The 72,089-nt window shown below is 38.0% G+C and overlaps 4 non-coding genes across 4 annotated transcripts; 2 read left to right on the top strand and 2 right to left on the bottom strand.

Moving 5' to 3' along the window:
* Positions 1-10,960: 10,960 nt before the first annotated feature.
* Positions 10,961-11,032, bottom strand: TRNAC-GCA (transfer RNA cysteine (anticodon GCA)). The gene has a single exon. It is a non-coding gene; the product is annotated as a tRNA-Cys (tRNA).
* Positions 11,033-51,290: 40,258 nt separating this feature from the next.
* Positions 51,291-51,363, top strand: TRNAF-GAA (transfer RNA phenylalanine (anticodon GAA)). The gene has a single exon. It is a non-coding gene; the product is annotated as a tRNA-Phe (tRNA).
* Positions 51,364-61,823: 10,460 nt separating this feature from the next.
* On the top strand, positions 61,824-61,896 carry TRNAF-GAA (transfer RNA phenylalanine (anticodon GAA)). Its single transcript has one exon. It is a non-coding gene; the product is annotated as a tRNA-Phe (tRNA).
* A 2,604-nt stretch (positions 61,897-64,500) lies between these two features.
* TRNAC-GCA (transfer RNA cysteine (anticodon GCA)) lies at positions 64,501-64,572 on the bottom strand. The gene has a single exon. It is a non-coding gene; the product is annotated as a tRNA-Cys (tRNA).
* Positions 64,573-72,089: the final 7,517 nt, after the last annotated feature.

The raw sequence follows: 72,089 nt of genomic DNA, 5'->3' as shown, positions 1-72,089 counted from the left end.
GCTAGGTTAGAGGCTATAAGAATTCTATGTGCATATGCTAGTTTCATGAACTTCAAGCTATATCAAATGGATGTCAAAAGTGCTTTTCTTAATGGATTTATAAACGAAGAGGTATATGTTAGTCAGCCTCCAGGGTTTGAAGATCCAAAATTTCCAAACCACGTTTATAAACTCAAGAAGGCTCTGTACGGCCTGAAACAAGCACCACGTGCTTGGTACGAGAGGTTGACCAATTTCCTGCTGACCAGGAACTATGTCAGAGGCAAAGCTGACACAACCTTGTTCATTAAGAAAAAGGGTAAAAATACCATGATGGCACAAATTTACGTAGATGATATAATCTTTGTTGCTATTGATGAATCTATGTGCAAAGAATTTAGTAAACAGATGCAAACTGAGTTCGAGATGTCAATGATGGGGGAACTCAACTTCTTCCTTGGTCTACAAATCAAGCAAGGGAAGAACGACATCTTCATCAGTCAGTCTAAGTATGCCAAAGAAATGTTAAAGAAATTCGATATGGAAGAATGTAAGCCCATATCTACCCCAATGGGTACTGACACTGTCCTTTGTGCTGACGAGAAAGGTAAGTCAGTAGATAGTAAATTATATCGAGGTATGATTGGCTCTCTACTTTATCTTACTACTAGTAGACCTGATATTCAGTACTCAGTATATTATTGTGCAAGATATCAAGCTGACTCCAGGGAATCTCACCTTATAGGTGTAAAAAGAATTTTTAGATATTTGCAGAGCTCAGTTAATGCAGGTTTATGGTATCCAAATACAAATGATTTCACACTCATTGGATACACTGATGCTGACTATGGACGAGATAAGCTAGAGCGTAAGAGTACTTCAGGAGGGTGTCACTTCCTTGGAAGCTATCTAGTATCTTGGTTCAGCAAGAAGCAATCATCAGTGGCCCTGTCAACAACTGAAGCTGAGTACATTGCTGCTGGAAGCTGTGTGGCCCAGGTTCTATGGATTAAGCAACAACTGGAGGATTATGGAGTACAAACTGACACAATTGAAGTCAAATGCGACAATAAGAGTGCTATTGACTTATCCAAAAATCCAATCCAACACAGCAGGATGAAGCATGTCAGCATTCGCCATCACTTCATTAGAGATCATGTACTCAAAGGGGAGATAAAGCTGACCTATGTACCAACAGATGAACAGCTTGCGGATATCTTTACGAAGCCTCTGGCTCATGAGCAATTCAACATACTAAGGGAAGCTATCGGTATGTCTAATCCTCTTCAATAAAATTCTATGCTAAACTGAATGTTGAGTGATTACCATGCTGAGTGATCTGTGCTAAATTAGTAACTGTTGCATACTGAGCTAAATATGTATTATAGAAATTCACCCTATGCTGAGTAGACATACATGCTGAGTGATTACCTTAAGCTGAGTTACTAAGCACACAAATATTTCATCTACGTAAAACTGAGCACTCAGAAAGACAAAAACGCTTGGCATTCTAGATGCTGAGTAAAGCCAGTAAAACAATAAATGCTAGCACGCACATTAAAAATCCACCTAGGATGACGTAAGAGCAATAATTAGAAAACACATACGCCGATTGTGTCATAAATGCCAGAATAATTGTCGATTGATCATCTCGAGGTCAAACCGCCACTCCAACGTATCAGATCAACTCGGCAATCCTATAAATAGTGGAAGATTTCCCACTTATCCCTCTTTACATCTGAAATCTTTAGGCATTCAATCTTTCTCTCTCACAAATCCCAAATCTCTCAAAATTTCTCAAGGAATCATGTCGGACGATTCACAAAATATCTCCGATGCCGGTTATGACGACAACCGCTCCGATGAAAATCCTCCTTCCCTTGCTCAAGAGGACTACGAAGAGACTTCTAATGGGTCTTAAGGATATGGTCAGCATGACCAATCTAAAGCCACCACTCCGAGCAAAAACCCCTAAGCTGACCAGGCCACTCCGTTAAAGAAACTGAAGATGAAGAAACAACCTAAGGAAAAGGTATTTCTTCAGGTTTACAACAATGTAAAGAATTGTGAGGTACTTCGTTGCCGATGGTTCTCCCCTAGTTTTGTAACTGTTGAGCAACCGTTCTGTGAGTGGATCTCCAAAAATGGCTGGTCCGGACTTTTCTCTCTACTTGGTAATACCTATCTGCAGTTGGTAAGGGAATTCTACACCAATCTCCGTGTTGACGAGGATAATGTTGACCATCTGGTAACCAGTGTCAAAGGCAAGAACATAACGATTACTCCATCCTATCTAGCAACCTTGCTAAAGATGCCGGCCAAAGGTAAAGAATTCAGGACCACAAATGCCAAACTTGACTACCCTGTTGAGTTATGTAAACCGAAGGACCACAAAGGAGAAATAGCCAGCATGTGTATGGGTCAGAATCAAAAGATGGCTCATTACATCCTGACCAACTGCATATTCCCTAAGGTCAACTCTGCCTCATCAGTCTCAAACTTCGAGCAGTGCTTCATTTGGCACATGCTGACCTATCAACCACTCAATATGCCCGTGTTTCTTATCGGTGCTTTCCAACGAAGTACTGGCAAACTCAGGATGGGCTCCCTCATCATGAAAATTCTCCAGGACCACCAGGTGAGCACTGTCGGGGAAATAGAAATTTGGGGTACAGAAATAACAGCGGCACTGCTGTTTGGGTTAACATACAACCAACCCCTCAAGTCTAAGAAAGGAAAGGGGGCTATTGAAGAAAATGAGGAAGAAGTTAATGCTGTGGAAGGAGCACAAGCTATGACGACTAAGAAGGGCAAGAAAGTGGTGGTGAACAAGGAACCTGCTGATCGCACTAGACAGGATAAGAAGAGGAAAGCTACCTAAACCTCTCCTAAAGACATTAATTCAGCTCCGAAGAAGATTCGGTTTGTATCAAGTGCGAAGAAAGCTGATGCTGAGCAAGGTCAGGAGGAACCTAAGTCAGCAGAGAAACGAAAAAGGCAAGTTGAGCCTGAGGAAGAAAGTGAGGAAACCCCTGAGCAACCTTTGCAAAAGAAGAAGAAAAATTCTGGGTTAAAGCCGATTGATGCACCTCCTCTTGATTTCGTAATCTCTGAAGACTCACACTTTATGAGAAGTCAAGAAATTGATCTTGAGAAAACTCCTACTAACCAGGAGGAAGAAATGGGTAATATTGGAGGTCAGTTTGATGCTGATAAAACTGATGATGTTGAGCCAAGTGAGACAGTGGCTGCTGAGCAAAATAAGTCAGTTGAGGCTGAGCCAACTGAAAAGCACGATGAGTCAGCAGCAAAAGACAAAGCTATGAGAGATCTCAATGATGACCTTGGGCTGAACTCCTCTTCTAAGTCCCTTGACTCCATTCCAGCTGATCCCTCACCTCCAAACAAAAAGGACAGCACAGGCAAACGACTTAAGCGAAAGGCTCAGAAATCTCCAGTCATCGACCTTCTGGATGATTCTCCACTACGAGAACCTATAACTGACCTCACCAAACTCCAGTTTCAATTCTTCTCCACCGTCATTGAGCCAACCCCAGATCAACTAAAGGAAAAGCAAGCCTCTGTTTCTCAAGCTGAGGAACAAGCCGACCCCAAAGCTCCTCAAGGTCCTGTTTCTGCCGAGCAAGAGCTCGAATTTCCTGCTACTCAAGACAAAGAGTTAGCAAAGGAAAATCCTGCTCAGGTCAGCACTGAACTACCTCAAACTTCTCCAACTACTCAGCTTCAGACTGACTCCGAGCAGGTCAATATCTCTACCGATCCACCTCTTCCTACTCCTTTAGCGCAGAATGATAACCAGTCAGTTCCTGCTGGTGATCTAAACAAAAGACCAGCTGCTGACCACGCTGGCACATCTAATTCTGGACATCACCAAACACCTCCTCCATTCGGTGCTATTCCAATGCCGGCCTCTGAACCACAAACTGATGAATCCTATGCCTTTTTGCATGCCACTGAGTCTGGACGAAGAATCATCGACTCAGCTCAAGCCCTCCTTCAGGATATTCATCAGCCTCATATCGATGCTGCTGGGTCTGCTCATGTTGAGCCAACACAACTTTCCTCTGTCACTCAACTTTTAACTGAAATCAAGGGTCTCAAGGACTTGATGAGTGTCATGACATCCTTCGCATCTCAGCAACCGAAGCAAGATTCAATAGTAAAGCTGGCTGAACTCCAGCTGACAATGGTCAATCATATGAACTCCATCCAGGGCCAACTCAATACTTTGTCAGCTGCGAACTCACACTATGCAACCTCTGTTGAGGTTAATCAACTCTTTACCCAGCTAAGTTCTGAGCTGACCGGAGCTCGTTAATTAATCTCCTCCTCCTCCCAGTGTTCCATTGAGCAAATTAGTGAAGCTGTTCGCCTACTCAACTTGAGTAAAGAAGAAATGGACACTGAATAAGTCAAGACAAATGAGATTCTGCAGTACTCTCAAGCCACTTTTAAACATGTCCGGCATACCAATGCACAACGTCAGTTCTATGATGCTTCTTTGCTCAAAATGTATCATCAATCATATGCCAAGCTGACTGACACTATAACTTGGATAGGTAAATCTTAAGAGTATCTACTCAGTATGCTCAGTGCCACCATTAGAATACCCGCTTCCACTCTGGACGATGGCATGGCAGTCTTCGACGGTCTTCGGGAGAGTAAGAGTCACCTCCAAGCGTACTCATCAAAACTGACTCGTGCTGTTCTTCGCGAGACATTTGTTCCTCCCTCATCTGATGCTGGCAAAACGGGGGAGAAAGAAATGGGAGAAGCATCTGGTTCCGGAACTCAGCTCAATCCGGGCAATCAGGGTCAGCAACAAAGAATCGCCAAAGGCAAAGGATTAGCTAACCAAGCTCAAATCAACAGGAAGAAATAGATTGAATAGTCTTAGTTCTTGACTTGTAGTTTTATCTGGCGTGTTCTATCTTGTTAATGCTGACCATCTATATATATTTATGCATCCTTTATTCAAACCGATAAATCTTATGTGATGCTTACTTACTTATTGTACTTTGTGCTGATCTGTCTTAAATGAACAAACAAACAAAATTAAAAAGGAACATACTCTGTACACATTAGCTCTGACACACCCTTTCATAATTCTGATACCTAAACTGACTATGTATCAAACTGAGTAAATATACGTGTCAAGCATTGAACTCTTCTGAAAGCTGACCTAGGCTCATCTGAATTAGATCTTGGAAGGTCTAGAATTGAACTAAGTCAGTATAGGCATGTCTTAATTTTACTCGATTAAATCTTAGAAGGTTTAGAGTTAAGTTAAGTCAATAGATGCAACCCTTACGGGGGAGTAACTTCAGAAGTATAAAAGGAATTTCAATCATGGGGAATCTCAATGCTGAGTTCCACAATTAAATATTTTGCCAACATCAAAATGGGGGAGTTTGTTGAAACACCTTTCCACATGATTTTGATTTGACAAAATTATTTAAGTTAATCCATGATTAAGAGGCAATTAAATTTAAGTGCTTTGATTTAATTGTACTAATATGCTTGTTCAATGTTGAGTATAAGTATAAATGAAAACAGAAATAAAAAGTAAGACAAGACAAAGTCAGCATGAGAACACAACACAAGCTGAGTGGAGTGTAACTCAGCATTATAGAAGAAGAGTCATCTTCAGAAGTAACAAGAAAGACGAAGCTGACTGAAGAAGCTGAGTGGAACACAACTCAGCACCAAAGAAGAGAAGTCTTCCTCTAAACTAAAGCTTGAAGTCGAAGCTGGCTGAAGAAGCTGAGTAGAAGATGACTTAGCCTCGCCAGAGACAAAGAACAAAAGCAACGTCTATAAAGTTCAAGCTGAGTATTCGTCAGGACAGCGCGAATGATCCGTTTACTAGAAGACAAGATCCGACAACTGTCTGCACCAATAACAGAAGCTTTGAAATTACGCATGGAGACAGTTTCGAGATGCATGGGTCAACTGTCTGTTAGCTAAAAGACGAACGGGCGCTAGAAGATGAACTTGCAGGAAGAAGACAAGCCTGACGCCTGCCAATTTCAGACGACAGGATTGGCCTGCAATTCTGAATGCTGACCAAGGGAATGACGCAATAGATTCGATTGAGTCCAACGGATACTTCCAGATTCAAATTATTAGAGCTTCAGAATCAACTATAAAAGGACAAGTCCTTCACTTGGACAAATTGCCGAAAAGTACAAGAGAAAAAGATATACATACAAAAGCACATTCAAACAAGAAAAAGATCTTACACCAAATTTCTATTTCTGTGTAAAAGCTAGATTGAATTTGTATTCATCTAAAGTGTTCTTCATCTAGAAAGAACAAGTTTGTATCGATTGTAAAATTGAGAGAGTGGTGCTGAGTACTCGGTTTTAGTACTCAGCGGTAGAGAATCTGAGTGTTCGGTTATAGCGCTCAATAGGAGTTGAGTAGACGAATAGAGGAAGGTACTCTTGCATATTCAACTGCCTTGTAAACGGTTTGTGCTCTACCTTTAAAGAGCTCAGTATTGGATTGAAAAAGCCCGGAGGGATTCTGGGGACTGGACGTAGGCAAAGAGGCCGAACCAGGATAAGTCTGCTAAGTAATTTCTAACTCTCTCTCAATATATATATATATATATATATATATCTATGTGTTGCTTGATTAAATTGCTCAGGATATAAATTATAAAAGCTGACACTGAGTAATCGTGGTGCTGAGTTGGAAGCTGACCTCAAGTGTTAATTCCCAACTCACAAGTAAAACAGTTCTAGTCAGCATCTGACTAAAGCTGTCTTACATCTCTCGATCGTGCTGACCTAAACTAAGTTAAGTAACTTAAAGAATTGATTAAGTCAGCATAATTAAGCGAAAAAGTTACATTAGTTCCTAACCCCCCCTTGGAAATAATCACACGGGACCAACAGGTAGGAGGGGTATTGTGGCTCTTAAGCTGGATCTGGAGAAAGCTTATGACCGCCTCAACTGGAGTTTTCTTCTGGATAGTCTGGAGAGAGCTGGTATCCCGGATAATTGGAAGAGATGAATCGAGGTCTGTATTTCTTCTCCAGTTTTTCAGGTTTTGACTAATGAAGATATGTCGGAGGAGTTTACTCCTTCCCGGGGCATCCGTCAAGGGGATCCTATGAGCCCTTTCTTATTTGTGATTGCTATGGAAAGGTTGTCTCACCTTATCCAAGAGGCTGTTGGCAATGGGAAATTTCATCCGGTTTCCATCAATAAATTCTGTCCATCGATTACTCATTTGTTCTTCGCAGATGATGTTATGATCTTTGTGGAAGGAAATGAGGAGAAAATTGGTGTGTTTATGGATATCCTTAACTGTTTCTGCGCTTCTTTTGGTCAAAAGCTCAATATCCAAAAATACCGGATGTTGTGTTCTAAAAACATGAGTCAGGGAGTCTGTAAAAGGCTAAGTGAAATATCTGGTATTCCTTTGACCAAGTCTTTGGGTAAGTATCTGGGGGTTCCCCTCCATAGTGACAGAGTCTCCAAAGCCTCCTTTAAAGAGACTCTCGACAAAACTAATGGTAAATGTGCCATTTGGAAAGCTAAAACTCTTTCTCTAGCGGGTCGTCTTACTTTGATTCAGTTTGTCAATTGTGCGGTTCCTAATCATATTATGCAAGCTTGTAGATTGCCTGAGCCGGTTCTTAATGATCTTGATAAAATCAACCGGCGGTTCCTTTGGGGGGACTCTACGGAGGGGAAAAAGATCCACCTTGTTCCTTGGAAGGAGGTTTGTCAACCTAAAAATATGGGAGGCCTGGGGATAAGACAAGCCAAGGGCAATAACAAAGTGTTATTAATGAAGCTTCTGTGGAGAATGTGGCAACTTCCTTCGTCTCTTTGGGTTCGTTTTCTATTCGGAAAATATAGAAAAGATAGGATTTTTGGGGGTCCCAAAGAGAGAGTGGTCAATTGTTCTTTTCTTTGGAAAGGCCTTAGTACTGTGTTTTCAGAGTTCTGCTCTGGGATAGGTTGGGCTGTGGGCAATGGGAAGTCTATTAGCTTCTGGTATGACATCTGGATTGGTGATAAATCTTTAGTAGAGGTGTGTAATTCCCCGCCGCCTGTTAATATCCGTAATTGGAGGATTACTGATGTGGTGGATTCTGAGGGGGATTGGATTTGGTCTAAATTTGACTCTTTTTTTTAGTCTGGATACGCTCATGAGGATTAGAGGGATTAAGATAAGTAACAAGGAGGAAGATAGGGATAGTCATTGTTGGGCGTTGACAAATAATGGGGCATATACCTGTAAATCTGCCTTTGAGGCCTTCAATCAAAATATGGCGGGTCCTCAATCTGAAGTTTGGAAGCTCATTTGGGCTTTAAAAGTTCCTTACCGCTTTAGGAGCTTTCTGTGGCTTGGTGTTAAGGGTAGGTTGCTTACTAATTCAGAGAGGAATAGACGACATTTGGTGGATTCTGGGGCTTGTAGCAGATGCAGAGGGCATGTTGAATTAATTTGCCATGCTCTTAGGGATTGTACTAGGAGTAAAGAGGTGTGGAAGAAAGTTCTCCCCCACCACCTGCTTTCTACTTTCTTGGCCCACTCTGATCTTGACTGGTTTGTAGATGGAATTAGTGGGAAGTTGTTGGGTAACCTGGAGCATGGTGATATCTTCTTTGCTATTGTTTGTCACCAGATTTGGAATTGGAGGAATGAGGAGATTTTTGGAAGAAAAACTGTTATTATTCCTAATTTGGTTGAGTTCTTCTCTAAAAAATTATATAATATTACTGATAGCTTCAAAGGAGATTCCCTTGCTAGGTCTACCCAGAAGAAGACTGTCCACCTCTTGGGCTGGTGTAGGCCTAGGGAAGGGATGGTGAAATTAAATACGGATGGTTCTTGCCTTAAGGACGGTAAAATTGCTGCAGGAGGTGTTCTGAGGGATGATGGTGGTGCTTGGGTGTCTGGGTTTGCTCAGAATCTGGGTTTGGGATCGTCCTTTTCGGCTGAGCTTTGGGGGATTTTTTTCTGGCCTTAGACTTGCCAAGAGTCTGGGTTTGAAGAAGTTGCTTGTAGAATCTGACAACCTCGAAGCTATCAATATGATCTCCGATAATAAAGCTATTTGTTTAAATAGCCAAAATTTAATCAAATGTATTAGAAGGTTTTGTTCTTCCTTTGATTACATCAACTTCAGCCATGTCTTTAGAGAGCAGAACCGAGTAGCAGATCGTTTGGCGGTTGCTGGCCATGAGAGGATGATGGGCGTCACAACCTTCTCTTCTCCTCCTGATTATCTTTCTTCTCTTCTTTTAGAAGATGTGGTGGGGGTTAGCTTCCCTAGGCTAATCCCGGGTTAGGCTTTTTTTTCTGTTTGTTTTCTTTCCTGTTCCTACCAAAAAAAAAGTTGGGAGAAAAAAAAAACATATTTAATTATTTTTCCATTTCTATATATAATTAGTTAATTAATTTAAAACCTTAAAACTAAGGTGTTGTTTGATAAAACTGAAAATTAAGTGCTGAAAAAATAAGTACTTAATTTTAAGTGCTAAATATTATAAGTGCTGAAAGTATTAAATGATGTAACTTTTATAAAAATATTAGTTGATAATGTTGAACTTAAAATGTTAAGTTAAATATATTGACTTATCAAAATAAGTGATTTTTAACTTAATTAACTAATTTAAGTGGTGGAGAAACAACCGTTATCAAACGCACTTAAATTAAATAAGTGCTTAACATTTTAATTTAAGTAATTAAATGTGTTATCAAACAAGGCCTTACATATTGTATTTTGGTTTGGTTTTGTTCGGTTTTGGACCGGACTAAACCGAACTGAAAACCAAACTAGCTTAAAAATTAGGACCGAACCAAACCAAAATATATTTCGGTCCGGTTTTTTCGGTCTTTGGATTTTCTATTCGATTCTGCTCACCCCTACTAAAAAGTGTTGTTTTTTAAACATAATCAAACACTATACTTCCTGCGATTTAGTTTAAAATGTTAAACATTGTTCGCCCCAAATGAGGGTATACGAAAGTTTGAAGAACATTATGTGAATGGAATTAATATAAATTCCAACATTTACATTAAAGAATGCTGGAAGAATAAATTATAGACGTTAACAAAATTTAAAACTTTTTTTACGATTATAATTTTCAAAATGTCTAACTAAATAATTTGCTTTATGTCTCTGGCAACTTTTCACTATCACCCCCAAAAAACCAAACTCTGCCTTACGTAAAGTTGCCAAAGTACGATTAACCTGTGTATTTGAAATCACTGCTTATATATTTGATATTGGCCATTTTATGAAAGCCTTTCATTTGCTTCTCTTTGATGAAAGTTTGCTTATATACTTGATATTGGCCATTTTATGAAAGCCTTTCATTTGCTTCTCTTTGATGAAAGTTTTATTTTCCCAGAATGTATCCTAATTTTTGACCTAATCAGTAGTGTTCACATGGACCCTAATGATTACGGTGAATTTGGTCATTCACCGTTAGATGTAGACTGATTAAAATTCTAAGATGGAATTCAAAGCATCATAAGGCTTAGATTTAATCAGCCTACATCTAATGGTGAATGACCAAATTCACGTAGTCATCAGGATCCATGTGAAAAATACTGTTGACCTAATTCTTCTTCTGATGGTCGATTTCAATTACTACTAATTGGTATCTTTATTTATGCATTAATGACGATATGCATTGACGATAATTTCAGCATTACGGCAAACCCGTGTCAAACATTTAGCGGATTTGGACGCTCTAGCCAAAATGAATCCTATTTTGGTAGTTCTTGGATGCGGTACGCAAGAAGCTAGGCTAAATCTTTCTGTGTCTCGGATTAGGCGACGCTCAGAGTGAATCTCGTTGTAAAGCTACAGCTCGAAAGCCAGCCTTACCGCAGGCACTCTTCATCTTTCATTTCATTATTTTTCTTAATCCTCTAAATTATAGGACACAAATGGGAATGCGAATCTCCGTGAAAAAATCACAAAAAAGGGCCCAACCGGGTTCGAACCGATGACCTCTTGATCTGCAGTCAAATGCTCTACCACTGAGCTATAGACCCAATGAGTTTAATAAGCTAATGTTCCACTTTGTAAATACATATCCTACAAGCGTTAATTGGTTCAACTGATATGTAATATAAAATCGTCTTCTTTTCTTTATCCATTCAAAACACATTGTTTTTTTCTTTAATCCACTAAATTTTCATTTCTCAAATTCTAACATTCTAAATTTGTTCTCATTTGATATTTAAAATTTTACAATTATACAAACATAATCTAGAAATTGTTAATATAATCACTTGATAAAAAAAAAACATTAAGCATAAATAGTACATCAATCTACTAAATATAAAAATAAATATCACGAAGTCTCTCTAGATCGAGAGTTGTTCTGCCTGATAGCGATAAAGTTTGTTTGAGTGAAATAAATTTCACTAGGAAAATATGAGCAATTACTTCCACTTTTTAATCCCAGAGATCCTAAAAAATTTGAATCCTATAAATTCCTATAAGGATGAATTATAAGCAATGTGAACATTTCCAATGCATTATCTCAAATTATAATATTTTATTTTTTCTCTCATTCACAATACTTATGACAACTTTTATTTAAAAAAAAATTGCTCAAATGCTACGCAACTTTAAATGTTTCTACTATGATCCCACAAATCATTATTTTAATAGGGATAAGGTGCAAAAAATACCTCTAATGTTTACATCTAGGGGCAATTTTACCCATACGTTGGCAACAAATAGCAATTTTACCCCTAACGTTGACAAGTTGAGTCAATTGGAGAAATTATTTATCAAATTATTTTCTTGGTCATGTATCTTGTCATCTACACTTCACATGTGCATTATTTTATCCTCAGTAATAACAGATCATAAACATATGGTTAAACGTGAGATTTAAAAAATATATATATTGTATTTTGTACGAGTTGGACGAAAAAATTCAAATATTTTACTGAATTTAAAAATATTAATCTTAAATTCTATTAATAAATCACAAAAAATATGGAATCTTTTAAAAAAATTACGTGCAATTGGTGCAGAATAAGGAATAAAATATTTATGTTTTATAATAATGTCTAAAATTGATTTAACGGGTAAAATTGCACTTATAGCTGCCAAAATTAGGGGTAAAACTGTACCATTTTAGACGTTAAAGGTAAAATTGGTCATGTCTGTAAACGTTAGAGATATTTTTACACCTTATCCCGTTTTATTATTTAAAATTGCATTCTTTTATTTAAAAAAAAAGAGATAGCAAGGCTTCAAAAAAGTGGTAAAATTGTCTTAAAAAAACAAGCATCCCTTATCTCTCCAATACATGACACTACTCTAAGTACCTTCCACCTCACCAAGCATCCTATTAGAGATGCTCTTACAAAGTTCGCCCCCTAATACTCACATTTCGAATATACCTTGTATCTACGAGACTCAAATGTACTTACATTAAACAAGAGAAAATTATATTAAAGACATAACGACTATTGAGGCTAAATCAGAGAACCAATACAGAAACCCATTCAAATAAATTGGGGGAACTTTTGTGCATATTATCATCAAGAAAAAGCCAATATATGTTTCCTTAATTTTGTATCAAGAATATGTACTCAGCCACTAGGTTTGGGAGGGTTAGTAACAGAAGGATTAATAAGGGTTTGTGGAAACCTTGTTTGGAGAAATAAATTTAGAAGGGTAAGGGATTTGAGAGGTTTGGCAAGGGTTTGGAAGGGTTAGATTTCTTCACTTTTTTTTCAATTTTCAAATCCACCAAATTGGAGGGTTTAGAAGGGTTAAAACTTTTATTTCCAAATATTATCCTTATTAAAATTACCTAATACACAAACCAGCCTTTATTTACAACCTATATTCTTATTATTTGCATCTGCTGCTCACTTCCTCCGCCCCTCTTTCCCGATGTCTCTTCCTCATCGGCAGAACTCCGTCACCGGCCGAACTCCGTCAACGTTGATTTTGATCAGTTTTCTTCTTTTTTTTGCTGTTAATGTTGCTTTCTCTCTTCATGGTTGCTATGTACATTTTAGTCATTTTATAATGTTTTATTCCCTTACAAACCCTTCGTTCCAAACAAGGGAAAAGTATAAACCTTTATAAACCCTTACCATCCAACCAAACAAGGATAAGGTTAGTGTTTTCCTTCTCCTTCCTTCCCCTTCCTCTCCCTTCCCTTCCCTTTCTTTATTTACCCTCCACAACCCCCCATCCAATCAAGCCCTTAATGAACCAGTGAGATTGATCCAACACTCACACATTCGAAAGACCTTATATTGATTATTTGTAAGCAAGGTTGTAACAAACGCTAGACACTAGTCGGGTAGATATAGCTTTCAAGGATTAATTGGAGATTAGTCGAGGATTAGGATTTGTATTTTTGTATTTTTTATTTGTTAATGAACAAATTGTTATATAAATTTAATTAAAATATATATTATACTATCTAAAAATAATAATATAATTTTATTTTAATATAAAAAACACGTATATTTGTAACATATATCTTTAAAAATATGCAAACATCAACATTTTAACAATAATATAATTAAAACAATTCAAAAGTGAATTATAATAATAAAAAAATAATTTTGTTCACCGTCTAGGCGGCATCGAGGCGGTTTAAGCGAAGCCAGTTGGCTAAAAATCGCATTGGGGCTAGAAAAACACTTAGAAAGACTAATCGAAAAAAATCCTGATGGATTCCCAATTTTAAGCGACTAAGCGGTTCAAACGGCCTTGGTTTTGAACAGTGGTTGTAAGTCTATAACCAAAATCATGAATGAAACCATAACTGTGTTGCAAGCCAATATCTTCAACCTTATTAGCCTTTGGCAGCTCATAAACTCGCTTCTAGTAGGATTTCAAACAATAATTGGAACATTTTTTCAAATGAATCGAACAAGCAAAGAAAGCCGTTGCACGAATTCATTAAACGATATTTGTGATCCTTCATGTTCTTGATACAGAATTATGGAAAAAAAATATTGGCTTTTTAAATGAATTCGTTAAATGAATTCATATGTATGGTTGGTGGAATAAGATAAAATGAAATAGATAATTTTTTTATTTAAATGACAACATTGCCCTCAAATGTAATTTTTTATTTATTTTAAAATTTTTAATTATTACTATAAATTATTAAAATATTTAATATATTATTTTAAAAAACTATATAAAAAACATAAAAATGTAAAACATGAAAGTCGGAAAAAACACGAAAAATAGAGAAAAATATTGAAAACGAAAAAATTGTAAAAGCGAAAAAAAAAAGAAAAAGAGACGGAGAATAGTAAAAACACAAAAAAACAAAGAAACGCAAAATAATTATCCATATTCATATAAGTAAAAATTCGAAAAACAACAAAAACAAAGAATATTTTTTTTAATGTCACCACTTTATATAAGTAGAAGAATAGAGATTTAAGTGAAAGGTAGGATTGTAAATTATAAAAATAAAGTGTTAGGAATAGCTATTCCTTACAAAAATTGAAGAATAACTATCCCCTATTTTTGTGGAATAGGTATTCCGTGGAATAGCTATTCCGCGACCAAAAAACCAACCAAATGTAGGAATAAGAATAGACTAGGAATAGCTATTCTATTCCTAACCTATTCCGCGAACCAAATGAGCCCTTAGAATTAGAACGGGTATGATTACACATATCAAGCTTGAGCTTAAAATCATCCTTCTTTGGATGAACAAGATACAGAGTTTTGGTAGATCAAAAGTTCGAACTAGAGGATAAACTTGTGCTTTCTCAAAATGCAATTTTGCACATTCTTGATCTGATTATACAGTAAAACCTCTATATAGGAATACTCTATATAGGAATAACTTCTATTTTGTTATAAAAAAACTCAGTCTCAACTTGGTAATAACCTCTATTACCAAACTCTATTTAATAATAACCTCCCAATTGTTATACAAATAGTCTGATCTCAATCCCAAGTGTATTCCTATATAGAGATTTTACTGTACCATGTTTTGCACACATATTTGTGTACAAAAATCCCACAAATACTATTAATACATAGAATCTAATAGGAATTTATTTACACAAACATTCATCTAACAGAAATTATTTATGTTACTGGAAGCTTATGATCTTTCCTATAATTTTAGGGGATAAACTGTAATTTTATCTCTAATGTCTAAAATGATGTAATTTTACACTTAACGTTAGCGGTAAAGAGCAATTTTACTCATAACGTTGACAAGTTTTGTCAATTTGATAAATAATGCATCAAATTGTCTTTTCGGTCATGAATCTTGTCATCTACACTTTACACACATGAAAATATTTAAAAAAATATATTGTATTTTGTACGCATTGGACAAAAAAATTCAAATATTTCATTTAAAAATATTAATCTCTAATTCTATTATTAAATCATAAAAAATATTAAATATTTTTTTAGAATCAACTAATGTAAAATATATGTATTTATAATAATGTCTGAAATTGATCTAACTTGTCAATATTAAAAATAAAATTACTCTTGGCGACCAATATTAGGAGTAAAATTTGACCATTTTAGACATTCAAAATAAAATTACTCCTGTCAATATAAAAGTTAGCGGTATTTTTACAGCTTATCTCGTAATTTTATCACTAAAGCATGCCTTTATATCCTTGAATTGCAAATTCACACAACGACAATCTCAAGTAATCCAGTCTCAATGTATGTTTCGGTTAAAAAAACCGCAACCTCATCCTCTTGCAATAAATGAATCAAGAAATTTCTAATAATATGAAGCTTACAATTGGATAAGCAAAGGTTAATAAAAAAAAGTACCAATTACGAAAGTGGAGAAATTCTACCGTACTCAGGAGTAATACACTCAACCAATGAAAATTGTTTTGTCTACCAATGAAAGTGATTGGTAGGAAGTATTATTCCGAGAATACTCTAAAATTAGTGTAATGGAAAAAATATATATGTGGTATGAATTGATTGGTAGGAAGTATTATTCCGAGAATACTCTAAAATTTTCCTATGAAAGTGAGAGAGATTGAATCAAAGAGGAAAAACGCAAGATATGTAGAAACTGAAGAAGGGCTATTTACAATACAACTAAAATATATTGTAATTAGAAGTATACCATATACTTAGACCATAGAAAATGGCAGAAAATAGTATGAAGTTCAGTTCAGTAATCGGTTCAGTAATAAGTATTACTTATTATAATTATAATTATATTTTTATTTTTATTATTATCATTATTAATTAATAGAACCATTGTTATTTTTATAAGTTTTTTATTTTAATTATTACTATTTTTAAAGGATTGTATTATTAGTTCAATTCAGTTCCGTTCAATTTTTTTCAGTAAAAAAGAACTGATCCTGAATCTAATAGGAATTTATTTTTGATAAGTCTAATAGGAATTTATCGGCACAAACATTCCTCTAACAGAAATTATCCATAAGCCCTATTTGTGGTTCTCGCCTGCTCTGCTAGGGTTCTAGCAACGAGTCAGGTTTTTTGCCGTTTTGGTGCACCTTTTTCTTCCTAAATATCTGGTTCGATTTCTTTCGAATTTCTTTCAGATCGTCTCACATCTGGAAGAACGCAGTGGCTGAAACGGTCGATGATATGTTAAAAAATTTGAAACTAACAGAGGAAGAAGATACCGTGATCGAAGCCGCCGTGAGTCCAAAGATAACAACGCAAAGACCCCTAACCCTAGCCGGAAAACTTGTGTCGACAAAACCGTTGAACATAAAATCCATGGCCAATGCGTTTCACAACATTTGGAGAACGACAAAAGGTTTTACGTGTAATGACTGTGACGATAACGTTTTTCTTATTGAATTTCAATCGTACAAAGACCGAGAACGGATTTTACAGGAATCCCCATGGCACTATGACAGGAATCTAGTGATAATAAAAAAGATTGAAGGGGTTGATTTTATTGCCGATGTGGATTTTGTACATTGTGAGTTCTGGATCAGACTCTATGATATCCCGCTATCATGCCGGTCTGATGAGACAATCGAAAAAATAGCAAGCAGATTGGGGGTTGTTGCTGCTTTGGAGGAGGATCGACCCAAATATGCCCCGTTTATCAGAGTACGGGTTAACATGGACATAAATAAACCCCTATTAAGGGGCGTTAAGTTGAAAGTAGAAGGGCAGGAAAAATGGATTAGCTTTCGGTATGAAAAGCTCCCAAATTTCTGCTACGACTGTGGGATTATTGGGCACGTGCATGAGGATTGTACTGTTGAGGTTGAAGAGAGGGAGAACGGATTCTGGCACTATGATCCTTGATAAGTGTCTGGTAGAGCTCTAAATATATATTACGATAAGGACGTTGGATGTGATCTTTCTAAATGCTCTATCTCTACTAGATGCTACTACTTAGGGGAAAGTGTACCCCATCATATCAAGTAATAATCCGGTTAAGACCGGGTATCGAATCCACGAGATTTATAACCACAAGTATTAAACGACTCGGTTTTATACGTTATCTAAGCGGTGAATACTTGGGGTTGATTTGGGAAACAACTACAAGCTACTCCTAACTACGGGTGAGACAGATTTATATAACGAAAACTCTACGAAGTGATATGGATGGCGATAAGTTATAAGTATGATAAACAATGACTCCGAATATATACGATTAATGATTTACTCTTGCAATGACGACTACGTGTAGTTTGACCGATCCGTGAAGTACTTAGACTACGTGGTTCCTAGTCAAGGCGTGTCTAATACCGGGGATTAGAAACTAGGGCCCGTAAGTTCCGTGGCTTATCAATTCCTACGGTTTCTGGTGCGTCACTTCCGGTAAGGCAACACCTATGTGAATCCCTAAAGATAGCCCGAATGGCGTCGGAAATCGTGCTCCCCTACACAATAATCAATTACAAATATCAAAACAAGTGGCAAGCATCAACACGTATAGAGGAAGAGAGATTGTAAATCATAAATTATAAATATGAAAAGCGTAAATACGGAATACAACCAAGCCTAGTACATAGGAAGAGTACAAGCTAATTAGCAAGTGAAAAGGGAAGAATCAGCCATCGGAACTAGCTAACCGGACTCAAGGCCATCTCTTAGGTCTTGGAGGTGGAGCTCTCGAGCTTGGTGAACGAGGATGGAACGGAACTTCTACGGAGTAACGGAATACACGAACAAGCTCTCAAGGTGATAGAGTTTTGCTATGTAAAATCTGAATGTCTAAATGAGTGCTAATCATTCTTATTTATACACATCAAGCTAGGGGTAAAATTGTGAATTTACAAGATACAAGCATGGAGATACATTATTTCTGCAGTTGCACCATGATACGCCATGCGTAGGGTTGAGCACGCCCCGCGTATTGACCCATTCTGTTAATAATCTCTTGCATGTGGGCCAAATTCAGATTTTGTTATCTCAACCACGCCCCATGTAGTCTGGGATACGCCCCACGTGATTGAGCTCCTGAGATTTAATAGCTTGAATTATGCCTCTTACGCCACACGTAGCCTGGAGAACGCCCCGCGTATGTGAGTCCCTGGATCTTTAGATTGAAGAATTTCCAAATACGCCCCGCGTGTAAGGTATGATGCCCCGCGTAGAACCTGTTGACTTGGAAGACCATGCAATCTAACCTTCATGATTGAGACTATTATTGCTTCTACGCCCCGCGTGGTGGTTCATACGCCTCGCGTATCAGTGGGTAAGTCCCACTTGGTGCCTGTGGACTGAGCAGTCAGTTCTGACTAGATATCACATGCCCCGCATGGAGGTTGATACGTCCCGCGTATATCGGTGGGATTTTGCTCCTTACTCGTACTTGAAATACAATTCTCGAGAGCCGAGTTAGCTTGACGTTTTAGTTTCTAAATTTAATAAAAAATAAAGACAATTAACCGAAAGTACGTGATTTGTTTTTATTTCGTTATTTTATTAAAAACTCCTTATTTTTGTAATTAAACTTATTTATTTAGTCCTAAATTAAACCATAAACCACGCTAAAAGATAGGGACAAAATGCCCCTATCAATCCTTCCTTGGGAGCAACTCCAACTAGACAGCGCAAGGTTGAATGCGGGGTGAAGGCGTCTAGGGAAAGGGAAAAAAGGAACAAGGAAGGAAGTACCACTGCATTAGGTTTTGTTATCCGAAGAGGCCTCTTTCAGGAGGATTAAAAAGGGACTTTGAACGAAGAATCAAACTCCGTAAGCTGTGTTCCGGCGACGGGGATGGTGGAGACTCAAAATATTCAGCTTCTTTTGAATAAAACAAATTTAGACAAGATGACCCAAGCAACTTATAAGAGATGGATTTCTCAGATTACTGAAAAAGATGGCGATGAAGTGGTGTCCACCCCTGCACAAGGAGCCAGCGAGCTAATACCAAATTTACTGGCTGTGGATTCAGAATGTGTGCAAACAGGCTCCCTCCCTAATGGGAAATTGTCAGAAAAACAACCTGCTCTTCGCCATGTGAAAATAAAAAGGCTGGCTAGGGGTACTTTAAAACAAGTAGCAGGAATATTAGGGACTTCATCAACTCCTCCAGAAGGGACAAAATCGAAGCGACAATATACTGATATGGAGGGAGTCGAAATGAATTTTGAGGCAGGAAAATACAAGAAATTAAACTCTAATGACCAGAGGGTGGAGGCCGGAAGCGGGCCCCACCCTATGCAATGAAAATCTTAAGCTGGAACGTCCAAGGCTTGGGCAACGTTTGGACGTTCCGAGCTCTCAAGTCTTCTCTGAGAGCATGTCGCCCGAATATTTTCTTTCTTATGGAGACAAGAATGCAAAAGAAAGGAAATTTTATTCATAATGCTTTTTTAGATTTTAATATTTTTTTTTGTGGATGCAGTTGGATCAAGTGGAGGGTTAATATTGGGATGGAAAAAAGACTTGGATTTATCAATCAATAGGTATTCCCAACACTGTGTCTATTTCCATATCAAGCAAAATGATAATGTGTGGAGGGGATTAGGGGTCTATGGTTGGCCGGAAAACCAGAATAAAAGTCTCACATGGGAACTTATCAATTTTCTAAGCAACCTTGACGAACAACCGCTGTTGACTGATGAGTGTCCGGTAGAGCTCTAAATATATATTATGATAAGGACGTTACGACTATGGATGTGATCTTCCTAAATGCTCTATCTCTACTAGACGCTACTACTTAGGGGCAAGTGTACCCCGTCGTATCAAGTAATAATCCGGTTAAGACCGGGTATCGAATCCACAGGATTTATAACTACAAGTATTAAACGACTTGGCTTTATACGTTATCTAAGCGGTGAATACTTTGGGTTGATTTGGGAAACAACTACAAGCTACTCCTAACTACGGGTGAGACAGATTTATATAACGAAAACTCTACGAAGTGATATGGATGGCGATAAGTTATAAGTATGATAAACAATGACTCTGAATATATACGATTAATGATTTACTCTTGCAATGACGACTACGTGTAGTTTGACCGATCCGTGAAGTACTTAGACTACGTGGTTCCTAGTCAAGGCGTGTCTAATACCGGGGATTAGAAACTAGGGCCCGTAAGTTCCGTGGCTTATCAATTCCTACGGTTTCTGGTGCGTCACTTCCGGTAAGGCAACACCTATGTGAATCCCTAAAGATAGCCCGAATGGCGTCGGAAATCGTGCTCCCCTACACAATAATCAATTACAAATATCAAAACAAGTGGCAAGCATCAACACGTATAGAGGAAGAGAGATTGTAAATCATAAATTATAAATATGAAAAGCGTAAATACGGAATACAACCAAGCCTAGTACATAGGAAGAGTACAAGCTAATTAGCAAGTGAAAAGGGAAGAATCAGCCCTCGGAACTAGCTAACCGGACTCAAGGCCATCTCTTAGGACTTGGAGGTGGAACTCTCGAGCTTGGTGAATGAGGATGGAACGGAACTTTCACGGAGTAACGGAATACACGAACAAGCTCTCAAGGTGATAGAGTTTTGCTATGTAAAATCTAAATGTCTAAATGAGTGCTAATCACTCTTATTTATACACATCAAGCTAGGGATAAAATTGTAAATTTACAAGATACAAGTATGGAGATACATTATTTCTGCAGTTGCACCATGATACGCCACGCGTAGGGTTGAGCACGCCCCGCGTATTGACCCATTCCGTCAATAATCTCCTGCATGTGGACCAAATTCAGATCTTGTTGTCTCAACCATGCCCCGCGTAGACTGGGGTACGCTTCGCGTGGTTGAGCTCCTGAGATTTAGTAGCTTGAATTAAGTCTTTTACGCCACGCGTAGCCTGAAGAACGCCCCGCGTATATGAGTCCCTAGATCTTTTAGATTGAAGAATTTCCATATACGCTCCGCGCGTATGGTGGGACGCCGCGCGTTAAGCCTGTTGACTCGGGACACCATGCAGTCTGACCTTCATGATTGAGTGTATTATTGCATATACGCCCCGCGTGGTGGTTCATACGCCTCGCGTATCAGTGGGTAAGTCCCACGTGGTGCCTGTGGACTGAGCAGTCAATTCTGACTAGATATCACACGCCCCGCGTGGAGGTTGATACGCCCCGCGTATGTCGGTGGGATTTTACTCCTTACTCGTACCTGAAATACAATTCTCGAGAGCCGAGTTAGCTTGACGTTTTAGTTTCTAAATTTAATAAAAAATAAAGACAATTAACCGAAAGTACGGAATTTATTTTTATTTCGTTATTTTATTAAAAACTCCTTATTTTTGTAATTAAACTTATTTATTTAGTCCTAAATTAAACCGTAAACCACGCTAAAAGATAGGGACGAAACTCCCCTATCAACCTCCTCGGACTTTAAAGTTTTACTTGTCCTCAAGTAAAAGAAATCGAAAGACAAAGGATTGAGACAAGTAAGAAACAAACCGTCGGTTGGTTTTACCAAGTGCGTGATTCCAAAACTAAAGTTTTACGCAAAGTTTTCGGCAAGTACCTACGCAAACAAATGAGCGACCAAAACTTGTTTGAAACCTCCATAATCAAATTTAATAGGCAATATCAACGGGGGCCGATTATTTTTTTGAGAACCCGATTGTACCTCACCAAGGGATTTCACTCTTACGCTCAACTTTTGGTGGGTCGGTGTTTTCGTACTCTCCTTTGTACTTACTCGAAGTCACCTTGAGTTTGCATTTTCATCCGAGTTTTTCCTCCTATGTTATGGTTTAGGCAATATTAAAAATGAACCCAGAGGGGGGTTGTAATGTGGGTGGTTAATTTTTTTATAGAAATTCGAGTTCAAACACCGTTTTGATGACTGCACCGTATTTTCATTTTGGCTTTAGCGAGTTCGTAAAATATAACTCGAAATTGCTCGGGTGGAGCTTGAGAATGCCTTTTTGCTCTTTATTGTGTTTTTCTTTTTTTCTTTTTTTGTTTCGAGAGCGGCACAAAAACGATTTCGAAAGCTTATGGTGCTTACTTGTCAAGGCCTTGGCTTGTTTTGGGTAATTCTGGTGCGATTTGATTCTGTCGGTATTTGAACAAGAGGAAAAAGGGTTAAATGTTAAAAGGGTATTTAGCAAAGAAGTCGGTCAATAGGCTCGAGGGGGTTTCCTAAAGGTTAATGAAAACGAGAAAAATAATTTTTAAAAAAAGAATTAGCCTAAGTGGGTTCGTTTTATCATCTATTGCCCTTTTTACCAAAATAAGTGTACTTAACCCGGTATTAGATGCAAACTCTATGAGTCGAGTGAAGTCAAAGCCCTCGAAAAGTTGTGAAAGAAATAGAGTTCTCGTACGAACTCTTTTAGGCTCAAAAATACCTCACAAGGATTTCGGGTTAGATTTTGTACTTTCATGTTCTCGCCAAACTTTCAACCATCCCGTTTTTATTGCCTTTTTAAATTTCATTATAGAGGTAACCTGTGGGTTAGGACTCAATGCTTTGTTTAGTACGAACCTAGGCTTTGCATAAATTCTATAACTTCAGAATCAAGACTAAAATTTCTTAATTAAACCGATCCTTTATGTTCCGACGTTTTTACTTTTAAGAACAAATAACGGAACGTTTAATTAATTTCCGAGGGAGGTAGTGTGTCGGAAAAATTTTGAGAATCAATAAACTAGTTTAATTATTTTGTTGTTTACTTGATTTTTATTTTTGTTTTTGTTAGTGCAACACAAACGGTGAGTGCGGGGTTGCATGGCCCTCTGCGTTATTAAAATGACGTCTATTCCAAGGACGTCACAAAAGAAAGGAAAACAAAAACAAAAAGAAAGATAGAATTTAAATTGAAAAAGGACCCTGGAGGTCAGGTCGTACGCGCGGCGTACCCATGGGGGCGCCCCGCGTAAGAGATGTGGTTTAAGCAAGTTGAGGCCAGAGATGCGGATACGTGGGGCGTACTCAAAGATACGCTCCGCGTAAACCGAAAATTCAGCCGTAGATTTATTGTGACGGGGGACGCGGGGCGTGGGAAGCATGGCGCCCCGCGTAGCCGTGAGTTTGAGCACTAAAACAAGAGCAGAAACTCGGCTACGCAGGGCGTAATGGTGTGTACGCTCTGCGTAAGCACTTTAGATTAGCGAGGGACTTGTTTTTTCGTGGTTTTTATTGATTTAAAAGAAACAAAACGAGTTGTAAGGAAAGACAAATGAAAATAAGAATTTGAAGGGAAAAGGAAAGAGATATATAACGAAAAAGAAAGAAAATGGAAATAAGGGGGAAAATGGCTATAATACATACACACAAATGGGTTTGAGAAATGCAAACCGGGGCTACGTTTAGAGTCGGAGTAGCTCGACTTTCTCGTGATGTGTGCATGCTTACGGTGTTTGGAGGAATGTGGCTTTTGCCGTGTTGTGGAAGAGTGCCTCCGCAATATATTTTCAGACGGTGGCCATTCACCCGGTGGGTTGCGTTGTCGGAACCTTGGATGTCGACCGCTCCGGATGAGTGGGCGTTGATAACGGTGTACGGTCCCAGCCACCGACTTTTTAATTTTCCTGGGAACAGACGGAGGCGAGAATTGTATAGGAGAACTTGGTCCCCCTTGTTGAACTCTCGGATTTGCACGTGCTTGTCGTGCCATTTCTTCGTACGTTCCTTGTAAAGTTTGGCATTTTCGTACGAACCTAGACGAAGTTCATCAAGGACATTGAGTTGGAGGAGACGGTGTTCCCCTGTGACCTGCACATCAAAATTTAAAAATTTCAGAGCCCAATATGCCTTATGTTCCAATTCCACCGGTAGATGGCATGATTTCCCGAAAACTAGACGATAAGGTGACATCCCGATAGGCGTTTTAAACGCCGTGCGGTAGGCCCAAAGAGCATCATCGAGCTTTAAGCTCCAGTCTTTCCTAGAGGAGTTAACCGTTTTTTCCAAGATACGTTTTAGTTCGCGGTTAAAAACCTCAACTTGCCCACTAGTTTACGGATGGTAGGGCGTGGAAACTCGATGCGCAACCCCGTATTTATGTAAGAGTTGGTCGAATTGGCGATTGCAAAAGTGGGAACCCCCATCGCTAATGATAGCTCGAGGGGTTCCAAACCGAGTAAAGATGTTTTTCTTTATAAATTTCCCTACCACCTTAGAGTCGTTTGAAGGTAAGGCAACGGCCTCCACCCACTTGGAGATATAGTCAACCGCCACGAGAATGTAGGCGTTGTTATGCGACTTAGGGAAAGGTCCCATGAAGTCTATCCCTCAAACATCAAAAAGTTCGCAAACTAGGATCCCTTGTTGGAGCATTTCATGTTTACGGGAGATGTTCCCGCTCCGTTGACAAGCGTCACATGATTTGACGAAGTCTTGGGAATCCTTGGACATGGTAGGCCAATAGAAACCGCATTGCAAAACCTTTGCCATAGTCCGACTAGGGCCGAAATGGCCCCCCGGCTCTTGGGTGTGACACATTTGTAACACATGATTTACCTCCTCTTCCGGTATGCACCTACGAATAATATTATCAGCACAAGATTTAAACAAATAGGGTTCTTCCCAAAAATAGTTCTTAGCGTCGTGAAAGAACTTCTTACGTTGCTCGTAGGTAAGGTGCGGGGGAAGAATATTACCGGCCTTGTAGTTTGCCATGTCGGCATACCAAGGTAGAGGTGTTACCGCATAGAGTGTTTCGTCGGGAAAGGTCTCCTTGATCTCCACAAATTCCGAAGATATGGCATGCTCGCTTTGTAACCGCGAAAGATGGTCGGCCACGACATTCTTCACTCCTTTTTTATCTCTGATTTCGATGTCGAATTCTTGTAGGAGTAGAATCCACCATACGATAATTTTGGATAACACAAGATATGATCTGAATTTATCGAAAGCAAAAACTACAGCAAGCATCTCTTTTTCCATAATGGAATAGTTTTGTTGGGCCTCATTGAGCGTTTTGCTCACATAAAAAATGGGGCGGAAAAGTTTATCCACCCGTTGGCCCAAACAAGCACCTACAGCCAAATCACTCGCATCACACATAAGTTCAAAGGGGAGATTCCAATCGGGTTTCACCATGATGGGTGCATTAATTAGTTTTTCCTTTAGCGTGTTAAATGTAAGCAAACATTCGGAGGAAAAACTAAATTCCGCATCCTTTAAGAGGAGTTGGGTCAAGGGGGTGGCTATTTTAGAGAAATCTTTAATGAATCGTCTATAGAACCCCACATGACCTAAGAAACTTCGGATCCCTTTAACATTGATTGGAGGAGGTAATTTCTCAATCACCTCAATCTTGGTCGGATCGACCGCGATTCCCTCCCCGGACACTTTGTGTCCTAAAACGATACAATCTTGAACCATAAACTGACACTTTTCCCAACTAAGAGTTAGGTTAGTGTCCTTGCAACGTTGAAGGACTTTATCAAGATTGCTTAAACAAATTTCAAAGGACGACCCAAAAATAGAAAAATCGTCCATGAAGATTTCCATGAAATCCTCAATCATCTCGGAGAATATAGCCGTCATGCACCGTTGAAAGGTGGCGGGGGCATTACAAAGCCCAAGCGACATCTGCCTATATGCAAATGTCCCATACGGACAGGTAAATGTCGTCTTTTCTTGATCCGAATGATCAACGGAAATTTGCATATAGCCGGATAGGCCATCGAGGGTACAAAAGAATTTATGTCCCGCCATTCTTTCCAACATTTGGTCAATGAACAGCAAGGGGAAATGATCTTTTCGGGTGGCTTCATTAAGTTTCCTATAATCAATGCATACTCGCCACCCCGTTATTTTTCGTGTGGGAATTAATTCCCCTTGATCATTTTCCATTACCGTAGTGCCCCCTTTTTTGGGAACGCATTGGACCAGACTAACCCATGGACTATCGGAGATATGAAAGATTATACCTGCGTCGAGGATTTTGATTACCTCGGCCTTTACTACTTCTTTCATATTAGGGTTAAGTCATCGTTGCGGCTGCACGGAAGGTTTAACTTCATCCTCCATAAAGATGCGGTGTGTGTAAATGGTGGGGCTAATCCCTTTAATGTCGTGAATGGTCCATCCAAATGCGCCTTTGTGTTTTTGTAACACCGCAATCAATGCTTCCTCCATTTCTTCTGTCAAAAGTGAAGATATAACAATAGGTAAGAAACTAGGAGGTTGCAGAAACACATATTTCAAATTAGGAGGCAAGGGTTTAAGTTCCAAAGTCGGAGGCTCTTCGAGAGATGACTTCGGTTTTGCTTTGCTATCCCGGTCCAAACCCTCGAACCGGCTTCTTGCCAACAGACATTGTTCTATCTCGGAGGAGTATTCAAATGGCTTGTTTAATGGCTCCTCATCTAAATGCTCATTACCATCTGTATCCGAAAAGGTTTCCACGGAAGACCTATCACAAAAATCCTCAACAAAAAGATCAATAGAGTCTACGGAATTTAAAAAGTTACAATCCTTCATGGTATGAGACGGGAATTTCATGGAGTTGTACACATTAAACACTACCTCTTCGTCTTGCAACCGTAGAATAAGCTTACCCTCATGGACATCAATGAGAGTCCTACCCGTTGCAAGAAATGGTCGTCCTAGGAGGATCGGTACCGAATCGTCTTCCGCCATGTCGAGCACCACAAAATCGGCGGAGAAAATGAACTTGTCCACTTTCACTAAGACATCCTCCACAACTCCTTTTGGCCGGGCAATGGATCTATCGGCCAATTGGAGCGTTATATTGGTAGGCTTTGGCTCTCCCAAGCCGAGCTTCCTAAAAACAGACAAAGGCATTAGATTGATACTAGCACCTAAATCACATAAAGCTCTACTAAACTCAACATTACCAATCGTGCATGGGATAGAAAAACTTCCTAAATCCTTGAGTTTAGGTGGGAGTTTATTCGTTATAATCACGGAGCATTCCTCCGTAAGCGCTACCGTTTCATTATGTTCTAACTTCCTCTTTTTGGCGAGGATTTCTTTAAGAAACTTTGCATAGGTGGGCATTTGTTCCAATGCATCCGCAAACGGGATGTTAATGTGAAGTTTCTTAAAAATTTCCAAAAACTTGCCATATTGGTGATCCAATTTTTCCTTTTTAAGTCGTTGCGGAAAAGGGAGCTTCGGTACGTAAGCCCCAATTGGATCACACACATTCTCATTCTTATCCGAGGAAGTCATGGGTTTCGGATCCGAACCGGGGTTGCTTATCACTTCCGGTTCGTCACTTACCTTTGGAGCGGTTGGAATCGCCTTTGGAACCGGTGGTTCCAAACCCTTACCACTACGGAGAGTTATTGCTTGTGCGGTCTCCCGGTTCTTGGGCCTCGGGTTACGCTCTCGGTATCGCCGATAAAAGGGCTTCCAGCTTGACAATCCTTACCATGGTGGTCACCACCGCAATGCGAGCACATCAGGACATGTGCTGTATTCTTGAGGCTCAATTGTGCCATTAAGGCGTCTAGCTTTTTATTCATTTCGACCATAGAGATCTTGGGAGCCTCGTCTTCCACGGCAAATGTTTGATGTCGCGAGGGTCCGACAAGCCGATCTTCTTGCCACTGGACACTTTTCCGAGCTAATTCGTGGATGAGCTCATAAGCCTCGCTTGCCGATTTTCGAAACAAATCCCCACCTGCAGCGGAATCAACGGTTGCACGATTAGTGGGAGTTAAACCATGGTAGAAGGTACTTACCAAATCATGCTTAGGGATGTCATGGTGGGGGCAGTTTCGGAGCAACTTCTGGAACCTAGCCCAAGCTGAATGAAGGGCCTCGTATTCAAGTTGCCTAAAGGACGTGATATCGTTCCTCAACTTAACCGTTTTGGATGGCGGGAAATAGTAGGAAAGGAACTCCTTCTCAAGCTCCTCCCATGAGGTAATCGATCCCGCCTCCAACGAGTGCAACCACTCCAACACTTGTCTTGTCAAAGAGAAAGGAAACAACTTTAGTCGGACGGCCTCAACCGGAACACCGTTTTGCCGAGAAGTGTCGGCACACATAAGAAATTTATCGAGATGTTCGTTAGGGTTCTCATGGAGTTCCCCTCCGAATTGACCAAGTTGTTGGATTAGTTGGATCATGCTAGTCTTTATTTCATATGTGTTGGCCGGAATGGTGGGAGCAACGATTCCGTTACGATTTTGAGGGCGATGTGGAGCAAGAATCTCCATCATTGTCCGGGTGTCGTTTCCACCTCCATTGTGGTTGTTGTTCATGGGTTGAATAGGCGGCCTTTGGTTGGCCTCGGGTTGGTTAACTTCATTATTGGGGTTGGCCATTTTCTCTCTCCGAATCCTACAAAGAGTACGTTTGATTTCAAGATCAATAGGAACGAGAGTATCACTCCGAGATCGGGTGTGCATAAAATAAAGAAATAAAGAAATTATGAACAAGAAAGAATATTGTTAGTAACAAGTGTATATAAACAATTTATACAAAGATAATGCCTAGACTAACAATAAAACGTTTTTGTCTAATATTGCGAGAAAGTATGAATCCCCGGCAACGGCGCCAAAAACTTGATGAGTGTCCGGTAGAGCTCTAAATATATATTATGATAAGGACGTTACGACTATGGATGTGATCTTCCTAAATGCTCTATCTCTACTAGACGCTACTACTTAGGGGCAAGTGTACCCCATCGTATCAAGTAATAATCCGGTTAAGATCGGGTATCGAATCCATGGGATTTATAACCATAAGTATTAAACGACTCGGCTTTATACGTTATCTAAACGGTGAATACTTTGGGTTGATTTGGGAAACAACTACAAGCTACTCCTAACTACGGGTGAGACATATTTATATAACGAAAACTCTACGAAGTGATATAGATGGCGATAAGTTATAAGTATGATAAACAATGACTCCGAATATATACGGGTAATGATGTACTCTTGCAATGACGACTATGTGTAGTTTGACCGACCCGTGAAGTACTTAGACTACGTGGTTCCTAGTCAAGGCGTGTCTAATGCTTGGGATTAAAAATTAGGGCCCGTAAGTTCCGTGGCTTGTCAATTCCTACGGTTTCCGGTGCGTCACTTCCGGTAAGGCAACACCTATGTGAATCCCTAAAGATATCCCGAATGGCGTCGGAAATCGCGTTCCCCTACACAATAGTCAATTACAAATATCAAAACAAGTAGCAAACATCAACATGTATAGAGAAACAGAAATTGTAAATCATATGTTATAAATATGGAAAACGTAAATACGGAATACAACAAAGCCTAGTACATAAGAAGAGTACAAGCTAATTAGCAAGTGAAAAGGGAAGAATCAACCCTTGGAACTAGCTAACCGGACTCAAGGCCATCTCTTAGGACTTGGAGGTGGAACTCTCGAGCTTGGTGAATGAGGATGGAATGGAACTTTCACGGAGTAATGGAATACACGAACAAGCTCTCAAGGTGATAGAGTTTTGCTATGTAAAATCTGAATGTCTAAATGAGTGCTAATCACTCTTATTTATACACATCAAGCTAGGGATAAAATTGTAAATCTACAAGATACAAGCATGGAGATACATTATTTCTGCAGTTGCACCATGATACGCCACGCGTAGGGTTGAGCACGCCCCGCGTATTGACCCATTCCGTCAATAATCTCCTGCATGTGGACCAAATTCAGATCTTGTTGTCTCAACCATGCCCCGCGTAGACTGGGGTACGCTCCGCGTGGTTGAGCTCCTGGAGAACGCCCCGCGTATATGAGTCCCTGGTTCTTTTAGATTGAAGAATTTCCATATACGCTCCGCGTGTATGGTGGGACGCCGCACGTTGAGCCTGTTGACTCAGGAGACCATGCAGTCTGACCTTCATGATTGAGTGTATTATTGCATATACACCCCGCGTGGTGGTTCATACGCCTCGCGTATCAGTGGGTAAGTCCCACATGGTGCCTGTGGACTGAGCAGTCAATTTTGACTAGATATCACACGCCCCGCGTGGAGGTTGATAGGCCCCGCATATGTCGGTGGGATTTTGCTGCTTACTCGTACCTGAAATTAGACCCGGCAAAACGACACACGACCCGATGACACGACACGAACACGACATGCTTTTTTAGTGTTAGTGTTTAGGGTTTTATGACACGACACGAAAGTTGACACGACATGAAATGACATGGTAATTTTCGTGTCATTTTCGTGTCAACCTGAAAACACGAAACAGACACGGATATTGAAAATTATTATTATATTCTCTCGTGTTTTTTATGTCACTTTATTAATAAAGATAATAAAATTATAATTATTAATTGCAAATATTGATTTGAATTTCCTAAATTGTTATAAACACATTACATGATCCTCTAACATGATATTATCGAACTTTTCGATAATTATTGTTAACATACTAATCTAAAAATGATATAAAATGTTTTAAAACAGTACCATATCTTCTTATATTTTTAAGAGTTATTATTAATACATATGCATAACAAAATTACATGTAACCCGAAAACACGACACGAAATCGACACTAACCCGAACAGGTTAACACGACTTTGACACGAAAGTTTTTGTGTTGGGTTTGGGTTTACTCTTTTTTAACACGAATCCGAAATGACACGACACGAACACGACTCGAACACAATAATTGCCAGATCTACCTGAAATACAATTCTCGAGAGCCGAGTTAGCTTGACGTTTTAGTTTCTAAATTTAATAAAAAATAAAGACAATTAACCGAAAGTACGGAATTTATTTTTATTTCGTTATTTTATTAAAAACTCCTTATTTTTGTAATTAAACTTATTTATTTAGCCCTAAATAAAATCGTAAACCACGCTAAAAGGTAGGGACGAAACGCCCCTATTATTGACATTTGGGGATTTCAATGAAATACTCTGGAATTCTGAAAAGAAAGGGGGCAGACCACGGGATAATAGATCAATAGAGGCTTTCCGTGAGTGTTTGACTGAAAATAAGCTTATCTCTTTCGACCAAGCAAACCTACCATTTACTTGGTATAACCGGAGGGCGGGCGAGGAGGCCATTTGGGAAGTACTAGATAGGTTCGTCGCAAGTCCGTCATGGCATCAGCTTTTTCCCAATTCAAAAACAAATACACTCCCTCGTGTTTGTTCTGACCACAACCCAACCGTGGTTGATACTACAGCCACGCCATGCGGAATTTCAAAGCAACAGGCACTGTTCCGTTTTGAAAATATGTGGGTTAGAGATCCTAGATGTAAAGAGGTAATTGCAGCAAGTTGGAACCAATCTGTAGAAAACAATATTTCTTTCAATGAGAGACAGAAATTGGTAGCTCGAGATTTAGCTATTTGGAATCGATCTGAGTTTGGGTCCCTAGGTCAACAGATACGGTCTGTTACTAAACAACTCGAAGAAGTGCAGCAACTTGCTGATCTGAACCAGCGAAACCGTGAATCTGAGTTGGGAAAACAGTTGAACAGACTACAAGAGAAAGAGGAAATCATGTGGAAGCAGAGAGTGAGAACAGAATGGCTTAAATCAGGTGACCGAAATACGGCCTATTTTCATGCAAAGGCATCAGCACGAAGGCGTACAAATACTATCCACAGGATTAATAACCCAACTGGTAACTGGGTTGTTGGGCAAGAGAATATTGCAAAGGTAATTACTGAATACTTTGCTGATATTTTTAATACAAAAACGCCATCTGGGGAGGAGGAATTTATTCAGGCGGTAGACTCATAGATCAGTGATGAACAGTACCAGTTTCTATGTGAACCTTTTACAAAAGAGGAGGTGACTCGAGCAATGTTTCAAATAAACCCTTCAAAAGCCCCGGGGCCTGACGGTATGTCTTCCGGCTTTTATCAATCCTATTAGGACATCATTGGTGACGATGTAACACAGGTTGTGCTTAATTGTCTTAACTCGGGGGTAATGCCTGAAGGGGTAAATCACACGACAATCGCTCTAATTCCGAAAGTGAGAAATCCTAAAACAGTGAAAGACCTTCGGCCTATAGCGTTATGCAACGTTATATACAAAACGATTTCCAAAACCTTGGCAAATCGTTTAAAAGAGGTTCTATCAAAAATTATTCATGCTTCTCAAGCAGCCTTTGTGCCAGGAAGGCTAATTACAGATAATGCGATCATTGCCTTTGAGGCATTCCATAACATGAAGGGCCAGAAGGGTAAGAAGGGGAATTTTGCGCTTAAACTCGATATGAGCAAGGCTTATGATAGGGTAGAATGGAGTTTCCTTAAACTAATTTTGGTTAAAATGAATTTTCCTGTCAAATTTATTGAGCTGGTGATGATATCTGTTTCTTCTGTAACTATGTCTGACCGTGTTAATGGTATTCTGGAAGGAATTGTACAGCCTACACGGGGCCTTAGACAGGGGGATCCTATTTCCCCGTATTTATTCCTCATATGTGCAGAAGGTTTATCCGGGGCGCTTCGACAGGCTGAATCTTAACGAGTATTAAATGGAATAAAACTAAGTCGTAACGGCACTAGTATATCCCACTTATTCTTTGCTGACAACTCTCTCATCTTTGGCAAAGCAAATTTGGAGGAAATCGGGACAGTGTCTACTATCCTCAGCAACTATGAAAAAGCATCCGGTCAGAAGATCAACTATGATAAATCCGAATTGTTTTTTAGTTCTGGGACTCTAGAGAATATGAGAGTACAAATATTGGCGGTCCTAGGTGTGAAAGAAACCAGCGGTTTACCTCGATATCTTGGTCTCCCAACTTTAATTGGGAGATCAAAAAAGGCGATTTTCTTAGCAATTAAAGAAAGAATTGAAAGACGGATATTGGGATGGAAAGAACGGCTTTTATCTATTGGGGGTAAGGAGATATTGATTAACACAGTTATACAAGCAATACCCCAGTATGTTATGTCTTGTTTTATGCTTCCAGATTCTTTCTGTATGGATATTCAATGCCTTATTAGTCGATTCTGATGGGGAGGTAGTGAAGGGAAGCGACCAATGTACTGGCTCTCTTAGGAAGCAATATGTCAGTCCAAAAAAGAGGGTGGCCTGGGTTTCCGATGGTTAAAATCTTTCAACTTGGCTCTGGTTACCAAACAATGTTGGCGCCTATTTCAGAATCCAGGGTCACTGTGTGCGCGGGTGCTGAAGGAAAAGTACTATCCGAATTCATCGATACTTGATGCACCTGAATGCTACAGACCAAGTTATTTTTGGCGAGGAATTTATAAAGCTCGTGTGTTGTTGAAGAAAGGTTTAATGTGGAGGGTGGGTACTGGCACTAATATTAAAATATGGGAAGACGGATGGGTGCCTGGTTTGAATGCACGAAGACCTCTAATAAATCTACAAAATCCAATGCCGATACTGGTAAGTGATCTTATCACCCCTAGTTCATCATGGGATCGGGTTTTGCTGTCCAAACATTTCCTTTTAGCAGAGCAGGAGGAAATTCTGAAAATACCGCTGAGCATTCGTCGACCAAGGGATTGCAGATATTGGAGACTCACCAGAACTGGTATGTTTTCGGTCAAATCAGCATACCACTTAGCTGAACAGAATCGAGCAGAGGAAGATAACCGAGCATCATCTTCAGCGGGGGCGAGTGCATGATGGAAGAAAATCTGGGGTATTAATGTTCCTTTAAAAATCCGACATTTTCTGTGGAGGCTAAGCAGGAATATCTTGCCATCAAATGACGCTATGTCAAAGAGAGGGATCAACTGCTCGGATGTTTGTGCAAGGTGTTTATCGGAGGGTGAAGACAATCTCCACGCCATTAAATCATGTATTGCAAATAAGCAGGTATGGAAAAATTTTGGTTTCCCCCTCCGGCTCGATAAGATCGAAACCATTGATACACAATCGTGGGTTCAGGCGTGCTTAGACAGATTAAGAGCAAAAGATGTCGGTCGGGCAGTTTGTGTCCTATGGTGGCTTTGGTATAGACGCAACAGGTTCGTTCATGGTGAGGAATGGATGGATGATGAGATATTAATGTCCAAAGCACGAGATTTTATATCAGAATGGCATGTAAGTTCGGCAAGTAACTCTATCCGAACCACTGAATTGTTAGTCCCTGACCCTAAAAAGGCTTGGTGTCCACCTCCACGGGGCGTCATAAAGATTAATTGTGATGCCTCTTTAGGAGAAAATGGCCTTGTCGTTAGGGCCGGATTGATAGCTCGGGATGGGGAGGGAAAGATTCTTGCGTCGGCAGGGATACCACTGAACCCGTGTGACTCTGCAGAAGCGGCGGAACTTGCAGCAATTATGGAGGGCCTCAAGCTTGCTCAGGATTGTTTTTTCACTCACATTTGTATTGAATCCGACGCACAGATTGTCATTGACACTCTCTCCGGCAAGCGGACTCCTCAAGCAGCGTTACGGTTTCTTTATGAAGATGTTGGCAATTTCAGCTCGGATTTTGCAATGTGTAGTTTTAGCTTTATTCATCGCGAGGGGAATGTTCCAGCTCATAAACTTGCTGCGTGGGCTAGGGATATTAGCTCCCCGTTAATCTTTATAGAAGATTGTCCATCTTGTATTTGGGAGGTCGTTTGTACTGATGCCGTAAGGCTTATTTAATCTCATGGCCAAATTTTCATCAAAAAAAAAAGAAATTATCCATGTTACTAGAAGCTTATGATCTTTCCTATAATTTTAGGAATAAGCTGCCATTTTATTCCTAATGTCTAAAATGGTGCAATTTTATACTTAACGTTGGCAGTCAAGAATAATTTTACCCCTAACGTTGATAAGGTGGATCAATTTGAGAAATAATTTATTAAATTATCTTCTCAGTCATGAATCTTGTCATCTACACTTCACATGTGTGTCATTTTATCTTTTATTAGTAACAGATCACAAACATATGATTAAACGTAAAAAGATTTAAAAAAAACATATACTGTATTTTGTATGAGTTAGACAAAAAAGTTCAAATATTTTGTCAAATTTAAAAATATTAATATGTGTTTATGATAATGTCTGAAATTGATCCAACTTGTCAATTTAAAGGGTAAAATTGCTATTGACTCCCAATGTTAGGAGTAAATTGCACCATTTTAAACATTAAAGATAAAAATTGCTCCAAAATTGCTACTACCCGTAAAAGTTAACGGTATTTTTACAACTTATCCCATAATTTTATGGCTTAAGGATGTCTTTATATCCTTGAATTGCAAATTGAAGTCAACCACAATCTCAAGTAATTCAGTCTCAATGTATGCTTAGAGCTTCGGTTAAAAAAAAAATGCAACTTCATCCTCTTGCAATAAAAGAATCAAGAAATTTCTAATAATATGAAGTTATAATTGGATAAGCAAAGGTTAATACAAAAAAGGTACCAATTACGAAAGTGGCCAAATTAATGAAATCGTTTTGTCTACCACTATATAAAAGATGATTGGTGTAATAGAAAATATATATATATAGCAATAATTGATTGATAGGATATATTACTGTGGAAGTACTCTAAAAATTTGTTCGTAGTGAAAAAGATTGAATCAAAAAGGAAAAACACAAGATATGTAAAAATTGAAGAAGGGGTATTTACAAATTGTAATGTAAACGGGTCGGGGTGGGGATTGCATTAACCATCCCCGACCACTGGTTTATCGGGGATTCCCCGTCCCCGTCCCGAATAACATATGGAGAAAATTTTGGCTACCATCCCCATCCCCGTTTAACTTTTTAATTTCATTACTTTTTTTTTAAGGTTCCAAGGATTTCATTATCTAAGATTTCCATCCTCGCGGGAAATCCCTATCTCCGGAATTTTTTTATTTTATAATTTCTACTCCTAATTGCATAGGTTCTGTTTTAATTTTAAACCAAACTAGTTAGAGCTCTTACTTAATCTATCTTAATTTATTTTTAGAATATATTCCGTTTTAAAGCAACCAGGTTACAACTCAATCTTTTTAGTTTATTTTTTTAGTTTATCTAAATCGCATATATATTTTTTTAGTTTATTTTTTTAATATTCAGGTATTTAGTCGGGGATCCCCGTTGGGGACATCCAGGGACGGGGACGGGGATGGAACACTTATAACCATACATGTCCCGTCCCCGACTATCGGGGACAAAATAAAAAACCATCCCCGCCCCATGGGGATCACAAACGGAGATTTCCCATCCCCAACGGGCCGGATCTCCAATGGGGATGGGGAATCCCCAACTAATTGACAGCCCTATTTACAATACAACTAAAATCTATTGTAATTAGAACCAAACCATATATACCTAGAGCATAGAAAATTGCAGAAAATAGTATGGAATTTAGATAAAAAATTTACGGATTTAAAGTGATTGCATTTATTTTTGTCATTTTCTACATTTATTCTTGCTATTTTTGTTCTCTGCATTTATTCTTGTCGTTTTCTGTCAAGAATAAATGCAGAAAAGTTTTCGTTCTATGCATTTGTTCTTACCAGTTTCTACATTTATTCTTACCGTTTTCGTTCTTTGCATTTATTCTTGTTGTTTTATGCATTTATTCTTGCTGAGACGACAAGAATAAATGCAGAACACGATAAGAATAAATACAGAGAACGAAAACGGCAAGAATAAATGTAAAAAACGGCAAGAATAAATGCAGGGAATGAAAACAACAATAAATGCAGAAAACTGTAAGAATAAATGCAGAGAACGAAGATGTTATCTAGAAAAATGGTCCCAATTGATATGCAGAAAATGTAAATCAATTACGATACCTAGAAAAATGGATCAAAATTGATACCTAGGAACCGTAAACAGGTTATGTTACTCAGAAGTATGAACCAAATTGATACCCAGAAACGTGAATCCATAAACGATACCTTGAAACGATATCTAGAAGTGCCAACAACAGAATCAGAGTACGAAGTCGTTACTCAAATAACAGAAATCAGCAAACGTTTTGATCAATCAATGAGAGCCTTAGAAAACTCTCTCACGAGGAAAAGACACCCTCCCATTAGTATAATATCATCGACATATAATACTAAGTAAACGACTGAGCTCCCACTAGTTTACATGTATAGGCTTATAAGAGTCTCATCATAAGTTGTAGGTTCGTCGTCTAACACGGGAACGTCTTTGTTGTCTCCCACTAGAATTCCAAATCTCTTTAGGATTTGACGAATTCGACCAGACCTATGAGGTAGTAATGTCACACGTGTCTCATCATGTGAGACATTCAGGTTCCACCATCGCTTCCGCAGTTTCAACCGATCCCTCTTCTTAAACTTCGTCAAGTTCAATCATGCTTCCTATTTGTGTTTCTAGCATAAACTCTTTCTCTAGAAATACATCGTGTTTGGATAATACTTTCTGATCATCCGGATGATAGAAGTAATATCCTACTGTTTCTTTCGGATATCCAATGAAGAAGTATTTATCAGATTTAGGATCTAACTTATCTGATGCTATGTTTTTAATATATGATGAAAATCCCCAAATTCTCATAAAAGAGAAAACTAAGTTTCTTTCAAATGAACAATTCAAATGGAATAGAACTGACAGATTTGGTGGATACTCGGTTCAAGGTAAATAAGGTTGTTTCTAGGGCGTAGCCTTAGAACATCTTTGGAAGAGAGGCTGTGCTTATTATGGATCGTACCATATCTAATAGAGTACGATTTCTCCTTTCAGATATACCATTGTGTTAGGGAATTAATTATGAAAATTTAGTTAAGGAATTCACTATTAGATGTGATTAGTCCCAAATGAAGGAAAATAGACAAGGTAGGCACAACGGAAATATAATTTTTTTTATCTATTTCTCTTTTTCCAATATACGTTAATCGTTATTTCATATCAAAGAGGGACTAAACGTATGTATCTTTTTCTAAAGGACTATTTACCATTGCAAACGAAGTGCCCACGTGGAAATCAAAAAGTCTTTCACAAACACAATGAAACACTAGAAAAGCGTTAGTAATCAACCAACGAATAGTAATAAAAAATATTGCCTCTAAAGGAATCAACAAGAGATCAAAGAGAGAGGAAACGAGTAATGTAATTATTCGAGTGGAAGTCGGAAGAATATTTTCTCCCTGTCGCTTCAACCCTTTAGAATTTTGGTTCACACAAAATTACATGTAAGGGTGTATTTATATTCCTTTTGCAAGTTGTTAACTCCTTACAATTAATAGAGTTTAATTGTCATCAATACGTCATTTAACTCTGCATCAATCATGCATTTAATTTGTCACCAATTCTTCTCTTAAGAAAGAAAAACGTTTTGTCATAATTTCTATTGATTGCCATTATTCCTCCTTCAACACGGAATAACGGTTGATGACATCAATTGTAAATTAGGATGTTATCAGATTTTAATTAGTGTTACAATCATATTATATTTACTCTAGTAAATATAATATGATTGTAACACTAATTAAAATCTGATAACATCATGATTTACAATTGATGTCATCATCAACCTTTATTCTTTCTTGAAGGAGGAATAATGGCAATTAATAGAAATTATGACGAAACTTTATTCTTTCTAAAGAGAAGAATTGATGACAAATTAAGTGCAGGATTGATACAGAGTTGAATAACAAATTAATGGAATATTGATAACAATTAAACTCTATTAACTATAAGGACTTAACAACTTGCAAAAGGAATATAAGTATACCGCATACTGCATGTAATTTTACGTGAATCAAAATTCTAAAGGGCTGAAGCGACAGAGAGAAAATATTCTTCCGATTTCCACTCAAATAATTACCTTTCTTATTCACTCTCCATTTGATCTCGTGTTATTCCTTTAGTGGCATTCTATTTCATTACCATTTGTTGGTTGATTATTAACTAATATATCTCATTTTTAGACTTAAAAGGTAAAAAGAAGTTCTAAAACAGGGAAACAAACAGGCACTTAGCCTTTTTATCTTCTTCTTTTTTGTCTACCCGTTAGAACAATATTGGTCTCTTCATCTTTTTTTTAACCCGTTACAACTTACAACAATGTAACATCCACAAAAGAAGAGCACTTATTAGAAGAAAGTAATTATGAAGATTTAGTTAAGGAATTTACTATTAAACGTGATTAGTTCCAAAAATAAAACGAATACATAAATATATAAAAATAATAAAATTGGACTAACAGAAATTTCAGATCAATATAATTAATGAACATAATTAAAAAGTTATTCGTGGCCGAAGTTTATGAACTGAATTAATTAGATGCTCGAGTGCAAAGCTCGTGAACAACGTTGTGAGCAACTCATGAGAAGTTCACCAACAGAATGTTGAGCTGAAGCTCGAGCTTGGGCTCATCAAATTTCTAATGAGTCGAGCCTGAGTAGGCCAAAGCTCGGCTCGGCTCGGCTCGGCTCGATTACAGCCTTAGTTATATATATATTTTAGGGATATGAGCCAAATTTGATGATCAAGTTTTAGGGGAAGTGTAGATTTAGTTTTAGCTTACATGTAAAGAACAACATAGAGATTGGAAAATGTTTTTACTTCTATTATTGATTAGTTGTAGGTATTTATACAAGAGGTAAAAAAGTAAAGTAGGAAAGCTAATAAAAACTAATTAATTTACACCCATTGACTATTGACCATTGACTATTGACTATTGACTTTTTACATTTAGTCGCATTGTAACAACGAATTTGATGTAGATCTTGACCCGTTGCTGATGTGGATCTTGATATGAATACTATAATGGATTGACCCAAATTAAATTGGTTTTTGTCCATAATTAATTTTGTTTTTCTTGGGTTAATAGGCTTAATTTTAATCAGACTCGGTCGAAATAGTTGCTTATCTGCTAAAATTTCTATTTCTAAATCGAATGTGGTTTTTGACCCAGATTTTCAGAAGCAGTACGCATCGGTTATGTCGCTTTAATGTTGATATTTGGTCCCTTTTTTGGTTTCTTTATCGCCTATCTTCGGTTACTTTAATGAGGGATTTCAAAAGCTTTAATAGTAAACGGTTTCTTCGCCATATGAAATATAAATATTAAGTAATAATAGCATGGCATTTCGAATTCGATATAGATATAAGAAAAGTTTTTTTTATTTTAAACATTAGATTATGTATCGAAAGAGTAGTATGGCGTGAACTTTTTGTACGCCGTATGCCTACTTTTTTTGAAACATTTCCAGTTGTTTTGGTAGACGGAGATGGAATTGTTAGAGCCAATGTTCCTTTTCGAAGGGCAGAGTCGAAGTATAGTGTCGAACAAGTAGGTGTAACTGTTTGTCCTCCGATCACAACCAATATTTTTATTTTTTGCAATTCTTTGTAAATTTAATATTATCATAATTTATTAATAAAACTTCAATTTTAAGCATTTAATTGACATTCATTCATTGCGGATGATGGCTGCGCGGGTGTTAGGGCAGTTCTTCGGAACTATCAGGGAAGGTTTATAAGTGGACAGTCTGTGAAGTTCAGGTTCTGCCCCGCTGTCAGGGAAGGGGAGGCTACTGCTTTGTTGGAAGCAATGATATGGACTTCTTCACAGGGTCTTGCCAATGTCGTATTTGACTCCCTATTAGTGGTAAATGCTGTCAACTCTAACGACCCTGACCAATCAAATTTTGGGGTTCTAATTTCGCAATGCAGGAGCTTTCTTCAATCCAACGACTTTTACTCAGTCAAGTTTATCAGGCAACAAGCTAACGGGTTGGCCCATGCTATGGCCCAAGCCACCCGCTTTAATACTTGTCCCACTATTTTTCATTCAATCCCGAGTTTCATTTCATCTGTAATGTTTAACTTTTGCCAATCTTTGGCTTATTAATCTACCTCTCTGCTTCAAAAAAAAATTGCCATTCATTCATTTGTTTTCCAATTTCTAATTTATTTGTTATAAGCTATCATTTAACATTAAATATAATATAAATCTCAATTAAAATTAACATTATCTTTAACCTATGATATTACATCATAATATGCAATTTAGATTATAGGCATTTCTAAAATACAGTTTACATCATAACATTATCTTATTAATAATCGAGCCAATAGGTGGCAGAGTTGAGAATCCTATTTAGCCTCCAACATCTTAGAACTGTGTCGTTTTGGTGTGTCGAGTAAAAAATTAAAAGTGCCCAACGTGAAAAGAGTACACATATTTAATTCTTTATAAGTTCAACACTAATTTCTTAAAACTGATAACATTTTACACGTTTTTATTATTTTAGTTATAAATTTTACCCTTCAATATTCTAAGACTTTGTGGTTTTGGTGTGTCAGTTAAAAAATTAAAAGTGCCCAACGTAAAAAGAGTACACAACATACAACTTAAACCAACTCAACCACTCAAATATTATAATGATACTGTAAATATAAACCAATATTTAGAGGGGACTACAAAGAGCGAACTAGCCGCTACTTAAAGATGGAGCCGGTGGGCCGAAGGCCGAAACCAGGGGTGGAGACAAGGGGCGGCCCGGGGCCCTCCGGCCGCCGGAACCACCATGGTCACGAGTAGTTTCGGCACCCCCCGGATATTAGTCTATATAGACCCTATGTAGTAATATTTCATTGTTTAAAGGTAAATGAGATAGTTAAAAACATTATTTAAATTTCCCCCAACCTTAATTTATTTTAGAAAGTGTTTATTTATTTAAATTTTATTTTTCAATAATTATAAAATTATGTTACCATTATTAATTTATTTTTTTTATTTTATTTTAAAAAAAAAAAATTGTGCGCAATGCACTTACCTTAAACAAAGGAAAATTACATTAAAGACAAAGGAAAACCCTCAACCCACCCCACCCCATGTGATTCGAACACATGACCTCTAGGATCATAAGTAAGCTCTCAACTTAGAAAAATTAATTTCTATTTTTGTGACTCAAACAACTTAATTTCTAAATTAAACTTTAAAATTTTAAAACTAAAAATAAAAAAATGTAAAAATGTTATAATTTGTTTAGAAACTAGTATTGAACTAATAAAAAAATTAAATATATCCTATTACGTGTTAGGCTTGTCCAAAATTCAAAATTTCAATATTTTGGACCTATTAGATACTCCCTAAATCCAAATTTCTATTTTTTTAGGCCTGTTAAGCCTCTCGAAATCTAAATTTCTAATTTTTTTTTGCCTGTTACGCCTCTATAAATCCAAATTTATATTTTTTTTGCCTGTTAGACCTCCACAAATCCAAATTTCTAATTTTTTGGCCTCTTAGGCCTCCTTAAATCCAAATTATTAATTTTTTTTGGCTTGGTAGGCCATCTGAAATCAATTTTTTAATTTTTTTACATGTTCAGCCCTCCCTAAATCCAATTTTTTTTACATGTTAGGACTATTAAACGAAATCTAGCTTAATTTTGAGAAATTGTACATTAATACTTAAAATTGGTTCTTAACCATTCAAATTATAACACGCATATAAAAAAAATTAAGCAAGTTCGATTTAGCAAATTTTTTTTTCCGAACGCACGTATAAAATCGACCCTCAATCGAATAATCATGTATTCGCCAGTGGCCGAAACCCCGGGCTAGCTCCACCCCTGGAGCCAATCCAAATAAAATTACAATTACACCGAGATAAACGACTAAGAAAAGAGAACGACCATATGTAAATAACAAAGGAGTGCAAAAGAGAGCTAGTAATCACTGAATTGACGAGTCACATGGCCAGCCAGGGAAAGAGAAGCACCTTTCTATATACGGAGAAGACTAATGATTTTATGGATAAGGTAACAAAATAGATCTATGGTTATTGGAGAAGTATCAATTTAGGTTTTACGTACAAAATAGTATCAATATCGACTTAACGTTTAAAAAATTACCAATTTAGGTATCGATAACGAAGTAATATAGATGACGTAAACGTTCCGTTGTCGATGCTTAAATTGATACATTTTTTAAACATTAAACCGTGCTATTTTGTACGTAAAACCTAAATTGATACTTCTCCAAACCTTATCCCATGATTTTATTAGCCACACATTGACGATAAGCGACCCTAGGTGACCCTTGGAATAACGAAACCTGAGAGACTAAAAACGAAAATTCCCAATCCGAATGCCTGTAATAGCAGAAAGGCAATAAAAGAACTGAAAAAAGAAATTACAAAAGAACTGAAAAAATGTCTAACTTACCCCAAAAAGTATCTCAAAGAGTAAGGATTGCCTCACATATTTAAGGAGTCATATAGCTTCCTCATTTAGCAATGTGGAATGTCTAACAATAACTTCTATAGTGCCAAAATGAATAAGAGATAAAGGATCCCCTTGTTGGATGCCCCTCGAGCAACTAAATTAACCATAAGGAGTCATTATGTAAAACGGAAATACGATCAGATGAAAAAATGTTAAGAATCCAGTTACGAAATTTTGACTAATTGACAATAAGCAGAAAGGCAATAAGCACGCTTGGGAGTTACAAAAGAACTGAAAAAAGAAACTTCAAATTTTGACTAATTGACATAAAAGTCGCATTGATAACGGTAAATAAAGGCCTAACTCACCCTAAAAGGTATCTCAAAGAGTAAAGATTGTCTCACATATTTAAAGAGCCATATAGCTTCCTCATTTAGCAATGTGAGATGACTAACAATAACTTCTATAGTGCCAAAATGAATAAGAGATAAAGGATCCCCTTGTTGGATGCCCCTCGAGCAACTAAAGTAACCATAAGGAGTCATTATGTAAAACGGAAATACGATCAGATGAAAAAATGTTAAGAATCCAGTTACGAACTGTCAGAGAAAAATTAAAAGCTTCAAAACCAACCAAGCAGGAAATTCAAATCAAGCGTATCAAACGCTTTTCAAATATTGATTTTTAATGTCGTATTACCCCCAAAACATCACTTATTAGAGAAGATTAACCCCTTTTGAGGATGCAACAATGCAATGATGAATATTTCTACATTCGATAAAACCAAACTGATTATCATAGATAATACTGGAAGAAACCCCAGGTAGTCTGTCAACGAGAATTGCTCATAACAATAGGGCGAATATTTAATATAATTTTGACAAATAAAAATCATTAGCACCTATAAGAAATGAATTCAAATAAATATATTTAAGGTACTAAAATTGGATGAATATTTAAGGTACTAAAATATGCCTAACGTTTTTGGGGAAATATCAATTTAGGCTACACGTACAAAATAACACTAATGTAAGCTTAACGTTTAAAAAAGAGTATTATTTTTAGGTCTCGATAACGAAATATGACACGTCATTCATATTACTCGGTTAAGTCCTGATTTTCCTCTCTACATACAATTGACAGAACTTAACAGAGTAATATCAATAGCCTGTCACGTTATGTTATCGAGACCTAAATTTGTACTATTTTTTAAACATTAAACCTACATTGGTGTTATATTATATCTAGAGGCTAAATTGATACTTTCCCAAAAACCTTAAGCCTATTTTGGTACCTTATCCTTAAAATTAAACATATATAAACATTTTTTTTGTCATGATTCCATTTGTAATTCCGTCAGAATATGCTAAAATAAAATATTTCCGTCATATTTTCGATTTGAAAACTAATAGAATATTTTTCCATCATAACATTTTTTCTGAAAAGATGCGGGAATGTTCCATCCATAATTGTCTGACATAATTTTTTTATTCCGCCAGAATTTTCTATCAAACCTATTAATAGTTTAATTATTGACGGAATTATGCTGAAATTTCTGACAACAACTGTTCCGTCTGAACATTCCGTCAAAATTTAAGATTTTTCTAATAGTGGTCTAAAGGATATACCAAAAAAAAAGATGGTTCGAATGAGCTATGGAAAGAAGTCATTAGATTTTGTTCTATAAATGAAATTTTTATGTCTAATATGGAAGATATTATTCTTGGTCGGACTAGAAGGATTCTTGATAATGAACTATTAGAAAATAGAACTAAAATAGAATTGGATTATTTTGAAAACCTCTACTGCGATGCAGCAGCAATCGCCGTCACCACCACCCCTGCAGAACAGCCCGAGCACCTTTGTTCCGCCGGTTCCGCCGGATAAGAATAGGAGCACCTCGACACAACCTGGGAAATCCGTAACAAAAACAACATGGAAGGATTTACTAAAATCGAAACCTGAGAATACCAAACCACATGTTCGCATGAACTATCGTGAGACAGGGCAAGTTCGAATCAACTTTGAAGACAATAATCCACTAGAGCCGGTCGTTAACATTGACCCTAGCCTGAAAAAGCAGTTAATGAAACAATGGGAGAGTGCCTTGATCATCAAGTTAGGCCCTGTTCTTTTTGACTTAATTTCAGCATAAGTAAGTTCAGTTCAGTTAAGTTAAGTTCAGTTAAGTTCAGTTCAGCATCATTCAGTTCAGTTCAGTTCAGTTCAGTTAAGTTCAATGAATTATTTGGTGTAGTTAAGTTAAGTTAAGTTCAGTTCAGTTCAGTAGCATTCAGTTAAGTTAAGTTAAGTTAAGTTAATTTAATTTAATTTAATTTCAATTAAAAAGAACAGGGCCTTACTAGGGCGAAACTTAGGTTTTCTGGCTCTGAGCAAAAGGATTAAAGAACTTTGGAAGCCAATCGGAGAACTAACAGTTGTGGACCTAGGGCATGGTTTCTACCTGATCAAACTTGACAACGACCTAGATAGAGAACATGTAATAAGGGACGGACCATGGATAATACAGGGGAACTACCTGACAATAAGGATGTGGAGCGCCGACTTTTCTCCCTCGGAAGCGATGGTGGACATGACCATGGTTTGGATCCGTTTTTTGGAACTTCCCTTATGGTACTATGATGAAGACCTCCTAATGGCAGTGGCTGAAGCAGTAGGAAAACCTATGAAAGTCGATGAAAATACAGCAAAAGCGGCTAGGGGAAAATTTGCCAGGGTTTGCGTCGAAGTCAACCTTCAGAAGCCCTTGATAGCACGCTTCTCCCTGGAAGGATCCGAACAGCGAGTAGAGTATGAAGGATTCTACACCACATGCACACGATGTGGACGCTATGGACACACTATGAAAGATTGTTTGTTTGAGAGTGTGATACAGCCTAGACGTAATACTTCAACAGTTATAAATAAGGATCAAACCATGCAAAACCAAGAGCCCGAAGAGACTTGCAATACCAATGCACAGATTGAATATGGCCCGTGGATGATAGTCCCGCGTCGGAAATACAATCGGCCCCGCAATATGATTCCATTGTTGAAGGAAAACCCCGCTCAAGAAAACCCTGAAGCACACGACAAATCCACAATAAACGATGTGAATCCTGCTGGTTTTCAATTTGCTACAACAGAACTGGGAAATCAAAATCAGAATCAAATTTGTTTGAATAACAGCAGGAGGGATGAAGGAAAATGCACTTTCGCCAGTTCAGAAATAACCACGACAGGATGAAGACGGCGTTTGGATGAGAGCAACTCTAGGAATCCACCGATGAGTAAAAGCACGGTGATTACAACAATTCCCGACTCACCTCTCAAACTCCTGAGAAGAGAAAAGGAGAGAGAGAAAAGAGGGAAGCGGATTAGAATGGAAATTAATAGTAACCCATTCTTGATTCTCACGAATCTCTCTGAGGAATTGGAGGAAGGAAGCCTCCCTTTATTTGGGGATACTGGGCATGGAAACATTGTTGTGACTGATATGAATGATCCGGAGACATCCGGGATGGAAGACGTAAATATTGTCTAGTCCTTCTAGATGTTTTAGTTGCTGAGGTCCACTCATAACTGTCTATTCCAATGTCTTTCATAATTTGGAACTGCTTTGGAGGGGGAAGAGGTCGTTTTCAGAGAACAATCAAACACTTAGTTCAATCAAAGAAACCAGAAATTCTTTTGCTCGTGGAGACTCGGCTACCGAGCAGCATGGCAGATAACTTACGAACTACTTTGGGCTTTACGAATATGGAGATCATTGACACGAAGGGGTTTAGAGGTGGCATCTGGATGTTTTGGAATGATAGTATGATCACAATTTCGATTATAGATCGGAATCATCAATTCCTCCATGTGTTGGTTAATCCCACCGAAGGAGGACCACAGGGAGGGGGTTTTGAACTCACCGTTGTCTATGTTCGTCCACAACTTCAATGTAAAAAAAAGTTTATGGATGATATACGGAAGCTAAGGGAAACCATTATGCACCCGTGGGCTTTAGCGGGAGACTTCAACTGTATAAAGGAAGCTGCGGAAAAACAAGGAGGCTCCGATCCCCCATCCGCCCGTTTTTCATTGTTTGCTGACTGGATTAATGAACTCCAACTTATTGATATTGGTTTTATTGGGCCACCCTTCACCTGGTTTAGAGGCCATTCTAGGAGAACCCGTGTGGCCTGCAGACTTGATCGGGTCCTCTGTGATATCGGGTGGCATCACCAATTTCCGGAGGCGACACTGAGACATTTAGCTCGTCAGAATTCTGATCATGTCCCCATGCATCTTGACTTCGGGACCAACGCTCGGCGACAGACCCGGGCCGACTTCTGTTTTACTCGCAGCCTGGCTGCTGCACCCCGGATGCAAGCAAACGATTGTCTCTAGTCTTCCAAATCAGAACAACGCTATGGAAGCCCTGAGTAACATATAGTAGGAATTGAGAAAGTGGAATCAAGAGGACTTTGGCAATATTTTTTTATCGCAAGAAGCGGCTGATGGCAAGACTGGGAGGCGTACAATTGCGTCTTTGTCAACAGGTCACGGGGGGGGGGGGGGGGGGGGGCTGCTGAAACTTGAATGTCGTCTGACAAACGAGCTGAATGCCGTAATGCGACAGGAAGAAGTCCTCTGGCATCAGAAATCGCATGAAAAATGGATCACCTGTGGTGATCGGAATACCACTTTTTTCCACACCTCTACTTTAATCCGAAGAAAGAAGAACAGGATTGAGGGCTTACGGGATGATAATGGGACTTGGATATGGAACGAGGGTGAGCTTCACAATATGGCTGTTAATTACTTCCAAAAGGTTTACACCGAGGAGGTTGAAAATAGGCCCATGCTTACCACTTCAACGAAGTTCACGCCCTGGATTAAAGACGGGTTAGCCTCGCTGATGGCTCCCTTCACTGATGAGGAAGTTAAAGTGGCAATCTTTGCAATGGGTCCGTTAAAGGCGCCTAGCCCGGATGGCTTCCCTACAGCTGTGTTTCAGAAATTCTGGAGCCACCTCGGTCCGCTTGCTACTAACTGTTCCCTTAATGCGCTAAATTCGAGGATCCTTGAGTAGAGGTTGAATGAGACCACCCTGGTCCTTATCCCCAAAATTCTCGGGCCGAGCCATCTCTCTGAGTTCCGACCGATTAGCCTGTGCAATGTGCTTTACAAAACAGTGACTAAATTCCTGGTGCAGCGCCTCAAACCCCACCTATAGTACTTGATTGGTCCTTTCCAGAATAGCTTTGTCCCCGACAGACAGATAACAGATAATATCATCCTAATGCAGGAAGTCTTACACTCGTTTAAAATGAAAACAGGTCGGACAGGAGCAATGGTGTTGAAATTGGACTTGGAGAAAGCGTATGATAGAATAAGCTGGAGTTTTTTACATTAAACCTTAATTTGCCTGAGATTACCGCACAACTGGACCCACCTCATCATACAATGTGTCTCATCGGCTTCAATCAAAGTGGCTTGGAATGGGGAGACTTCTGACAATTTTCAGCCTTCTAGGGGTCTCAGACAAGGGGATCCGCTCTCGCCGTATCTGTTCGTCTTGTGCATTGAAAGACTGAGTCACCTAATTCTGGATGCGGTCAATACGGGGGATTGGAAACCGGTTCAGCTCCCTCGGGGAGGTCCTAAGATCTCTCATCTCTTTTTCGCCGATGATATAATTTTGCTAGGCGAAGCTTCCGGGGAGCAGGCTCGGGTTATTAGAGGGGTTCTAGAGAAATTCTGTGATAGCTCAGGGCAGAAAATAAGCCTCCTAAAATCGAGAATTCTCTTTTCTTCTAACTCACCGGAGATTGTGAATAATAACATTTGCTCGGATTTAGAAATCCAAGAAACGAAGGAACTTGGGAAGTATTTGGGTTTTTCGCTGAACCAGGGTCGCACTAGTAAGACTCAATTCCAATTTCTGGTGGACAGAGCTCAACAAAGACTGACAGGATGGAAGTCTAAATGCCTAACTATGGCCGGTAGAACGACGCTGGTTAAAGCGGTTAACTCAGCAATCCTGTCTTTCATCATGCAGACTTCTCTCTTACCGATTAGCATTTGTAACCGTCTTGACAAGCTTAACAGAGACTTTATATGGGGAAGCTCAGATCAACAAAGGAAAATCCACTTGATCGGATGGAATATTGTGACAAGTTCGCAGAGGAAAGGTGGGTTGGGCATCCGAATCACTAAGGAGGCAAATTTAGCGTTTATGGCGAAACTCAGCTGGAGAGTTCTCACTGAAGAGGACACAGTTTGGGTAAAAGTGATAAAGCACAGGTATGCCAGGAAGAAAACGGGTCTTGACATGTTTATGTTTAAAACGGGGCAGAGCCGGTTATGGAAAGGCATTGTATCTGGTGCGGCGTTATTGAAGAAAGGGATTGGCAAAACAATCACTAATGGCGAGGGCTCCCTGTTTTGGATGGAAAGATGGGCGGGAGATGTGCCGTTAATTGAGTCGGCGTTTGCTGTCCCATGGAATGCAAGAACTTGCAAAGTTGCGGACTATTGGGATAGTGAGAATGGATGGAAATGGGAGACATTGAGGGATTTTTTACCTAAAGAGAGGCTCATGGAAATCGCAGCAGTTAAAGTTTTTCCGGAAATGACTGAAAGGGATAACTAGATCTGGCAAGGGACGAGCTCGGGGCAGTTTCAAGTCAGCTCGGCTTACTCCCTTCGTGAACAGGCGGACATCGATCAATCCCTAGCTGTTCATTGGACAGACATTTGGCAACTGCCTGTTCCGGAGAAAATTCGGTCCTTCCTCTGGCTCGTCGGACACGGCGCGATCATGTGTAACGCAAATCGCGTTAGACGGCACCTGGCAAGTTCAGAAGCATGTGATAGGTGTGGTAAGAATCTTCTCCGGGACTGTCAGTTGGCGGTAAGAATCTGGAACAATTTTCTTCCAAGCGGAGAACGAGGATGGTTCTATCGGGATAACTTGCAGCGATGGCTGGATAGAAACGTGGGTAGGACAGATTTAATAAATGGCAAACCATGGAACCACTGCTTTCCAATAATCTGTTGGGGGCTCTAGAGATGGAGGTGCAAACGTGCCTTGGAGCCGGGCCATGTGGACCTCTCGGACTATCATGGGTTTCTCTCGATGAGGATTCAGGAATGCGAGCAGGCCTTTATTGCTAGCAGACTTACAGCGGTTCAGGAAAAGGTCTATAGGATCATTCGATGGAGACCTCCCGAACGGGGATGGTACAAACTCAACTGTGATGGCGCTTGCAAAGGAAACACGGGCCTTGCCTCGGTTGGCGGTCTGTTACGCAACGAGAAAGGCTAGTGGATTGGCGGTTTCGCTGTCCGGATTGGAACGAGCACCTCGACGACAGCAGAGCTTTGGGGAGCTTATTTGGGCTTAGAGCTGGCATGGAAAAAAAGGATACAGAATTTAGTCTTGGAGCTGGACTCCCATTTACTAGTTCAGATGATTCAACACGGGGAGAAACCTGCGCTCAGACGGTATGGATTATATAGGAAGTGTTGTGAGATTCTGAAGAGGGATTGGCATGTGAAGGTGGTGCATACGTATAGAGAAGGCAATCGGGCGGCCGATTGGATGGTGAACTTCGCAGGACTTTTGTCCCTGGGCTATCACGAGTGTGATATGCCTCCTGCAGGCATCCAGGAAACTTTGATTGCTGACTCTAGAGGAGATGGGATTGCTCGGCAAATTTGGTTAGAGACGGGTTAGCCTTTCGGGAGCTCGTTTTGGTTGTCTTTTTTCTTTGTTCTTGTTTTTCTTTTCTTGCTCGGGGCCTAGCCCCTCCCTGTAACCAAAAAAACTATTAGAAATTTAACATTGAGCAACATTTGAGGGAATTCAATAATTACAATTTCAAAAGCATTAACTATTTGCGGGGATAGCTCAGTTGGGAGAGCGTCAGACTGAAGATCTGAAGGTCACGTGTTCGATCCACGTTCACCGCAAAAATAATTTTTTTTTAAACAAATGAACTTTATTGACTTAATTTTATTTTTTTCCACTCTATGAACTTTAAATTTCGAAAACAGAATTGGAATTGGAATCATAATACAATGGAATCGAAACAACTATTTATTTATCTTATTTGGTCATTAACCATTTTATCTACGTTTATTAGAATCCTAGGTTGGATATTCAAAGCATTCTAATGCTTAGATTTAATAAGCATAGATCTAACGGTGAATGACCAAATTCATGGGAATGAAATTCCTATTCTACTTATAATTTTATGTAACCAAACAATAACAATAAGAATCTTTGATTTCCATTCTCATTCCATTGTATAATTTTACTCAACCAAACACCCATGCAACCCTCGTGTTGCTTCGGGAAAATCGAAAATTAATTATATAACATTTAAATCTCAAGTTACAATGAATTTTCAAAAAGTACTAAACATATTTAGCCTCCAACATCTTAAAACTGTGTCGTTTTGGTGTGTCAAGTAAAAAATTAAAAGTGCCCAACGTGAAAAGAGTACACATATTTAATTCTTTATAAGTTCAACACTAATTTCTTAAAACTGATAACATTTTACACGTTTTTATTATTTTAGTTATAAATTTTACCCTTCAATATTCTAAGACTTTGTGGTTTTGGTGTGTCAGTTAAAAAATTAAAAGTGCCCAACGTAAAAAGAGTACACAACATACAACTTAAACCAACTCAACCACTCAAATATTATAATGATACTGTAAATATAAACCAATATTTAGAGGGGACTACAAAGAGCGAACTAGCCGCTACTTAAAGATGGAGCCGGTGGGCCGAAGGCCGAAACCAGGGGTGGAGACAAGGGGCGGCCCGGGGCCCTCCGGCCGCCGGAACCACCATGGTCACGAGTAGTTTCGGCACCCCCCGGATATTAGTCTATATAGACCCTATGTAGTAATATTTCATTGTTTAAAGGTAAATGAGATAGTTAAAAACATTATTTAAATTTCCCCCAACCTTAATTTATTTAGAAAGTGTTTATTTATTTAAATTTTATTTTTCAATAATTATAAAATTATGTTACCATTATTAATTTATTTTTTTTATTTTATTTTTAAAAAAAAAAATTGTGCGCAATGCACTTACCTTAAACAAAGGAAAATTACATTAAAGACAAAGGAAAACCCTCAACCCACCCCACCCCATGTGATTCGAACACATGACCTCTAGGATCATAAGTAAGCTCTCAACTTAGAAAAATTAATTTCTATTTTTGGGACTCAAACAACTTAATTTCTAAATTAAACTTTAAAATTTTAAAACTAAAAATAAAAAAATGTAAAAATGTTATAATTTGTTTAGAAACTAGTATTGAACTAATAAAAAAATTAAATATATCCTATTACGTGTTAGGCTTGTCCAAAATTCAAAATTTCAATATTTTGGACCTATTAGATACTCCCTAAATCCAAATTTCTATTTTTTTAGGCCTGTTAAGCCTCTCTAAATCTAAATTTCTAATTTTTTTTGCCTGTTACGCATCTATAAATCCAAATTTATATTTTTTTTTGCCTGTTAGACCTCCACAAATCCAAATTTCTAATTTTTTGGCCTCTTAGGCCTCCTTAAATCCAAATTATTAATTTTTTTTGGCTTGGTAGGCCATCTGAAATCAATTTTTTAATTTTTTTACATGTTCAGCCCTCCCTAAATCCAATTTTTTTTACATGTTAGGACTATTAAACGAAATCTAGCTTAATTTTAAGAAATTGTACATTAATACTTAAAATTGGTTCTTAACCATTCAAATTATAACACGCATATAAAAAAAATTAAGCAAGTTCGATTTAGCAAATTTTTTTTTCCGAACGCACGTATAAAATCGACCCTCAATCGAATAATCATGTATTCGCCAGTGGCAGAAACCCCGGGCTAGCTCCACCCCTGGAGCCAATCCAAATAAAATTACAATTACACCGAGATAAACGACTAAGAAAAGAGAACGACCATATGTAAATAACAAAGGAGTGCAAAAGAGAGCTAGTAATCACTGAATTGACGAGTCACATGGCCAGCCAGGGAAAGAGAAGCACCTTTCTATATACGGAGAAGACTAATGATTTTATGGATAAGGTAACAAAATAGATCTATGGTTATTGGAGAAGTATCAATTTAGGTTTTACGTACAAAATAGTATCAATATCGACTTAACGTTTAAAAAATTACCAATTTAGGTATCGATAACGAAGTAATATAGATGACGTAAACGTTCCGTTGTCGATGCTTAAATTGATACATTTTTTAAACATTAAACCGTGCTATTTTGTACGTAAAACCTAAATTGATACTTCTCCAAACCTTATCCCATGATTTTATTAGCCACACATTGAAGATAAGCGACCCTAGGTGACCCTTGGAATAACGAAACCCGAGAGACTAAAAACGAAAATTCCCAATCCGAATGCCTGTAATAGCAGAAAGGCAATAAAAGAACTGAAAAAAGAAATTACAAAAGAACTGAAAAAAGAAACTTTAAATTTTGACTAATTGACATAAAAGCAGCATTGATAACTGTATACAAATGTCTAACTTACCCCAAAAAGTATCTCAAAGAGTAAGGATTGCCTCACATATTTAAGGAGTCATATAGCTTCCTCATTTAGCAATGTGGAATGTCTAACAATAACTTCTATAGTGCCAAAATGAATAAGAGATAAAGGATCCCCTTGTTGGATGCCCCTCGAGCAACTAAATTAACCATAAGGAGTCATTATGTAAAACGGAAATACGATCAGATGAAAAAATGTTAAGAATCCAGTTACGAAATTTTGACTAATTGACAATAAGCAGAAAGGCAATAAGCACGCTTGGGAGTTACAAAAGAACTGAAAAAAGAAACTTCAAATTTTGACTAATTGACATAAAAGTCGCATTGATAACGGTAAATAAAGGCCTAACTCACCCTAAAAGGTATCTCAAAGAGTAAAGATTGCCTCACATATTTAAAGAGCCATATAGCTTCCTCATTTAGCAATGTGAGATGACTAACAATAACTTCTATAGTGCCAAAATGAATAAGAGATAAAGGATCCCCTTGTTGGATGCCCCTCGAGCAACTAAAGTAACCATAAGGAGTCATTATGTAAAACGGAAATACGATCAGATGAAAAAATGTTAAGAATCCAGTTACGAACTGTCAGAGAAAAATTAAAAGCTTCAAAACCAACCAAGCAGGAAATTCAAATCAAGCGTATCAAACGCTTTTCAAATATTGATTTTTAATGTTGTATTACCCCCAAAACATCACTTATTAGAGAAGATTAACCCCTTTTGAGGATGCAACAATGCAATGATGAATATTTCTACATTCGATAAAACCAAACTGATTATCATAGATAATACTGGAAGAAACCCCAGGTAGTCTGTCAACGAGAATTGCTCATAACAATAGGGCGAATATTTAATATAATTTTGACAAATAAAAATCATTAGCACCTATAAGAAATGAATTCAAATAAATATATTTAAGGTACTAAAATTGGATGAATATTTAAGGTACTAAAATATGCCTAACGTTTTTGGGGAAATATCAATTTAGGCTACACGTACAAAATAACACTAATGTAAGCTTAACGTTTAAAAAAGAGTATTATTTTTAGGTCTCGATAACGAAATATGACACGTCATTCATATTACTCGGTTAAGTCCTGATTTTCCTCTCTACATACAATTGACAGAACTTAACAGAGTAATATCAATAGCCTGTCACGTTATGTTATCGAGACCTAAATTTGTACTATTTTTTAAACATTAAACCTACATTGGTGTTATATTATATCTAGAGGCTAAATTGATACTTTCCCAAAAACCTTAAGCCTATTTTGGTACCTTATCCTTAAAATTAAACATATATAAACATTTTTTTTGTCATGATTCCATTTGTAATTCCGTCAGAATATGCTAAAATAAAATATTTCCGTCATATTTTCGATTTGAAAACTAATAGAATATTTTTCCATCATAACATTTTTTCTGAAAAGATGCGGGAATGTTCCATCCATAATTGTCTGACATAATTTTTTTATTCCGCCAGAATTTTCTATCAAACCTATTAATAGTTTAATTATTGACGGAATTATGCTGAAATTTCTGACAACAACTGTTCCGTCTGAACATTCCGTCAAAATTTAAGATTTTTCTAATAGTGGTCTAAAGGATATACCAAAAAAAAAGATGGTTCGAATGAGCTATGGAAAGAAGTCATTAGATTTTGTTTTATAAATGAAATTTTTATGTCTAATATGGAAGATATTATTCTTGGTCGGACTAGAAGGATTCTTGATAATGAACTATTAGAAAATAGAACTAAAATAGAATTGGATTATTTTGAAAACCTCTACTGCGATGCAGCAGCAATCGCCGTCACCACCACCCCTGCAGAACAGCCCGAGCACCTTTGTTCCGCCGGTTCCGCCGGATAAGAATAGGAGCACCTCGACACAACCTGGGAAATCCGTAACAAAAACAACATGGAAGGATTTACTAAAATCGAAACCTGAGAATACCAAACCACATGTTCGCATGAACTATCGTGAGACAGGGCAAGTTCGAATCAACTTTGAAGACAATAATCCACTAGAGCCGGTCGTTAACATTGACCCTAGCCTGAAAAAGCAGTTAATGAAACAATGGGAGAGTGCCTTGATCATCAAGTTAGGCCCTGTTCTTTTTGACTTAATTTCAGCATAAGTAAGTTCAGTTCAGTTAAGTTAAGTTCAGTTAAGTTCAGTTCAGCATCATTCAGTTCAGTTCAGTTCAGTTCAGTTAAGTTCAATGAATTATTTGGTGTAGTTAAGTTAAGTTAAGTTAAGTTCAGTTCAGTAGCATTCAGTTAAGTTAAGTTAAGTTAATTTAATTTAATTTCAATTAAAAAGAACAGGGCCTTACTAGGGCGAAACTTAGGTTTTCTGGCTCTGAGCAAAAGGATTAAAGAACTTTGGAAGCCAATCGGAGAACTAACAGTTGTGGACCTAGGGCATGGTTTCTACCTGATCAAACTTGACAACGACCTAGATAGAGAACATGTAATAAGGGATGGACCATGGATAATACAGGGGAACTACCTGACAATAAGGATGTGGAGCGCCGACTTTTCTCCCTCGGAAGCGATGGTGGACATGACCATGGTTTGGATCCGTTTTTCGGAACTTCCCTTATGGTACTATGATGAAGACCTCCTAATGGCAGTGGCTGAAGCAGTAGGAAAACCTATGAAAGTCGATGAAAATACAGCAAAAGCGGCTAGGGGAAAATTTGCCAGGGTTTGCGTCGAAGTTAACCTTCAGAAGCCCTTGATAGCACGCTTCTCCCTGGAAGGATCCGAACAGCGAGTAGAGTATGAAGGATTCTACACCGCATGCACACGATGTGGACGCTATGGACACACTATGAAAGATTGTTTGTTTGAGAGTGTGATACAGCCTAGACGTAATACTTCAACAGTTATAAATGAGGATCAAACCATGCAAAACCAAGAGCCCGAAGAGACTTGCAATACCAATGCACAGATTGAATATGGCCCGTGGATGATAGTCCTGCGTCGGAAATACAATCGGCCCCGTAATATGATTCCATTGTTGAAGGAAAACCCCGCTCAAGAAAACCCTGAAGCACACGACAAATCCACAATAAACGATGTGAATCCTGCTGGTTTTCAATTTGCTACAACAGAACTGGGAAATCAAAATCAGAATCAAATTTGTTTGAATAACAGCAGGAGGGATGAAGGAAAATGCACTTTCGCCAGTTCAGAAATAACCACGACAGGATGAAGACGGCGTTTGGATGAGAGCAACTCTAGGAATCCACCGATGAGTAAAAGCACGGTGATTACAACAATTCCCGACTCACCTCTCAAACTCCTGAGAAGAGAAAAGGAGAGAGAGAAAAGAGGGAAGCGGATTAGAATGGAAATTAATAGTAACCCATTCTTGATTCTCACGAATCTCTCTGAGGAATTGGAGGAAGGAAGCCTCCCTTTATTTGGGGATACTGGGCATGGAAACATTGTTGTGACTGATATGAATGATCCGGAGACATCCGGGATGGAAGACGTAAATATTGTCTAGTCCTTCTAGATGTTTTAGTTGCTGAGGTCCACTCATAACTGTCTATTCCAATGTCTTTCATAATTTGGAACTGCTTTGGAGGGGGAAGAGGCCGTTTTCAGAGAACAATCAAACACTTAGTTCAATCAAAGAAACCAGAAATTCTTTTGCTCGTGGAGACTCGGCTACCGAGCAGCATGGCAGATAACTTACGAACTACTTTGGGCTTTACGGATATGGAGATCATTGACACGAAGGGGTTTAGAGGTGGCATCTGGATGTTTTGGAATGATAGTATGATCACAATTTCGATTATAGATCGGAATCATCAATTCCTCCATGTGCTGGTTAATCCCACCGAAGGAGGACCACAGGGAGGGGGTTTTGAACTCACCGTTGTCTATGTTCGTCCACAACTTCAATGTAAAAAACAGTTTATGGATGATATACGGAAGCTAAGGGAAACCATTATGCACCCGTGGGCTTTAGCGGGAGACTTCAACTGTATAAAGGAAGCTGCGGAAAAACAAGGAGGCTCCGATCCCCCATCCGCCCGTTTTTCATTGTTTGCTGACTGGATTAATGAACTCCAACTTATTGATATTGGTTTTATTGGGCCACCCTTCACCTGGTTTAGAGGCCATTCTAGGAGAACCCGTGTGGCCTGCAGACTTGATCGGGTCCTCTGTGATATCGGGTGGCATCACCAATTTCCGGAGGCGACACTGAGACATTTAGCTCGTCAGAATTCTGATCATGTCCCCATGCATCTTGACTTCGGGACCAACGCTCGGCGACAGACCCGGGCCGACTTCTGTTTTACTCGCAGCCTGACTGCTGCACCCCGGATGCAAGCAAACGATTGTCTCTAGTCTTCCAAATCAGAACAACGCTATGGAAGCCCTGAGTAACATACAGTAGGAATTGAGAAAGTGGAATCAAGAGGACTTTGGCAATATTTTTTTATCGCAAGAAGCGGCTGATGGCAAGACTGGGAGGCGTACAATTGCGTCTTTGTCAACAGGTCACGGGGGGGGGGGGGGGGCTGCTGAAACTTGAATGTCGTCTGACAAACGAGCTGAATGCCGTAATGCGACAGGAAGAAGTCCTCTGGCATCAGAAATCGCATGAAAAATGGATCACCTGTGGTGATCGGAATACCACTTTTTTCCACACCTCTACTTTAATCCGAAGAAAGAAGAACAGGATTGAGGGCTTACGGGATGATAATGGGACTTGGATATGGAACGAGGGTGAGCTTCACAATATGGCTGTTAATTACTTCCAAAAGGTTTACACCGAGGAGGTTGAAAATAGGCCCATGCTTACCACTTCAACGAAGTTCACGCCCTGGATTGAAGACGGGTTAGCCTCGCTGATGGCTCCCTTCACTGATGAGGAAGTTAAAGTGGCAATCTTTGCAATGGGTCCGTTAAAGGCGCCTAGCCCGGATGGCTTCCCTACAGCTGTGTTTCAGAAATTCTGGAGCCACCTCGGTCCGCTTGCTACTAACTGTTCCCTTAATGTGCTAAATTCGAGGATCCTTGAGCAGAGGTTGAATGAGACCACCCTGGTCCTTATCCCCAAAATTCTCGGGCCGAGCCATCTCTCTGAGTTCCGACCGATTAGCCTGTGCAATGTGCTTTACAAAACAGTGACTAAATTCCTGGTGCAGCGCCTCAAACCCCACCTATAGTACTTGATTGGTCCTTTCCAGAATAGCTTTGTCCCCGACAGACAGATAACAGATAATATCATCCTAATGCAGGAAGTCTTACACTCGTTTAAAATGAAAACAGGTCGGACAGGAGCAATGGTGTTGAAATTGGACTTGGAGAAAGCGTATGATAGAATAAGCTGGAGTTTTTTACATTAAACCTTAATTTGCTTGAGATTACCGCACAACTGGACCCACCTCATCATACAATGTGTCTCATCGGCTTCAATCAAAGTGGCTTGGAATGGGGAGACTTCTGACAATTTTCAGCCTTCTAGGGGCCTCAGACAAGGGGATCCGCTCTCGCCGTATCTGTTCGTCTTGTGCATTGAAAGACTGAGTCACCTAATTCTGGATGCGGTCAATATGGGGGATTGGAAACCGGTTCAGCTCCCTCGGGGAGGTCCTAAGATCTCTCATCTCTTTTTCGCCGATGATATAATTTTGCTAGGCGAAGCTTCCGGGGAGCAGGCTCGGGTTATTAGAGGGGTTCTAGAGAAATTCTGTGATAGCTCAGGGCAGAAAATAAGCCTCCTAAAATCGAGAATTCTCTTTTCTTCTAACTCACCGGAGATTGTGAATAATAACATTTGCTCGGATTTAGAAATCCAAGAAACGAAGGAACTTGGGAAGTATTTGGGTTTTTCGCTGAACCAGGGTCGCACTAGTAAGACTCAATTCCAATTTCTGGTGGACAGAGCTCAACAAAGACTGACAGGATGGAAGTCTAAATGCCTAACTATGGCCGGTAGAACGACGCTGGTTAAAGCGGTTAACTCAGCAATCCTGTCTTTCATCATGCAGACTTCTCTCTTACCGATTAGCATTTGTAACCGTCTTGACAAGCTTAACAGATACTTTATATGGGGAAGCTCAGATCAACAAAGGAAAATCCACTTGATCGGATGGAATATTGTGACAAGTTCGCAGAGGAAAGGTGGGTTGGGCATCCGAATCACTAAGGAGGCAAATTTAGCGTTTATGGCGAAACTCAGCTGGAGAGTTCTCACTGAAGAGGACACAGTTTGGGTAAAAGTGATAAAGCACAGGTATGCCAGGAAGAAAACGGGTCTTGACATGTTTATGTTTAAAACGGGGCAGAGCCAGTTATGGAAAGGCATTGTATCTGGTGCGGCGTTATTGAAGAAAGGGATTGGCAAAACAATCACTAATGGCGAGGGCTCCCTGTTTTGGATGGAAAGATGGGCGGGAGATGTGCCGTTAATTGAGTCGGCGTTTGCTGTCCCATGGAATGCAAGAACTTGCAAAGTTGCGGACTATTGGGATAGTGAGAATGGATGGAAATGGGAGACATTGAGGGATTTTTTACCTAAAGAGAGGCTCATGGAAATCGCAGCAGTTAAAGTTTTTCCGGAAATGACTGAAAGGGATAACTAGATCTGGCAAGGGACGAGCTCGGGGCAGTTTCAAGTCAGCTCGGCTTACTCCCTTCGTGAACAGGCGGACATCGATCAATCCCTAGCTGTTCATTGGACAGACATTTGGCAACTGCCTGTTCCGGAGAAAATTCGGTCCTTCCTCTGGCTCGTCGGACACGGCGCGATCATGTGTAACGCAAATCACGTTAGACGGCACCTGGCAAGTTCAGAAGCATGTGATAGGTGTGGTAAGAATCTTCTCCGGGACTGTCCGTTGGCGGTAAGAATCTGGAACAATTTTCTTCCAAGCGGAGAACGAGGATGGTTCTATCGGGATAACTTGCAGCGATGGCTGGATAGAAACGTGGGTAGGACAGATTTAATAAATGGCAAACCATGGAACCACTGCTTTCCAATAATCTGTTGGGGACTCTAGAGATGGAGGTGCAAACGTGCCTTGGAGCCGGGCCATGTGGACCTCTCGGACTATCATGGGTTTCTCTCGATGAGGATTCAGGAATGCGAGCAGGCCTTTATTGCTAGCAGACTTACAGCGGTTCAGGAAAAGGTCTATAGGATCATTCGATGGAGACCTCCCGAACGGGGATGGTACAAACTCAACTGTGATGGCGCTTGCAAAGGAAACCCGGGCCTTGCCTCGGTTGGCGGTCTGTTACGCAACGAGAAAGGCTAGTGGATTGGCGGTTTCGCTGTCCGGATTGGAACGAGCACCTCGACGACAGCAGAGCTTTGGGGAGCTTATTTGGGCTTAGAGCTGGCATGGAAAAAAAGGATACAGAATTTAGTCTTGGAGCTGGACTCCCATTTACTAGTTCAGATGATTCAACACGGGGAGAAACCTGCGCTCAGACGGTATGGATTATATAGGAAGTGTTGTGAGATTCTGAAGAGGGATTGGCATGTGAAGGTGGTGCATACGTATAGAGAAGTCAATCGGGCGGCCGATTGGATGGTGAACTTCGCAGGACTTTTGTCCCTGGGCTATCACGAGTGTGATATGCCTCCTGCAGGCATCCAGGAAACTTTGATTGCTGACTCTAGAGGAGATGGGATTGCTCGGCTAATTTGGTTAGAGACGGGTTAGCCTTTCGGGAGCTCGTTTTGGTTGTCTTTTTTCTTTGTTCTTGTTTTTCTTTTCTTGCTCGGGGCCTAGCCCCTCCCTGTAACCAAAAAAACTATTAGAAATTTAACATTGAGCAACATTTGAGGGAATTCAATAATTACAATTTCAAAAGCATTAACTATTTGCGGGGATAGCTCAGTTGGGAGAGCGTCAGACTGAAGATCTGAAGGTCACGTGTTCGATCCACGTTCACCGCAAAAATAATTTTTTTTTAAACAAATGAACTTTATTGACTTAATTTTATTTTTTTCCACTCTATGAACTTTAAATTTCGAAAACAGAATTGGAATTGGAATCATAATACAATGGAATCGAAACAACTATTTATTTATCTTATTTGGTCATTAACCATTTTATCTACGTTTATTAGAATCCTAGGTTGGATATTCAAAGCATTCTAATGCTTAGATTTAATAAGCATAGATCTAACGGTGAATGACCAAATTCATGGGAATGAAATTCCTATTCTACTTATAATTTTATGTAACCAAACAATAACAATAAGAATCTTTGATTTCCATTCTCATTCCATTGTATAATTTTACTCAACCAAACACCCATGCAACCCTCGTGTTGCTTCGGGAAAATCGAAAATTAATTATATAACATTTAAATCTCAAGTTACAATGAATTTTCAAAAAGTACTAAACATACCATATTTTTAATAAATTGAGAAAATCTATTTTCTTCACCCATTTCATTTTTTTCTAGTACAATAAGAATACCGTATCATTTTTTACTTTGAATAAAACAACATATAATTGACCATGAGTAAAAACATGTTCGTCTAAGTATAGGCCAGCTTGTTTTAATGTTTAAGGTACATTCATATTAATGATGTTTAATTAATGGTTCATAAGGGTGAGCACAAACTAATGGAGTTTGATTCAACCCCAAGACAATGTTCCCTTCTAATCTTTCAAATGATAAACAAATGTCTGCACAAACGTTATTGAAGTTTGGAATCTATTTCACAAAAAACAGTACATTTTTTTCAATAAAATTACTGAACTTCACAATTAACTTCAATAAAGTCATTCCATTAAATTTATATACAAAAACTTAGTAGGATATTGACGTGAAATAGATCACAGTTGAATATATACCTGTTAAGGGGGGGTATTTTTATTTTTCATTTTATTCAATTAAATAGAATATCTTATATTTATACTATAGAAAAATAAAATGAAATAAAAAGATAAAAACAGAAAAAGAAAGAAAAATAAGTGGAAAATAAAAATTGCTACATTTAAGGGCAACCCGATCAGCCTTCTTTGATGATTTTTTTTGAGATACAAGACAATAGAATTTTGGATCGTCGGCAAGGAAGTTTGAAAGTACAGGTTGCAAGGTTTCCAATGACAATTCATGAGCATCAAACAGACGCATAATGAAGGAGTTGTGATTTTTGTCTACCCGTTACAACAATATTGGGCTCTTCATCTTTTTTTTAACCCGTTACAACTTACTACAATGCAACATCCACAAGAGAAGAACACTTACTAGAAGAAATTAATTATGAAAATTTATTTAAGGAATTTACTAATAGACATGATTAGTCCCAAAAATAAAACGAATACAGAAATATATAAAAATAATAAAATTGGACTAACAGAAATTAAGGGTCTATTTGGTTAAATTGTTAGCTAATATGTGTTGTCGTTTGTTGTTGCAGTAAAATGTTTTCTGTTAGATGTTTGTTATCAGTTGTTTAATTATTAGTATTTGATAAAATTATGTTGAACTATTGCTGTTAGTATGTAAAATGTCTAATATGAGAATGTTTTAAATTAATCAATAAATAAATTATAAAATAAAAAAACGTATTATACAAATTAATACAAATAATCTAAACAAATAAATAAAAAAATTTAAAATAAAATTTTATTGAATGGACTAGAACCTTATTCTTTCAGCAATTATATTATAAAGACATAAATAATGTTAAAAAAACATGTTTTATGGAAATAAAACAGATACTTTTGTCGATATCAAATAATTACAAACAGTTGTTCAGGAAAAGCTCCAAAAAAAAGCTTTCCGAGAAAAGCTCCAAAATGTAGTTGTTTCAATAAAAAAAAACTAAAAGGTGTTGTTTTTCAAACCTAACCAAATACTATATTTTCCGCGGTTTGGAGTTAAATGTTAAACGTTGTTCTGAAAAGATGAAACAAACACCCCTAAATGAGAGTATATGAAAGTTTGAAGAACATTATGTGAATGGAATTAATAAAAATTTCAACATTTACATCAAAGAATGCACGAAGAATAAATTATAGACGTTAACAAAATTTAAAACTTTTTTTAACAATTATAATTTTCAAAATGCCTAATTAAATAATTTGCTTTAGGCCTTTGGCAATTTTTCCACTATCACCCTCAAAAAAGCCAAACTTTGCCTTACGTAAAGTTATCAAAGTACGATTAACCTCTGGATTTGAAATCACTGCTTATATACCTGGTATTGGTCATTTTATGAAAGCCTTTCATTTGCTTCTCTTAGATGGAAGTTTTATTTTTCTAGAATGTATCCTAATTTTTGACCTAATTCTTCTTGTGATGATCGATTTCAATCACTACTAATCGGTATTTTTATGTATGCATAAATGATGATAGATGCATTCACCATTGTTTTAGCATTACGGCAAACCCATGTCAAATATATAGTGGATTTGGGTGCTCTAGCCAAAACGAAGGGTTGATAAGGAAGAAAGCACACCAACTGTTGACAATCCATAAGGTCATAATCATCAGGCATAGTGAAAATGGGAATGAGAATCTTCGTGAAAAAATCAGAAAAAAGGGCCCAATCGGGTTCGAACCGGTGACCTCTTGATCTGCAGTCAAATGCTCTACCACTGAGCTATGGACCCAATGAGTTTAATAAGCTACTATTGCACTTTGTAAATACATATCCTACAAGCCTTAATTGGTTCAACTCATATGTAATATAAAATCGTCATCTTTTTCTTTATCTATTCAAAACACATTATTTTTATCTTTAATCCTCTAAATTTATTATTTCTCAGAATTCTAACATTCTAAAAATTTTCTCATTTGATATTTAAAATTTTACAATATATAATATATTTATGCAAACATAATCTAGAAATTGTTAATATAATCACTTGATAAAAAAAAACATTAATCATAAATAATACATCAATCCACTAAATATAAAAATAAATATAACGAAATCTCTCTAGATCTAGAGTCAGCCATGCCCAATATATTGATAAAGTTTGTTTCAGTGAAATAAAGCCAGGAAAATATGAGCAATTACTTCGACTTTTGAATTCAACGATGTTGATTCCATTTCCAGCTCGCAAATCCTCCAAAATTTGTATCCTAGTTTTCTTGGATCCTTATATACTAAACCATAAACAATGCCATGTTGTTCAGGTACCTTATAACATCTCCAAATGCAAGCAATAACCTTGAAAGTTGTAAAAATTTAACTAATCATCTCAAAATATAATATTTTATTATTTACATCACTTTTGATAATTTTTATTAAAAAAAATGCTCCAATGCTAAACAACTCCAAAAATTGCCACCATCATCATATAAATCATTATTTTATCCTATTCTTTATTGAAAAAAAGAGATGACAATGATAATCGTGCCAAAAAGTGGTACCATTGCCATAAAAAAGCAATCACCCCTTATCTCTCTAATGCATGGCACTACTATAAGCACCCTCCACCTTACTAAGTAGTCCTTATTGGAGATGCTCTGACGGGTTGATATAGGCCATCAAGCCTTCCTTTTCCCGAAGGCTAGGTAGCAAGTGCAGAAAGGACTGAAGGTCGGGGGAGCGGGGACGAGAGTGTCCCCGACTTCTAGAATCCAATTCAATGGAGAAAAGTTTAGACCACTCCTGTTTGGAACCATAATCCTTCATTACCCAAACACTAATGGTAACTAAAAATAAGCAGTTCTTATCAATACCAATTGATATAGAACTTCTTGTAAATACCACTTCCGATTGCATTCTGGTGACTTGAGATCACAAAGAACGTCAGAAAAGGGGGCCGGTGTTCCGACGAACCCTCTCCGATGCTAAATTCAGAAGATATTAACGAAAATACCAAGCTAACTAATAACTAGGAATGAAGTAAGATACTTGTGTCGTAAACATCCATGCTATTTATAAGTGACAACACCTAATTGGTCTTCAGACCCTATCTTTTTGTGTTGTAAGATATATGAGTTGGAGGAGCATGCTTTTGGAATCCAACGTGCTCGTTGGTCCATGTGTTTCCTTAAGTAGCTCTAGAAGGGAATTCTTTGGACTTGAAATGGTCGAAGCCATGGCTTCGGCCAAGAAGAACGCAACTATGGGCTTTGATGGAATTGAGCCCACCTGATGACTTCGGATCATGGTTGGGGCCTAACTGCCAAAAACCCAAATAACTTGGTACCGTATCACCAGTCATGGAAAATTCACCCCCTAATACTCCTATTCCGAAGTTATATTTGTCACTTTAGAGTTCACTGGTGGTTTTGCAACTGGCTCAAAGCTTTCCTTCTCAATGTCAAAAGACATAATAACTATTGAGCCTAAATGAGAGAACCAATACAGAACCCCATTCAAATAAATTGGGGGAACTTTTGTGCATGTTATCATCCAGAAAAAGCCAATATGTTTCAATTATTTTGTATCAAGAATATGTACTTCAGTCACTAAACCTCTAAATGGACCGGTGAGATTGATCCAACATTAAGTGGACTATTTTCAAATGGATCGAACAAGCAAAGAAAGTCGTTGCATGAATTCATTAAACGATATTTGTGATCCTTCACAGTTAACTTCATGCACTTGTTAGTTTCCTCCCTCTGAATATGAAGGATCACATATATCATATAGTGAATTCATGCAACGACTTGCTTTGCTTGTCCGATCCATCTGATAATGATTCATTTATTGATTGCAATCACATTACAAGCGAGTTTACGAAGCTCCCAGAGGCTAAGAATGTTGATGAGTTTGTCTTGCAACACAGTAATGGTTTGGTTTTAGTCCTACAAGACATCTATGTTGCACGGAAATGGAAGTGGAAACGGACATCAGGAAACGTAATTTCTAAGAAACACAAGAAACAAAAACGTGAAAAATATAAATATTAAAAATATAGGGATATATTTATAAATATAAAAAATATAATAATATATTTTAAAAAAACAAGATGAAGAAAGTCTAAGCTCAATCCTGATTCAAGACATGGGAATTATAAGAGAAAGAAATATAGATAAGTTCTTTAAATGAAATGATACAAGAAATGAAATATCAGTCAAATAGGAAGTTGCAATTTTTCTAAATAGGAATTGCAAAATAGAAAGATCGAATTTTAGTCTAAATAGGCAGAGGAACCCATTTAGAAACGCTTTTTATATTTTGGGTAATTATAGAAATGTGTTGAAAAATATTTCGTATCAGTTTCTGAAAGTTTTCGTTTCTCACATCTGTCAAAAACATTGAAGTGCATGTCGTGATAAGTTTCCGTGCATCACAAAGTTTTGGTAGATCAAAAGTTCGAACTAGAGGATAAATTTCTTGTGCTTGCTCAAATAAAGGGTCTGAAATTAGATTATAGGCATAACACTTGTTAGGATCTTAAACTATCAAAATCATCAATTAAATCCCTGAATTAAGCAAAAACCATCAATTGAGTCCTTATACTATCTTAAAATAAAAAACTGTGACTATTTGACATGGACTGTAATGATATCTGTGTTGGTTCAAGATGGATTTGGGGAATAGAGTCTGGAACTGTTCAACCAAATGATTTTCGATGAGGACTAAATTGGTGATTTTTGCTTAAGATGTGGACTCAATTGATGATTTTTACTTAGTATAGGGACCTAATTGATAATTTTGATAGTTTAAACTTCTAAACCTTTAGTTTAGAGATTCAAATGAATATTATACCTAGATTATCCCATGTTTTTTGCACACACATTTGCATATAAATCCTCACACACATTTGCATATAAATCATCTTCAAGTAACTGAACAAGCGTAGGATTTGATAAATACTATTAAGGGTAAATTCCAAAAAAAAACCCTGTGGTTTTATGTTGTTCAAAAAAAACTCATGTGGTTTGTTTTTACCAAAAAAAAGGATCGTGTTATACGCCGTTACCCGAAATAAGAAAAATGACTTAACAGTGTTAAATCTGATGACGTTGCAAGGGGCAAAATTGTCCGAATTAAAATAAATAATAAAAATAACAAAAAAGAAAAAAGAAAATTAAAATCATAAAAAAAAAATACCCAAATCTTAGCTTCAGGCCTTCTTCTTCTTCGCCTCTCATGTCTGCGTCGCAATCCTCATCGGCATCGGCGTCCGTTGCAATTCTCATCGGCGTTGGCTTCGTCAATGGATGTGGATTTTACTTTCTGGAAATTCTTCATCCATTCTTCTTCTTCTCTGTGTAATTCTTCTTCTTCTTTTACAGATCTTCTTCTTCTACTATTGCAATTCCCTACACCAGAAAAGGTAAAACCAGTAAGCAAAACGCAATGGTCCGATTTAGGTGATTCTAGCAACCTCTTCCCGGAGCATCCCCAGACCCTCGGCTTCCACCCCTCAACCTCTCCAGCGTCCGCTTCAGAATGATACTCTGCACAACTTTTTATCAGAATCGGTCAACAATAATTGTTTGATCGGAGAAACTCAAATGGATTTGGTCTCCGGCGAGATCGCCTCCGCCATCCATGATTATCGTCAATGGCACTGCTCTTCTATCTTGTGGGTTTTGTATGATTAATTGGATTCAAATTCTACTGTTCATTAATCGATTTATTTGATTAATTGATTCAGGAGATCTGAGTTTTGTGGGATTTGTTTGATTAATTGATTTATTCAAGTTCTAACTTGAATTAGATAATAGTTTTGCTGAGTATGAACTTTGGATTAAGGAACCAGAAAGGGTTGACGATCGTTGTAGTTGGTTCTTCTTCTGGGTAATTCTGGATAATTCTTTTGGGAATATGGGGGGACTGAGTTTCACGTGAAGAAGAAGAAGAAGAATTATCCAGAGAGAAAAAGAAGAAGAAGATCTGTAGAAGAAGAGGAGGAGGAAGAAGAGAAGAAGAGAAGAAGAAGATCGGTAGAAGAATACGGGAAGATGTTCTTCACAGATTTGAGGAAATTGGGGAAGAAGGAGGAGAAGAAGGTGGATGTTGGGGATTTCTTTTTCTTTTTCTTTTTTTTTTTATTTTTTTTATTTTTTATTTTTATTCGGACCATTTTACCCCTCTGCCACGTCATCAAATTAACGGTGTTAAGCCATTTTTCGTTTTTCGGGTAACGGCGTATAACACGGTCCTTTTTTTGGTAAAAACAAACCACAGGGGTTTTTTTTGAACAACACTAAACCACAGGGGTTGTTTTTGGAATTTACCCTACTATTAATCTAATAGGAATTTATTCTCACAAACATTCCTCTAACATAAATTATTCATGTTACTAGAAGCTCATGATCTTTCCTATAATTTTAGGGATAACTTACAATTTTACCCCTAATATCTAGAATGGTGTAATTTTACACTTAACGTTGGTAGTCAAGAGCAATTTTACCTCTAATGTTAACATATTGGGTTAATTTGAAAAAAATTCATCAAATTGGCTTCTCAGTCATGAATCTTATAATCTACACTTTACATGTGCGTCATTTTATGACTCATTAGTAAGAGATCACAAAGATATGATTAAACGTGAAAAGATTTTAAAAAAATAAAAAATATATAATGTATTTTGTACGAGTTGGACAAAAAAAAATTCAGATATTTCACAAAATTTAAAAATATTAATCTCTAATTCTATTATTAAATCGCAAAAAAATATGAAATATTTTTTTAGAACCAACTCATATGCAATTGGTAAAAAATAAGGAACAAAATATATGTGTTTTATAATAATGTCTGAAATTGACACACCTTGCCAACGTTAGGGGTAAAATTGTTTTTGTCTGCTAAAATTAGGGGTAAAATTGTACTATTTTAGACGTTAGGGGTAAAATTACTCATAGCCTAAACGTTAGGGGTATTTTTGCACCTTATCCCTTAAGCTGCAAGTTTATCCCTAATGTCTAAAATGGTACAATTTTACACTTAACGTTGGCAACGAGGAGCAATTTTATCCCTAATGTCTAAAATGGTACAATTTTACACTTAACGTTGGCAACGAGGAGCAATTTTATCCCTAAGGTTGACAAGTTGTGTCAGTTTGAGAAATAATTATCAAAGTGTCTTATCGGTCATGAATCTTGTCATTTACATTTCACATACGGTGTCTTTTTTATCACTCACTAGTAACAGATTACAAACATATGATTAAACGTGAAAAGATTTAAAAAAAATTAAAAAAAATGTATTGTATTTTATATGAGTTGGATAAAAAAAATTCAAATATTTAGCCAAATTTAAAAATAATAATCTCTAATTCTATTATTACATAAAAAAAATATGAAATCTTTTTTCTTACACTCAACTAACTTGCAATTGGTCCAAAATAAGAAATAAAATATTCATATTTTATAATAATATCCGAAATTTGCCCAATTAAATTGTACCATTTTAAACGGGTAAAATTGCTGCTATCGTTTTTTTCACCTTTTCCAATAATTTTATAACTAAAGCATGCCTTTATATCATTGAATTGCAAATTGACACAACGACAATCTCAAGTAATTCAATCTCAATGAAAACAACAAAATGCAAGTTCATCCTCTTGCAATAAATGAATCAAGAAACTTCTAAAAATATGAAGTTTCCAATTGGATAAGCAAAGGTTAATAAAAAAGATACCAATTACGAAAGGGAGTGAGAGAGAGATTGAATCAAATTGGAAAAACGTAACATAGGTAGAATTTGAAGCTATTGTAATTAGAAGCATACCATATATACCTAAAGCATATAAAATTGCAGAAAATGGTATGGAATTGAGACAAAAAAAAAAAAAAAAAAAAAACTTACGGATTTAAAGTAATTCCATTGCCCAAAAAAAAAAAAGATGACTGAAAGTTATCTGCGATCGCATTGCTGATTGAGATGACTGATGACAGAGAGACGAGAACTGAACTATATAAATCGGATAGCGGTTCAGTGATGGGTGCCAATGTGAACTAGAGGCGGTGACTGGTGAGTCTCTAGCCAATGGCGAACGCAGGAATCCGAAGTAGGGGACTAATTTTAGCCTTACCAGTATAAAAAAAAATTGTCATGCGTATACAAAAAAAATAAATTTAAACTATATAAAATCTAAATACTATTGAAAAAATGTTTAACATACTTTTCATATACGATATTATCGATAACTTTTTTTTTAGTAACATATTGGGATGAACTATCGGCAACACTAAATTTACTAAATATCAAGAACTAGCACAAATATTAAAAAAGTATTACAAATATTCAAAACAATTGCAAACTTAAATTCAAAATTTCAATAACTTCAACTTTAGAAATCGAATATTCAAGTTCAAATTTGGAAAAGTTCTAGAAAATACAATAAAATTAGAAAACAAAATTGACATTTTGATTTAAGAAAAAAAATAAAAATAGATAATGATGGGAAAAAATAATAAAATTAGATAATAATAATAGTGGGAAAACAATTATTAGAGAGTGGGGCTTTGGCCCAGGGGGCTGCTTGCTTGGCGCTCCTACGAGTGTAGGCAGCGACGCGGGGTTGCCGGGACTAAAGGTGGATGCCCAAGGCGAGGCCCCGAAGGATGGCACGGAGTTTAGGGATGTTGGGGATTTTGTGGCTCCCCCGTTGAGCGGGGCTTTGGCCCAGGGGGCTACTTGCCTAAAAATCTCAGTTCCTAGGTCTAATCCCGGTATTCATGGTAACCCTGGATTAGGGCTGGGGAATTTATCCTGGAAAGACAAGGTAATGGGGGTGGTAGAGGAAGAACCCATGATTGGGGATGACATTATCGAGGAGGTTTCTGAGGGAGATGTTTCTGACTCAGATATTGAGGATGGTGAGCAAGAGGACCCTTTGTGTCCTGTTATCCGGCTTTCATCGGAAGACAAGCGGGTTCTTATATCCAAATGGAAACTCTCCTTAACTGTCACTGTTCTTGGGAAAAGGATAAGCTTCAATTACTTTGTCCAGAGGATCCAGGCCCAATGGGCAAAGAAAGGGAAGGTTGCCATCACGGATCTGGAGAATGACTATTATGTCATAAAATTTACAAGGGCAGAAGATTACAATTCAGTGATTAATGGTGGACCTTATATCATTTCCAATCATGTTTTAGCGCTGAGGCCTTGGGTACCAAATTTTAATCCGCATGATTGCTCTGTTAATAGGATCCTTACTTGGGTTAGATTCCCAGGTCTACCCATTGAATACTATAATGAAAGATTTCTGAA

The sequence above is a fragment of the Euphorbia lathyris genome, chromosome 1 (genome assembly GCF_963576675.1).
Source record: "Euphorbia lathyris chromosome 1, ddEupLath1.1, whole genome shotgun sequence".
Taxonomy (NCBI): Eukaryota; Viridiplantae; Streptophyta; class Magnoliopsida; order Malpighiales; family Euphorbiaceae; genus Euphorbia; species Euphorbia lathyris.
Note: the sequence above shows the minus strand (reverse complement) of the source record. Positions and strands in the feature narration are given on the sequence as shown.